Raw genomic sequence first — 72,089 nt, 5'->3', positions numbered from 1 at the left:
GTCTAACCAAAAATAAGTATGTGAGCCACTATTTGTGAGCACGAAGGAAATATTTTGGAGAGTGGTTATTTGCCGTGAAATGGTGCGGCACAGGAAGGAGGTTTGTGGTGGAGGGGATACTAAGGCGTTCAGATGTTGAAGATCAAGCCACTCAAGCCAGGGTGTTTGGGCGGTGGAGAGAGCTTTAGCTGCAAATTTCATGAGAAGGCAGTTGTTTTGAACATGTAAGTTTTTAACCCAAGACCACCGATTTTTTGGTAAACAGACATTTTTCCAAGCAATAAGACATTGAGCACCTGAGCATGCATCCTCTCCTGCCCCAAAAAACCCCCTTCTCAGTGAGTCCAAAGATTTGATTGTTTTCTTTGGGATGCGAAAGACAGTCATGAAGTAGGTGAGGATTGAATCCAGAACCGCGGAGATGAGTATGAGTCGATCGCCTTTATCCGCCAGCCGATAAGAAGTTTCCTAGCACGCTCTACTAGGGGGTTGAAAGCATTGGTGAGAGGTTTGGTCAGAGCGAGAGGGAGACCGAGGTATATTTGCGGGAAGGAGGCGCATGAACATCCCATGGCAAGGGCGATGGAAGCAGTGGTGTCATCGTCTGTGTGTAGAGTGGCTAGGGTAGTTTTGGAGAAGTTGATGGCGAGGCCCGTGGCGTGAGCGAAATTGTTTAGGAGAAATTTAAGGGTTGAGGCAGCTGAGGGAGAGGCGGCTGCGACGATGAGTGTGTCATCGGTGTATTGGAGGACGGTGGAGGGCAGGTGGGAGAAGATGGGGTGGTGGAGGGACGGGTCAGGGTTCTGGACGATGAGCTGCTGGAGAAGGTCGGCTAGAATGAGGAAGAGGTAGGGTGAGACAGGGTCTCCTTGCCGCAACCCATTTTTGCATTGAATCCAATTACCTAGGATTCCGTTCAAAAGTACTGCCGTTTTGCCTATGTGGAGAAGATTTTGTATCCAACTGCGGAAGAGAAGTGAGAGCCCACGATCTTATAGGATTTTGTCGAGGGCAGGCCATGCTATAATCGAAGGCTTTTTTGAAGTCTAACTTGAAGACCATCATTGGGTTTTTTCGCGTGTGGCAAGAGCTAATAAGATCAGCTGCAAACACAAAGTTTTCGGTGATGTTTCTTCCAGAGATGAAGCCAGTATGGTTGCCATGAACCAACAGAGGGATAAGCGGTTTTAGACGAGAAGTGATCACTTTGGCGACAACTTTGATTGGGCAGTTTTGTAGTGAGATGGGCCTAAAGGCGTCCAGCGTGGTTGGCGCCTCCTTTTTGGGGAGGAGGACGATGTGGGCATGATTTAGGCGTTCAGTGTCTGCTAAGCCTTGATGGAATAAGGAGAAGAAGGATAGGATTGGATTTTGACTAGAGGCCAGAAGGATCTGTAGAAAGAGGGTCCGAACCCGTCCGGTCTAGGGATGGCTTGGGGATTCATTGTGAAGAAGGCGAGCTTGATTTCCTCTCCGGAGAAGGGCTCATCTAAGGTGTGTAACCCGGCCACCGGCTGTGGGTAAATAGAATTTAGATCAAAGGTCCAGGATGTTAGAACGGCGATGCCAATTAGTGATACAAAGAAGTCACGTAGGGTTTCAGCTTTTTGCTGGTGAGTAGAGTATTCAGAGCCATCTCGAGAGAGGGTGAAGATTTTGACACCCTTCTCTTACACTGATCGCTTCCTTGAGAAGTTCTATTAGGGAAAGCGGCCAACTAGTTTTCTTATGAATCAAATCAAGAATCACCCACATTGTTTATTTGAGCATCAGATGTTCAGATAACATGATTTTGTCTCTTTTGATTCATAACAACTAGAGTAAGTTTCTTCAACTTAGATCTTCTGAGACTGCAGCACTACAGTGACTCTTTCAGCGGCTGTTGAAGCCCAAATTCTTGACTTAGACATCACTCTTGTAGCTTACAAAATCCCAGTAGACAAGTCTCTGAATTATACTTCTAGTTTATTTAGATAGCAGTTTTGTAGCTTATAACAGCGGCTGTCATGAAACAAGAGAAGTATGTATCTTGAAGAGAGGAGGAAGCTTATTTTCTCTTACGAAAAAACAATGTGCAATGTGCAGGCTCTGAATTAAAGTTGATTATGTCTACTTCTATATGTGCAATGTGCAGCTATGTGTGAGGCTCTGCATACACTGCAATGAACAACAAGTAAAGGATACATAACCAAGACCAAGTGAATCTCTCACACCATGGCGAAGCACATCAAGCACAATGGCCAAGCTCTCCTACTGCTTTTGTTGGTTCTTGTGATTTGCTTGGCCACTCCTCCGCTGATATACGGTAAAATTAACAATTAAAGTTTGTCATTTCCAGTGTACATCGGTATGTTCAAAGTTGTTTCATCAACTCCATGGAAAGATCAGATCCAGAGTTGTTTTCCATGTATACAGAATAAATCTACTTATCTTGTTGTTGGGAGAATATATTGTAACTACTTTCAATTTTCTTTCTCTTTAGGACGAAGCATCGATAAGATGGGGATCAACATAACGGATGTGAGCTATCGTTGTCGCTACGCCATATTTCCACCAAATGCATTCAAGTGGTGATGCGATGGTCCTTGCTGGGGTGGACCGTGCTACAAGCATAGAGACGACTGCGTCCAGACTTGTCAGTGTCCCGACCCTTGAATGATGATCATCATGTTTCCTATCAATCTGCAGTTTGTTGATTGCATCGAAGCGAATAAAGATGTGATCCATGCTTATTTTGTTGTTTCTGAAACTGTACTAAGTTTTTTCCTTTGTCCTATCGATTTGTAAGTCTGCGTGTGGAAACTCACCTTGATGTGTGGTGGTTGCCTGATGGAAAGGAAATGGCGATCTGTCGGAGCTGGTTACTAGTTTTCCCCAATTTGCTCGGACAAGAAAACGAGCTACGTTGAGGAAGTAAAGTGCTCAGCGTATGTAATATCGAGCCCTCTTTGATCCGTAGGATTCTAAAATCGCGGGAACAGAAAAGGCATGGGATCGAAATGTTATGCTCGTCTCAATCCTACATGATTTTGGTTTGTTTGATTACATCATCCAAATACAAAGGATTCTTTTAGAGAGGTTTGAGGGGACGCTAAAAGTTCTATGGAAACTAGTACAGAGAAATCCTTAGAATTTTTTTATAGTATTTAATCATATGGCTTAAACAACCAACATAGGAAAAAATCCAAAGGATTTTAATCCTTCAAAATTCTTATGAAGATCCTTTGAATCAAAGGATCCCTTAACTGGGGAAGCAAAATTAATCAATACTCCTATTTGTTAATTGTATGCACAGTCGTCATCGTGCTACATATACTAGAAGTCTAAGCGATCTCTATCTGCTTCTCCTGGAAATAAGCTGTGATCCTGCACTTCATCTTTGGTAGTTTGGTTTTGGACACCATACGTGGATGCTCAACACAATCAATGTATCTGCATGTGAGGAGATATTTCGAAGGAGGTCGGAACCCTCGTCCCTGTGCATCAAAAGACACACACAAACATTTTTATTAAATTATTATTGCACAAAGGTCTAGCAGAAACATAAATCATATATCAAACAATCTCAAGCCACCACGTCACACCTACAAACTTGACAGTGGAGGATGCCATCACAACACCCACCATCTAGATTTGGGGGTCATCACCGAGCCACCCGCATCCGCTTGGCGTAACGGCAGCACACATCCGTTCCAGCAGATCCTAAGTGTGCACCACATGCACACACTCTAGAAGCCTTCACCACCATCGAAATGTTGACCCATCTATAGGCCAGACATCCGCATGATCCTTGCCATGACAACCATAGACGCCGCCATGGCGCCAACCAGCACCACTGTCTTGTGCTCGTCCATCACCACACGTCCGCCACCAGGACCCCGCTGTGCCATGCCGCCTAGACCCGCCGTTCTCCGCACATTAGATGCCACGCCGCTCCACCTCCTCGAGCACCGGCATTTGGCCATGGTCTCACACGCCAAATCCAACTCCCACATGTTGCGCCAAAGGGAGGGAAACACTAGGCGCCGCCAATGTCTGACTCGGGAGATCTAGGGTTTCCCCCAGAGTGATTTAGGCAGGATGTGAACTACGTCGCGGACGCCTTTAGCAAGGTTAAGATGCCCACAGGCGCTATCATTGACTGCTCCGACCGCCGCCAGAGCCTTCTGACAGTCCCACTCGTCCACCTTGATCTTGGCTGACTTTTCCACGTACCAGTCCACCCGCGAACCGCTCTGATGCAAGGATCCAGTCCCCAGATGCCCGCAATCAAAGGATTTGGAGATCTAGATCCATGGTGTCAAGACGCCTGGAGCTGAGCCACGAGGACATCTCGGTCGTCGCCGAGACCGCCTCGCTGGACGCGACGTCTCGGTGCTCCATCACAGCTTAGCGGGTTTCACACATGACCATGATTGGATAAAAAGGTCTAAATATAGGTGAGAACATGTCGTGTGTTCTAGATTACTTATTGGTCAAGGGATGTTTTGCCAGATTAAACTAGCATAGATTGATGGACAATGCTAACTTCTGAAGGTTTTGATTTTAGCTATACATGCAAACGACCCTAGATCAGTCCTCCCATCCCGTGTCTCGTTCGATCCTCCCGCTTTCCAATTTTCTTTCTCTCGATTCTTTTTCCTCACCTTGGTTTAAGGACTTCTTTTACTCGCCCAATTTTATGTGAGTTAGTCTTGGTGAAGGAGAAAAAGAAATAATGTGCTTAAAAGGGGATTTGAACCATGGTTTCCTGGGTTGCTACTAAACCCAATAACCAACTCACCAATCTTTTCTAGTTGCCTTACATAAACAGGGGTATTTAAACGCTTCTTCTTTCTACCATATTAGAAAAAAAAGTTATAATTAGGCTTGATAACTTTGGCATAAGTAGCGTGATAACTATGACATGACCATCATGATAACTTCAAAACATTAGTGCCCTGGTAACAAAATAACATGATAAAGGTTGATAACTATCTCGTTAGAAGGCTAATAACCAGAACATGAGAAGCATGGTAAACATTAGCATGATAAAGGTTGATAACTATCTCGTTAGAAGGCTGATAACTAGAACATGGGAAGCATGATAAGGTTGATAACTTCAATATTACCACCCCGATAATAAAAAAATAGGGTAAGGTTGATAACTATAACGTTAGAAGGCTGATAACTAGAGCATGGGAAGCATGGTAAATTTAGCATGGGTAACATGAAAACTTTACACGGAAGTTGTCGGCATATAATTCAACAACTATTTGACCAGGGAAACTTTGCCATAGTGTTTGAGCGTAAGTTATTAGCTATGTGGTGCGTAAAAATGCCATTCTTTTCCTATGTAAGTTATCGCTGTAAGTTTTCAACAACTTTTTCCACCTCGATCAAGAGTACCACGGTGTTTGCACATAAGCTGTCATGTTATGTATATTACCATGTTATTTGCGCAGAAATTATTAGAGATATTTCAAACAAAAATCCCCAGCCAAAGTTACTGTGGTGTTTATTATGAAAGTTATCAGATCTGTGGTGCATATATTATCATGTTATGTATACACGATTTACTGTGTGTATGTTTCAAATAATTTTTTTGCCCTGGCCAAAAGTTACCATGGTGTTTTTGCGTAAGTTATCAGGCCTGGATTCTTATATTATCATGCTATTTACACAGAAGTTATCGGGGCATGTTTTCAACAACTTTCCCCCCACGTTAAAAAGTTATCATGGTGTTTGTACCTGAGTTATCAACTCTACGATGCGTAAACTACCATGCTATTTGTACAGAAGTGACCAGCGAGATGTTTTCAACAAAAAACTCTTCGGTTCAAAGTTATCATGGTGTTTGTACATAGTTATCAGGTTGGCGGTGTGCATATGACCATGCTACTTACACAGAAGCGACCGAGGTATGTTTTCAACATCTTCTTTTTCCTGGTCAAAGTTATCGTGATGTTTGTACCTAAGTTATTAGGTCCGCGGTGCATATATTGCTTTACATATATAGAAGTTACTGATGTCTACTACACAACTTATTTTTTTAGACTCGTGTTGGGCCTCCAAGCGCAGAGTTTTGTAGGACAGTAGCAATTTTCTCTCAAGTGGATGACCTAAAGTTTATTAATCCGTGAGAGGCGTAGGATGAAGATGGTCTCTCTCAAACAACCCTGCAATCAAATACAAGAAATCTCTTATGTCCCCAACACACCTAATACAATGGCAAATTGTATAGGTGCACTAGTTCGGCGAAGAGATGGCGATACAAGTGTAGTATGGATAGTAGATATATGTTTTTGTAATCTGAAAAATTGAAAATAGCAAGGTCGCAAGTGATAAAATGGAGCACAAACGGCATTGCAATGCTTAGTAACAAGGCCTAGGTTTCATACTTTCACTAGTGCAATCTCCCAACGGTGCTAACATAATTGATTCATATAACAATTCCTCAATGTGCGACAAAGAGTCACTCCAAAGTTCTTATCTAGCGGAGAATATAAGATGAAATTGTTTGTACAATACGAAACCACCTCAAAATTATCCTTTCCGGTCAATCTATTGAGCTATTCCTATAAGTGTCACAAATAGCCCTAGAGTTCGTACTAAAATAACACCATATGATACACATCAACCAACTCTAATATCACCTAGATACTCCAATGTCACCACAAGTATCCATGAGTTGATTATTCGATATGCATAAAAAATTTTGGATTCATAATATTTAATCCAACACAAAGAACTTCAAAGAATGCCCCAAGATTTATACCGAATAAAGTAGGACGAAAACATGCATCAACCCCTATGCATAGACTACCCCAATGTCACCTCAGGAATCCGCGAGTTGAGTGCCAAAACATATATCAAGTGAATCAATATATTACCCCATTGTCACCACAGGTATTCATATGCAATACATACATCAAGTGTTCTCAAATCAATAAAAGTATTCAATCAGATAATAGTGAAACCTCAAAGGTAAAAGCTCAATTCATCACAATAAGATAGAGGGGAAAACACCATATGATCCAACTATAATAAGAAAGCTCGCGGTACATTAAGATCGTGCCAAACCAAGAACATGAGAGAGAGAGACAGAGAGAGACAGAGATAGATCAAACACATAGGTACTAGTACATACTCTCTGCCCCGAGGGTGAACTACTCCCTCCTCATCATGGTGGTCGCAGGGATGATGAAAATGGCCTCCAGCGATGATTCCCCCCTTCGGCAGGGTGCCGGAACACGACCCCGATTGAGTTTTCATGGATATATAGGCTTGCGGCGGCAGAACTTCTCATCTAGGGTTCTTTCGGGTTTTTTGGGTATTTATAGTATTTTTTGGTGTCGGTATGACATCAAGGGAGGCCCACGAGGGAGCGACAAGCCTGCCCGGCGCGCCTTGGGGGATAGTCATGCCCCCTAGGCTTGTCGCTTCCTCGTGAAGCTTCTAGTCCTTCCTCGATGCTTCGGGGGTTTCTTTAGGTCCACAAAAAATCACCGTAAATTTTCAGCCCATTCCGAGAATTTTTATTTCTGCACAAAAAACAACAAGGTAGTTCTGCTGAAAACAGTCTTAGTCCAGGCTAGTTCCATTCAAATCATACCAAAACCATATAAAATTGTTGAAAACATGGTTGATACATCTCCAACTTATCTATAACTTTTGATTGTTCCATGCTATTAAAATATCATTCTTGGATGTTTTATACTCATTTACTCGCAACTTTATATCAATTTTTGGGACTAACCTATTGACATAGTGCCCAGTATCAGTTGCTATTTTCTGCTTGTTTTTTTGCTTTTTAGAATATCAATAACAAATGAAGTCCAAATGCCCTTAAAATTTTTGGAGATTTTTTTCTGGATAGAAGACACCCAGGGAGCCAAGGAAGTGCACCAGAGGAGGCCCGTGAGGCCTACTAGGCACCAGGGCGCGCCAAAGGCCCCAGGTGCGCCCTGGTGGGTAGTGGGACCCACGGTAGGCTTCTCCACCGACATTCGCCTCTATAAATACTCTAAAACCCAAAAAAAACTAGGGGAGTTGACGAAACACAATTCTAGCCCCCGCAATTTCCAAAACCACGAGATCCAATCTAGAGGCCTTCTCCGACACTCTGCCGGAGGGGTGAACAATCACGGAGGGGTTCTTCATCATCACCCTCGCCCATCCGATGATGCCTGAGTAGTTTACCATAGACCTACGGGTCTGTAGGTAGTAGTTAGATGGCTTCTTCTCTCTTTTTGATCTTCAATACAATGTTCTCCTCCATGTCCTTGGAGATCTATTTGATGTAATGACTTTTTGCTGTGTGTTGGTTGGGATCCGATGAATTGTGAGTTTATGATCCGATCTTTCCATGAATATTATTTGAGTCTTTGCTGAACTCTTTTATGCATGATTGTTATATAGCCTCATATTTCTTCTTCGAAACTTGGTTTGGTTTGGCCAACTAGATTGATTTTTCTTCCCATAGAAAGAGGTGCTTTGTGATGGGTTCGATCTTGCGCTGCTCAACCTCGGTGACAGAAGGAGACATGACACGCATGTATCATTGCCATTAAGGATAAAAAGATGGGGTCTATTCCTACATGAATAGATCTTGTCTACATCGTGTCATCGTTCTTATTGGATTACTCCATTTTCCATGAACTTAATACAATAGATGCATGCTGGATAGCGATCGATTTGCGGAGTAATAGTAGTAGATGCAGGCAGGAGTCCATCTACTAATCTTGGACGTGGTGCCTATATACATGATCATAACCCTGGATATTGTCATAATTATTTGCTCTTCTGTCAATTACCCAACAGTAATTTATGTACCCACCATATGCTATTTTCTCGAGAGAAGCCTCTAGTGAAATCTATGGCCGCCGGGTCTATTTAGTATCATATTAAAACCAAATACCTTGCTACACTTTATTTATTTATTTTATTTTGTGTTTTTGCTAGATCTATTTGTTCAATCTCATACAATTTAATCTATCTCAATACCGAGGAGGGATTGACAACCCCTCTTACGCATTGTGTTGCAAGTTTTTGTTGTTTGTGTGCACGTGTTGTTTACGTGGTGTTGCTTGGTTCTCCTACTGGATTGATAAGCTCGGTTTCATAACTGAGGGAAATACTTACCATTGTTGTGCTGCATCATCCTCTCCTCTTCGGGAAAAAACCAACGTAGATACAAGCAATCAGGAAGAATTTCTGGCGCTATTGCCGAGGAGACATCATCAACATCTATCAAGTACCTACACATAAACTTTCATCTCCTTTACTTTATTTGCCATTTGCCTCTCATTTTCATCTCCCCCACTTCTAAAAAGTTTTTACAAAAATATTTTCCGTTTGCCTTTTTTGCTTGTGTTTCCATGTGCCTTCTATTTTCTTGCCTCTTCTTTTGCTTAAAATCTATTGATATAGATCCTCATCCACTTGCTAATATTTTGAAAAGACCAAATTATTATGAACCAATTGCTAGTGAGTTAAGTGCACTTGATTATCTCTATAAAGTTTTGCTTGAAAATATGAATCTGAAAATTGTGATGAAGTATTAAATGAAGAAATTTATAAAGTGAATCATGATAGCTCCTTGAATGAAAAGTATGATTGCAGTGATGTTATTACAAATCCCATCAAGTAGTTTGATCCGACAGCTAAAACAGTCTAATCGCTGAGAGAGCTTGTAGCTTGCTTCGGTTCTTGTTTCTGGATGCTCACTGGCTTGTCGATAGCTTGAGTATCGTGTCATTAAGATCAATTCGACAATTACTGTTATGAGCAATGATCATTGTCAAGGCAAATAGAAACGCAGTATGAATGTAACCTTTTGGAGATAGTTGAAAAAAATCTTCAAATGGTTCGCTTAGCTTCTGAGTTGTAGTTGGTCTCTGCGCCAATTGGCGCAATTGAAGGAAATATGCCCTAGAGGCAATAATAAAGTTATTATTTATATTTTCTTATATCATGATAAATGTTTATTATTCATGCTAGAATTGTATTAACCAGAAACTTAGTACATGTGTGAATACATAGACAAAACAGAATCTCCCTAGTATGCCTCTACTTGACTAGCTCGTTAATCAAAGATGGTTATGTTTCCTGACCATAGACATGTCTTGTCATTTGATGAACGAGGTCACATCATTAGAGAATGATGTGATGGACAAGGCCCATCCATTAGCTTAGCATTATGATCGTTTAGTTTTATTGCTATTGCTTTCTTCATGACTTATACATGTTCCTCTGACTATGAGATTATGCAACTCCCGAATACCGGAGGAACACCTTGTGTGCTATCAAACGTCAGAATGTAACTGGGTGAATATAAAGATCCTCTACAGGTGTCTCTGAAGGTATTTGCTGGGTTGGCATAGATCGATATTAGGATTTGTCACTCCGTGTATCGGAGATGTATCTCTGGGCCCTCTCGGTAATGCACATCACAATGAGCCTTGCAAGCAATGTGACTAATGAGTTAGTTGCGGGATGTTGCATTATGGAACGAGTAAAGAGACTTGCTGGTAACAAGATCAAACTAGAGATGATGATACCGACGATCGATTCTCGGGCAAGTAACATACCGATGACAAAGGGAACAACGTATGTTGTTATGCGGTTTGACCGATAATGATCTTCGTAGAATATGTAGGAGCCAATATGAGCATCTAGGTTCCGCTATTTGTTATTGACCGGAGATGTGTCTCGGTTATGTCTACATAGTTCTCGAACCCGTAGGGTCCGCACACTTAACATTCAATGACGATTTATATTATGAGTTATGTGATTTGATGACCAAAGTTTGTTCGGAGTCCCGGATGAGATGACGGACATGACGTTGAGTCTCGAAATGGTCGAGAGGTAAAGATCGATATATTGGAAGGCTATATTCGGACATCAGAATGGCTCCGAGTGATTCGGGTATTTTTGGAGTACCGGAGAGTTACGGGAATTCATCAGTGGAAGTTAATGGGCCTTATTGGGCTTTAGTGGAGAGAGGGAAGAAGGGCCACGAGGTGGCGCATGCCTCCCCCCTGCCCAAACCGAATTGGACAAGGGGTGGGGGCGTGCCCCCCTTCCTTCTCACTCTCCCTCCTTTCCTTCTTTCCTACTTCGAAAAAGGAAAGGGAATCCTACTAGGACTTGGGAGTCTTAGTAGGACTGCCTACACTTGGCGCGCCCCTAGGAGGGCTGGCCTCTCTCCTTCCCTCCTTTATATACATGGGCAGGGGCACCCCAAAGGCACTCCATGATTTGTCTTAGCCGTGTGTGGTGCCCCCCTCCACAGTCACACACCTCGGTCATATCGTTGTAGTGCTTAGGCGAAGCCCTGCGCCGGTAACTTCATCATCACCATGGCCATGCCGTCGTGCTGACGGAAATCTCCCTCATCCTCAACTGGATCAAGAGCTCGAGGGACGTCATCGTGCTGAATGTGTGCAGAACACGGAGGTGCCATACGTTCAGTACTTGGATCGGTTGGATCGTGAAGACGTTCGACTACATCAACGCGTTACTAAATGCTTCCGCTTTCAATCTACGAGGGTACGTGGATACACTCTCCCCGCTCGTTGCTATGCATCTCCTAGATAGATCTTGCGTGATCGTAGGTAATTTTTTTGAAATACTACGTTCCCCAACAGTGGTATCAGAGCCAGTTCTATGCGTAGATGTTATATGCACGAGTAGAACACAAAGAGTTGTGGGTGATAATAGTCATAATGCTTACCACCAAAGTCTTACTTTGATTCGGCGGTATTGTTGGATGAAGCGGCCCGGACCGACATTACATGACCGCGTTCATGAGACTGGTTCTACTGACGTGCTTCGCACAAAGGTGGCTGGCGGGTGTCTGTTTTTTCTCCAACTTTAGTTGAATCGAGTTTGACTATGGCCGGTCCTTTTTGAAGGTTAAAACATCACACTTGATGAAAAATCATTATGGTTTTGATGCGTAGGTAAGAACGGTTATTGCTAGAAGTCCGTAGCAGCCATGTAAAACTTGCACCAACAAAGTAGAGGATGTCTAACTTGTTTTTGTAGGGCATGTTGTGATGTGATATGGTCAAGACATGATGTGATATAATTTTTATTGTATGAGATGATCATTTTTTGTTAAAGTTATCGGCAACTGGCAGGAGCCTTATGGTTGTCTCTTTACTGCATAAGATGCAAGCGCTATATAATTGCTTTACTTTATCGCTATGCAATAGCAATAGTTGCAAAATCAATAGTTGGTGAGGCAACCATGTGACAACACGTTGATAGAGATCAAGATGATGGAGATCATGGTGTCATGCCGGTGACGATGGAGATCATGACAGTACTTTGGAGGAGATCAAAGGCACACGATTATGATGGTCATATCATGTCACATATTTTGATTGCATGTGATGGTTATCCTTTATGTATCTTATTTTTCTTAGAACTGCGGTAGCATTATAAGATGATCCCTCACTAAATTTCAAGGTATAAGTGTTCTCCCTGAGTATGCACCATTGCGACGGTTCGTCGTGTCGAGATACCACGTGATGATCGGGTGTGATAAGCTCTACGTTCACATACAACGGGTGCAAGCCAGTTTTGCACACGCAGAATACTCGGGTTAAACTTGACGAGCCTAGCATGTGCAGATATGGCGTCGAGTCACTAAGACCGAAAGGTTCAATGTGAATCATATAGTAGATATGATCAACATATGTTCTCCATTGAAAACTACTCCATCTCACGTGATGATCGGACATGATTTAGTTGATATGGATCACGTGATCATTTAGATGACTAGAGGGATGTCTATCTAAGTGGGAGTTCTTAAGTAATATGATTAAGTAAACTTTAATTTATCACGAACTTAGTCCTGATAGTTTTTGCAAATTATGTTGTAGATCAATAGCTCGCGTTATAGCTCCCCGTTTATTTTTGATATGTTCCCTAGAGAAAAATAAGTTGAAAGATGATAGTAGCAATGATGCGGACTGGATCCGTGATCTGAGGATTGTCCTCATTACTACACAGAAAAATTATGTCCTTGATGCACCACTAGGTGACAGACCTTTTGCAGGAGCAGATGCAGACATTATGAACGTTTGGCAAGCTCGGTATGATGACTACTTGATAGTTTAGTGCACCATGATTTACCACTTAGAACCGGGACTTAAAAATGTTTTGAACGACATGGAGCATATGAGATGTTCCAAGAGATGAAATTGGTATTTCAGTCTCATGCCCGTGTCGAGAGGTATGAGACCTCTGACAAGTACTTTGCCTACAAGATGGAGGAGAATGGCTCAGCCAGTGAGCATGTACTCAGAATGTTTGGGTGATATGTCTCCATCGAATCTACTTTTCCAAACACTTTTAACCTTGTTTTGGACTCTAACTTGCATGATTTGAATGGAACTAACCCGGACTGATGCTGTTTTCAGTAGAATTGCCATGGTGTTAGTTTTGTGCAGAAATAAAAGTTCTCGAAATGACCCGAAAATCAACGGAGACACGTTTTGGAATAAATAAAAAATACTGGCAAAAGAATCAACAACAGGGGGCCCACACCCTGTCCACGAGGGTGCAGGGCGCCCCCCGGGGCGCGCCCCTGCCTCGTGGGCCCCCTGAGGCTCCACCGACGTCAACTCCAACTCTATATATTCACGTTCAGGTAGAAAAAATTAGGGGAGAAGGATTCATCACATTTTACGATACGGAGCCACCGCCAAGCCCTAATCTCTCCCGGGAGGGCTGATCTGGAGTCCGTTCGGGGCTTCGGAGAGGGGAATCTGTCGCCATCGTCATCATCAACCTTCCTCCATCACCAATTTCATGATGCTCACCGCCGTGCATGAGAAATTCCATTGTAGGCTTGCTGGACGGTGATGGGTTGGATGAGATTTATCATGTAATCGAGTTAGTTTTGTTAGGGTTTGATCCCTAGTATCCATTATGTTCTAAGATTGATGTTGCTATAACTTTGCTATGCTTAATTCTTGTCACTAGGGCCCGAGTGCCATGATTTCAGATCTGAACCTATTATGTTTTCATGAATATATTTGAGTTCTTGATTCTATCTTGCAAGTCAATAGTCACCTACTATGTGTTATAATCCGGTAACCCCAAAGTGATAATAATCGGGACCACTCCCAGTGATGGCTATAGTTTGAGGAGTTCATGTATTCACTAAGTGTTAATGCTTTGTTCCGTTACTCTATTAAAAGGAGGCCTTAATATCCCTTAGTTTCCAATAGGACCCCGCTGCCACGGGAGGGTAGGACAAAATATGTCATGCAAGTTCTTTTCCATAAGCACGTATGACTATATTCAGAATACATGCCTACATTACATTGATGAACTGGAGCTAGTTCTGTGTCACCCGATGTTATAACTGTTGCATGAGGAATCGCATCCGACATACTTATCCATCACTAATCCATTGCCTACGATCTTTTCGCATATTGATCTTTGCTTAGTTACTTTTTCGTTGCCACTGTTACAATCACCACAAAAACTACTACTGTTACTTTTGCCACCGTTACCGCTACTTCCATATTACTTTGCTACTAAAGACTTTGCTGCAGATATTAAGTCTTTCAGGTGCAATTGAATTGACAACTCAACTGTTAATACTTGAGAATATTCTTTGGCCCCCCTTGTGTCGAATCAATAAATTTGGGTTGAATACTCTACCCTCGAAAACTGTTGCGATCCCCTATACTTGTGGGTTATCAAGACTATTTTCTAGCGCCGTTGCCGGGGAGCATAGCTCTATTCTTTGAGTCACTTGGGATTTATATCTGTTGATCACTATAAGGAACTTGAAAGATGAAAGAACCAAGATTTTTCCCTCAACTGCGAGGGGAGGTAAGGAACTGTCATCTAGCTCTACACTTGATTCGCCTTCTGTTTTGAGTAAACTTGCGACACCTACACTTGCTATTGATTCTGATATGTCACATGTTATTGATGATGCCACTTCTGCTATGCATGATGCTTATGATGAAACTACTTCTATGCTTGATAATACTGTGCCATTAGGTGAATTTCTTGATGAACAACTTGCTAGGGTTAGAGAGAATGAAATTATTGAAACTGATAATATCGATGACAGTGATGATGAAGATTCTCCCCCTAGATATGAATTGCCTGATGTGCCTGAGGGTTATGTTATGGATGAAGAAACTTCTAGAGACCTTTTATCTTGCAAAGATAGATATGATCTTAAGAAACTGTTAGCTAAGCTGAAAGAAAAATCTTTGAATGCTAGAATGAAATATGACCCTGCTTTTGCTACTTCACCTATCTATATTTCTGATAAGGATTATGATTTCTCTACCAATCCTGAGATAATTACTTTGGTTGAATCTGATCCTTTTTATGGCTATGAATCTGAAACTGCTGTGGCACATCTTACTAAATTGAATGATATAGCCACCCTATTCACTAATGAGGAAAACATTCGTTACTACTATATATTTAAGTTATTTCCATTCTCATTAAAGGGTTATGCTAAAACATGGTTTAATTCTCTTGATCCTGGTTGTGTGCATAGTCCCCAGGATATGATTTATTACTTCTTTGGTAAATATTTCCCCGCTGATAAGAAACAAGTTTCCTTAAGGGAAATATATAATTTTGTGCAAATTGAAGAATAGAGTCTCCCACAAGCTTGGGGGAGGCTTCTCTGATTACTTAATGCTTTGCGTGATCATCCTCTCAAGAAAAAGGAAATACTTGATATCTTTTATAATGGACTAACCGATGCTTCCGAAGACCACCTGCATAGTTGTGTTGGTTGTGTTTTCAGGGAAAGAACTATTGATCAAGCTGAATTGCTATTGAATAATATGTTGAGTAATGATAATGATTGGACACTCCTGAACCAACTCCTAAGCCAACTCCTAAGAAAAGGGGTATTCTATTTCTCAGTCATGAAGATATGCAAGAGGCAAAGAAATCTATGAAAGAAAAGGGTATTAAAGCTAAAGATGTTAAGAATTTACCACCTATTGATGAAATACACGGTCTTGATAACCCGACACAGGTATTAAATGTAAATTCTCTCTATAGATTTAATAAGGCTGAAATCCCATCTACTAAGTTTGCTAGCCAATGCTTGGATGAGTTTGATAATTTTATTGTTAAATAGGAAGACTTGAATGCTTATGTTGGTAGACAATTGAAATGTAATGCTTATATGATTGAACACTTGAGTGATTATATGTCTAGAGTTAAAGCTGAACTTAAACTTATTAGTAAACATGTTTCTATGGTTACCACTCAAGTAGAACAAGTGCTTAAAGAACAAGATGATTTTCTCAATGAATTAAATAATAAGAAAAATGATAATGCTGTTAGAGTTGTGACTAGAGGGGGTAAAATGACTCAGGAACCTTTGTATCCCGAGGGCCACCCTAAGAGAGTTGAGCAAGATTCTCAGAGAACTAATGTTGATACACCTAGTCCTTCTAAAAAGAAGAAAAAGAAAAATGATAGGACTTTGCATGCTTCTAGTGAACCTGTTGTTGACACACCTGAGAATCCCAATGATATTTCTATTTCTGATACTGAAACACAATCTGGTAATGAACATGAACCTAGTGATAATATTAATGATGATGTTCATGTTGATGCTCAACCTAGCAATAACAGTGATGTGGAGATTGAACCTACTGTTGATCTTGATAACCCACAATCAAAGAATCAACGTTATATTAAGAGAGACTTCGTTGCTAGGAAGCATGGTAAAGAAAGAGAACTATGGGTTCAGAAACCCATGCCTTTTCCTTCTAAACCATCCAAGAAAAAGGGTGATGAGGATTTTGAGCGCTTTGCTGAAATGATTAGACCCATCCTTTTGCGTATGCGTTTGACTGATATGCTTAAAATGAGTCCTTATGCTAAGTATATGAAAGATATTGTTACAAATAAAAGAAAGATATCGGAAGCTGAAATTTCCACCATGCTTGCCAATTATACTTTTAAAGGTGGAATACCTAAGAAACTAGGAGATCCAGGAGTACCAACTATATCATGCTCCATTAAAAGAAACTATGTTAAAACTGCTTTATGTGATCTTGGAGCCGGTGTTAGTGTTATGCCTCTCTCTTTATATTGTAGACTTGATTTGAATAAGTTGACACCTACTGAAATATCTTTGCAAATGGCTGATAAATCAACTGTTATACATGTCGGTATTTGTGAGGATGTGCCTGTTGTGGTTGCAAACGTTACTATTTTAACGGACTTTGTTATTCTTGATATTCCCGAGGACGACAGTATGTCGATTATCATTGGTAGACCATTTTTGAATACTACAGGGGCTGTTATTGATTGCAACAAAGGCAGTGTCACTTTTCATGTTAATGGTAATGAGCATACGGTACACTTTCCGAGGAAACAACCTCAAGTCAACAGCATAAATTCTATCGGAAAATTTTCAATGATAACTATTGGAGGTTTTGAATTCCCTCTTCCTACTATCAAGAAGAGATATGATATTCTTATTGTTGGGGACATGCATATCCCCGTTGAGGTAACTTAGTGTTATTCGAAAATTCTCCAGTTTCATGTTATTCAGAAAGAGTTTGTTAACAAGACTTGATCAACCTTGTTAGTGGATTCCTTTTGATGAGCATGAGATGGATGAAGTTAGAAAGCACAACTCTCTATACCCTCCTTTTACTTTCTGTTATTTAGATTAAATAAAGCAAAAATAGTATTTTCTGTCAGTTTTCTTAATTATCCTTGCAATAAAAAATACCCCGAAAATAAAAGTTCTCCAAATGTCCTAAAAATGAAATATGATTTTTTGCAGAATATTTAAGAATTATTGGCACTGAGAACACACTAGGGGGCCACACCACCTGGCCACGAGGGTCTAGGGCGCGCCCCCTGCCTCATGGACCCCACGTCGGCTCCCTCCACTTATTCCAGCACCCACACACTTCGTCTTCCTCTAGAAAAAATCATTCCACAGCTCAAACCCGAGTTCTAGCTCATCTTGCTGCCATTTTCGATCTCCTAGCTCAAAGCTCCATTCACAAAACTGCTTTGGGGATTGTTCTTCGGTATGTGACTCCTCCGATGGTCCAATTAGTTTTTGTCCTAGTGCTTTATTTATTGCAAATTTTTGCTGCTTAGGTGACCCTATTCTTGAGCTTGCATGTCAAATTTATGTGGTCAAAAGTACTTTTAATGCATGATATGGCCTCTAGGCACTTGTAGGGGTAGTTGCTATCAATCTTGTTGAGTTTGGTTCACTTTTATTTTGAATCACTGAAAATTTCAGAAATTTTTCAGAGGAAGAAAAATGTTTAGGAAAATGTACCAAGGTGGTTCCTCAAGGAAGCAAGGATTGAGGCTCACGATACGTGACCCGGACGATGAACCACCGAGGGGAGCCCAAGTGCGGCCTTGTGAATGGCCGTCAAAGGAGTTTATGGTCCAAGCAGTCATCAATGATGAATTTTACGCGTATATGCGTAATGCTGATCTTGAGGACTTAGTGTCAGATAAGTGCCGGCAGTACCGCTACCTAACTGATTCCTTTGTGGGAAGGTTTAAATTTACATCCTCGTGCAATTCTCACACTGTTTTATTTGATCTTTATGATAAATCATATACCATGGACCTAGAAGATTTTAATATTGCTTGTAAACTCCCGAAGTGGGGCAATGTTAGTGAACCTTGCAAATCTGAATATAAAGACTTTCTTGCTAGTATCACAGTGGGGGAATCTAGGGAAATCACACAAGCTACCATAGGGAGCATTCATTTCCCTTCCATACATTATTTTTCTCTCTTCATTGGTAGATGCATTAACTGTAAAGATGAGGCTTGTCACATGTGCGTTCCAGATCTTAGTGTCCTCAAGAGTGCAGTATTAGGTGATAAACAATATAACTTGGGGGCCATTGTTGCATGAAGGTTGCATCACAACAGCATAAGCAGAGATTTGTTTGGTGGGATTTATGCAAGTTGTGTAGCTAATTATCTTAATATACCCATACAAGTAAATTATATAGAGTTACCTCCTGCTTACCTAGATTATAATGCCATGGTTCGCCATCAGTTTGCTGAGAGGAATGAATAGTTCCTCCAGTACCGACTAATCTTTGACAGACGATGCACCGTCAATGTTGCCCTCCCTGCTCCTACTTTCTTCGAGTTTCAGGCAAAAAGGAGATATGTTATAACCAGGGAGGAAGCGAACGAATATGAGAGGAGGACGGAGGCAGCTCGCCTCCAAGCTACATCTCGTCAGGAAGCAACTGTTGCATCTCAGTACGAACCCAGCTACAACTTTGGATATCCACCATGCCAGCAATGGCCATAGACCAACTTAGGCCAAAAGCCTAAGCTTGGGGGAGTACGTATTTCTCACCGACATTACATTCATGTTCACACACTCATTGTAGTTGTCGGTGCTCATACTTTTTCATTGTACTATCCATGCTACTTTCTTTTCTTTTCCAGCATTCTTCTTGTGTGTTTGAAAAACATTAATAAGAACAAAAACAAAAAAAAATTAGTTGTAGCTTTTAGCTAGTTTACTTTCCATGCCTGTAGTAGTAGTAATTAAAAGAAAACCCAAAAAGATTTATCGTTCTTCTTTTTCTTGTTGGGAGCTTTCCTGTGTAAATAGTTTTATTTCTTTTCTTTAGGGGTCGAGAGGAGAAGACCATGATGAAAATGTTGAGTGGCTCTCATATGCATTATTGTTGATCTAACCAAGAGCCCATATTACCTTTTCTTCTCCCTTGTATTAAATACTTACAAATTCTAGCTTAGTCCAATGCGCGTGCACTATTATTATTATCCACACCGTTCGGTCGTGCAAGTGAAAGGCAATAGTGACGATACATGATGGACCGATTGAGATGAGAGAAGCTGGTATGAACTCGACCTATCTTGTTTTTTTAAATATGATTAGTTCATCATTCCTGATCCAGCCTATTATGAATGAAACATGTTTGCAATGACAATTAGAGATTATAATTGCTCATGCCATGCTTAATTAGCTAGTAGTTTATAATAGTTTACCTTGCGTGTGAACATGCTATTAAAATGGTTGTGATGTGCTATGATAGGGTGGTATCCTCCTTTGAATGATTCACGTGGCTTGACTTGGCACATGTTCATGCATGTAGTTGAAACAAAATCAACATAGCCTCCACGATATTTATGTTCATGGTGAATTATATCCTACTCATGCTTGCACTCAGTGTTGATTAATTTTAATGCATGTTCATGACTGTTGCCGCTCTCTAGTTGGTCGCTTCCCAGTATTTTTCTAGCCTTCAATTGTACTAAGCGGGAATACTGCTTGTGCATTCACTTCCATTAAACCTAAAGTTATTCCATATGAGTCCAGCATACATTCCTATAAGCGGTATCTACCTGCCGTTTCAAGTAAATTTGTATGTGCCAAACTCTAAACCTTCAAATGAAATTCTGTTTTGTATACTCGAATAGCTCATGTATCAACTAGGGATGTTGTTGGGGATATAGCTACCAGGTAAGACCTACCCAGGAGGGGTCGGGTCAGCCCCAACGGCGGGTTACAAAAGAAGCCCAGTAAGATTCAAGGCGATAGTTTATTAAGACTTATAGAAGGCCTAAGCCCAGAGGCGGCTTAAGGCCCAATATTGTAAACCGCCGTATGTAAGGAAAGACTTGTAAAGAAAGGCATACAAAGAAGTCACCGAGCCGGGCACTTTTTATGAACTGGCCAGCACTCTGTAGGCCGCCAGGTGTCAACCTGTGTATATAAGGGGACGACCCAGTGGCGGCTTAGGACAAGAAACAAGAGACAACAACTCGAAGCGAGGACAGGCATATTCGCTCCGTGGTCTTCGAAACCCTAGAAATTCCAAACACAAATAGACGTAGGCTTTTACCTTCATCGTAAGGGGCCGAACTAGTATAAAACCTCTCGTGTCCTTTGTCCCGATTAACCCCTTTAAGATTCCTAGTTGTGATGGCCCTACGACTAAGTCCTTTCGCTAGGACATCTGCCGTGACAATTCCACGACAGTTGGCGCCCAACGTGGGGCCAGCGCATAGTGGATTTGAGTTCTTGAAGGGCAGCTTCGAAGGGCTCAAGGGATACGTTGTGGGCCGGATGACCAAGAGTCATCGTGGCAAGCTCTACATCAACGATGAAGGCTGGGGCCCCGAGGCCGGCTCAATTGAGTATGGGTACCGGGTCCCCTTCGGCGGGATTCATGTCTTCATCGGCCGGATCGGCGAATCGGGCCCTGAGCCAGACGTCTGCACCAACATCATCGAGATGGCTCAGCGCACGAGACCCGCCCGAGCCTGACCCACCGTAAAGCATGCCTTTGTGGGTTGCATCCATGGAGGTGAATACTCGGAAGGATCAGTGGATGGCGGTGAGACGGCCATATGTTCTGACGCCACATCATCAACGGGTGAGACAGATTCTTTGTATCAGTTGCAGGATAGCATGCTTGGGGGTTGTTCCGATGGCAGCAGTATTCCGGACTCCTTTGAGCCGCCGAATCGAGCCGGAGTCTTCATGGCAGGCACTCAACCCGGGCAGAACTCCACGGCTGCAGCAGCAGCAACCACCGGGTCGGCAGCCTGTCGGGTCAGGAGACCCCGCACACGCCCCGGCCCAGATGCTAATGGATCTCATGGATAAACTGACAGCTCTGTTGACTGCCGTGGTGGAGCCGGTGGATAAAGCTCAGCATGACGCGGAGGTGGCATGGGTACGCGAAGAGATGGCACAGGCCAAAGAAAATTTAGTAGCAGAAGAGGTCAGGATGGCCGCGGAGCGGTCGGCTTTGGACGCTCGTGCTCAGCAGCTTCAAGCGGAGACTCTCCGGCTCTCGGTGGATCTGAACGCGTCAAACGAGGTCATGAGGAGAAGGCATCAGAAAACTCAGTCACGTCTACCTCTGACGCTCGATCCTAGGAACCTTTTCCACACACCCGGGGCCGATCCAAGTAACCCGCCGAAGACAAATCGGATCACGACACCCGGAGCACCGCTCCAGCCGCGGGCCATGGAACCACCTCGTATGTATACCGCTCCACCTCATTATGCGCCAACACCACCGGGTCACTTCTCCAATCCTTTGGGAAACCTCATTGTTGCGTCGGCTCGTTTGGCGGCTCTCCCGATGGAAGGCGATTCTCCGACAGCAATTGAAACACGAAGGGTGAGAGAACTTCTTCAGACGGCTCTGGCGCAGCAGGATGCATACTCCTATAGTCGAGACAGAATCCATTCAACCCCTCGCCTGAGCCGGAGCCCGAGCTATAGCAGGCATATGGACTCAGCTGATATGTCAAGCAATGCTCAATGCCGTAACCAACCGCAGAGGCATGAGCCGGTGCGGGCTGGAGCCCTTAACTTAGCAGATCAGGAGAGGATCCGACAAGAGGTTGAGCGGGCGGTTCAACTGGCAGCTGAGCAGGCGGCTCATCAAACTTTTCCGGCTTATCCAACAACCTCTGTTGAGGCAGGAGTAGCCACAAGGATAGGAGGTGTTCCTTTCCTGGTGTCGGCTATACGTAATGAGCGCTTACCTAAAGACTTTAAGGGGCCTCGTAAAGTGCCTAACTACACGGCCGATTTGCAGCCTGGGCATGGATTGAGAGTTACGAGATGGCAATGGAGCTATTGGAGGTCAGCGATGCAGCAATGGCGAAGTACTTCACCATGATGTTGGATGGAACGGCTCGCACTTGGTTGAAAGGGTTGCCACCCAATCCCATCGGCTCATGGGCGGAGTTGAAGGCCCGGTTCATTCAGAACTTCAAAGACACATGTAAGCAACCTATGCCAATCATGGACCTGACTAATTGTAAGCAAGAGGAAGGGGAGTCCACAACCCATTGGGTGCGCCGGGTCAAGGAGATAATACATTCATCTGATAAGATGGATGCTGGCTCGGCAGTCTTAATGTTGGAGAAAAATTGCCGTTTTGAACATCTAAAGCAGAAGCTGGGGCAGCTCAAGCGTGACTGCAATGACATGGGCCAGTTGATGGCGGCTCTGGTCAAGTATACTGATTCTGACAGTACCAAGGATCCCGTATCTGATGAAGAAAAAATAGGGAAGGGAAAGAAGAATGGCAACGACAAGGGTCACCAGCATAACCCGGCAAATCAAGGAGGTGATAAACGTAAGGCTGACGAATTTGTGGCTAACACCAATGCACAGGGCAACAATCAACGGCGCAAGGGTAGACAACCCCCTCGGTCAGGCGGGTCAGGTCCCACCCTCGAGCAACTATTGAATGAACCTTGCCCAAGACACGACACCCGGGAGAAGCCAGCCACCCATCTTCGGAAGGAGTGTACAATCATGAAGGCATTTAAAAATTCAAACACATTTGATGGAAGTCACGGGCCTAGCGGCGGTTCAGGCGGAGGCGGCTTTCATGGCCCGGGCGCCGGTTCAGGTGGAGGCAGTTTGCACGGTCAGGGCCACACGGGTAACCAGGGAGGTTATAATCCACAACCCGGCCAAGGTAATCAGCAGCAATAGTCCGGATATCAGAGCAACCCAAAACAGTTGAATAGTGGGCAATACCATGTATTTACCACTAGTTTATGCAAGAGGGACCAGAAGCTTCATAAAAGGGCTGTCAATGCCGTTGAGCTGGCGATTCCACGTTATTTAAGGTGGTCAGAACAGCCCATTGTGTGGAGCAGAGAAGATCATCCTCCCCGGGTTGATAATCCGGGCCACTTAGCCTTGGTAGTGTCACCTCAGGTTGGTGGATATAAATTCACTAAAGTGCTCATGGATGGAGGCAGTAGCATCAACATCCTCTACTATGAGACGTTCCGTCGGATGGGATTGACTGATAAGAGTCTTAAGCAATCCAACATCGTTTTTCACGGTGTTGTACCTGGCAAGTCGGCATACCCAGTTGGTAAGATTGAACTGGAAGTAGCCTTTGGGGATGGATATGATTCCAGGGCTGAGAAGTCAACTTTTGAGATGGTTAAGATCAAGAGCCCATATCATGCTCTGTTTGGACGGCCGGCTTACGCCAAGTTCATGGCTCGACCGTGTTATGTATATCTGCAGCTCAAGATGCCAGGTTATAAAGGCACCATTATAGTACACGGAAGCCAGAAAATAGCCCTGGAGTGTGAACAAGGAGATGTCGCTTATGCTGAGTCTGTTTGTGCAACAGAGGAGTTAAAGTTTTATAAAGATAATGTTGATCCGGCAGACATGACGTCTTTAAAGAAGCCAACAACGGAGCATGAACCGGTGTTGAAATTCAAGTCAGCTGATGACACCAAAATGGTTGATTTTGTGCCTAGCGACTCATCCAAGTAGTTCATCATCAGTGTCAGCTTGGATCCAAAATAGGAAAGCGCGCTCATCGAGTTCATCCGTGAGAACCGGGACATCTTTGCATGGAAACCTTCTGACATGCCGGGTGTCCCAAGAGAACTCGCTGAGCACACTCTTAATATTGATCCGAAGTTTAAGACGGTCAGGCAGTTTCTCCGATGGTTTAACGAGGAAAGGCGCAAGGCCATTGGAGAAGAGGTGGCCCGGCTCTTGGCGGCCGGGTTCATTGTGGAAGTTTTTCACCCAGAATGGTTGGCTAACCCGGTGCTTGTACTCAAGAAGAACGGCTCCTGGTGTATGTGTGTGGATTACACCGATTTAAACAAAGCTTGTCCAGCTGACCCTTTTGCTCTCCCTGGTATTGATCAGATCATTGATGCTATGGCGGGTTGTGAGTGTTTGAGTTTTCTGGATGCTTATTCAGGTTATCATCAGATCAAGATGGCAGTCAAGGACCAGGAGAAGACAGCTTTCATTACTCCGTTTGGAGCCTTCTGCTATGTGTCTCTGCCTTTTGGGCTTAAGAGTGCCCAGGCGACTTATCAACGGTGTGTGCAGAATTGCCTTCACAATCAGATTGGGCGTAATGTTCATGCTTATGTGGATGATATAGTGCTGAAGTCCAGAAAAGAGGAAACCTTGGTAACAGATCTGAAGCATACCTGTCGTGGAATTGTCACGGCAGATGTCCTAGCAGAAGGACTTAATCGTAGGGCAATCGCAACTAGGAAGCTTAAAGGGGTTAATCGGGACAAAGGACACGAGAGGTTTTATACTAGTTCGGCCCCTTACGATGAAGGTAAAAAGCCTACGTCTAGTTGTGTTCGAATTGCTGGGGTTTCGATCACCAAGAGGCTAATCCGCCGTTTTGGTTATCGATCTCTTGTTTCTTGCCCTAAGTCGCCACCGAGTCGTCCCCTTATATACACGGGTTGACGCCTGGTGGCCTACAGAGTCCCGGCCGGCTCATACAGCGTGTCCGGCTCGGTGACTTCTTTTACATGCCTTTCCTTACAAGTCTTTCCTTACATACGGCGGTTTACAGTATTGGGCCTTAAGCCGCCTCTAGGCCTTAGGCCTTCTATAGTCTTTAATAAACTATCATCTTGAATGTTTATTGGGCTTCCTTTGTGACCCGCCATTGGGGTTGACCCGGCCCCTCCTGGGCGGGTCATAGCTGATAGCTATATCCCCAACATTAGGCCCCAGGTTGACTTTGAACTTTGTTTTTTGTCAATCTTCAACACTTAAACAAAAACCATCCTCTTATCCTCGCAGAAGTTTTTGTAAACGGCCATGACGTCATCTCTTGAAAACACAGAAAACTTTTATGACGTCATCTCTCAACGGATCTTCATCTTTAATGCCTTTCGAGAATCGAGGCGTCCGTTTAGTTGGATAACCATTATTCAGGTCTTCCTCGATTTTCGTGCCCGTCTGTTCGCTTATCCCCTTATAAATAGGCACACGCCCGGTCTTTCTCATTCTCCTCTTTTCTTCGTCTTCCTCCTCTCGCGACCTCCGCTGCTGCTCGAGCTCCGTCACCGTCAGAGAGCACCTCCCCTCCGTCGACCTTGGCTGCTGCATCGACCGGAATCAGTCCAGAAAACGGCAGCGACTTTCCACGGAGGATCTATGGCTGTAAGTGTTTCCCTTCTTGCTCCTCAGATCTTCACTAGGACTTTCTAGGTTTTCCGCATGTTCTTCGTAGTTCATTGTAGTTCTTCGTAGTTCTTCCGCTGCAGCCTCTTCTTGATTCAAAAAGAGATATATGTTTGTACGGTAGCTGTTTGCCACCTACTCTTGACACTGATAGATCCCTTTTCCCATTATAAAGGCCTCATTAGGACTCACAAACTCATCTGTGCAAAACTTTTAGGTCTAGAATTTTTTCCATTTTGAATAGCCATTTGATCTGGAATAATATCCAAACAATTAGGAAACTTGTTTGTCTCAACACTTAGCCGAAACTGCTTTCTCAAATATCTGTAGTCATGGCGGCTTATTTGCCGGCTTACTTTTCCTTATATGACATTAGCCCTTACTTAAGCCGCCATTACTCCCCTGTACCGTTGTCATTGAATTGAACCAACATGTTGCTTTCTTTTCACTTCGTCTTTTGAACATCATGCCGTCCAAAGCACCGACTGTCTGCAACTGGGTTCCCTCAACAGTAACTGAGAACAATTTGAAGGAGTTCTTCTCCATAGGATTTTTTCCAGGGAAGAATGTCATGTCTTATCGTGCACCTAACCCGGACGAGGAACGGCCCAATCCGAGAGATGGTGAAGTCATTGTCTTTTCTGACCACATGAACCGTGGTTTTTCCCCACCCGGCTCAAAGTTCTTCAGAGAAGTCCTCCATTTTTTCAACCTCCACCCTCAAGATATCGGGCCCAATTCCATATCCAATATCTGCAACTTCCAAGTGCTTTGTGAGGTTTACCTTCAAGAAGAACCGACTGTGGAACTCTTTAGAGAGTATTTTTATCTGAACCGCCAGAACGAGTGCACCAATGGCCTTAGCTTGGAACTTGGAGGCATCTCGATTCAACACCGACAGGGCGCCGTCTTCCCCCTCATGTCTTGCCGAGTCATCCCAAAGACTGGAATCAGACTTGGTTCTATTGTCAAGACACTTCACCAGCAAATGAGAAGCCACTGCCGGGTTATCGCGCCGAGCGTCTTGACTCCAAATTTGCACTCACTGACAAGCTTACTGCTGCCGAACGTAAGAAGCTGATTCCATCAATCAAAAGGATTAATGCTTTATTGGGGAGCAGCTTAACCGGGGTTGATTTGACCCGCTGCTGGATCTCATGGTGGGTTATCCCTCTAAGCCGCCGATCCAAACTGATGTATGAATATGGTGGAGGTCCGAATGATTCTCTTTGCTACAGCTCTGTTTAGTTACCCGAAGAAGATATTGTTGCAATGCCAACTCTTCTGGTAAACGGCAAATATGAAGACTGCAGTAAAGTCGGGTTAAACCCCTTCTGCAAACTTAACCCGGCGCCAGAGGTAAAGAACATATGATCTCTCTCTTTTGTATTTTTCTCAGCCGTTTTTAATACTTGCCTGACCTTTCATCTTGTTTTACTTGTTTATAGGCCAAATCTGATTTCTGGAAAGCCAAATATGACCATAAAGCTGCCAAGAAAGCGAGAGCCGCCACCATAAACACCACGAAGACGACCTGGAGATCTAAAAAGAAGAAGAAGAGCACCGCTGAAGACCTGCTGAAGCTTGATGATGATATTTCTGAGTCGGAGGTAGCCCTTGACTCCCTTGGCTAGCTTTTAATAATCTTATTAACACTGATCATTGCCAGGACGACACGAGGGCCAGCCAGGCCGTAGAAGAAGAGGTAATATTTCCTCCGACTCAGCCCATTTGCCAAGACAGAAACTTCGAGTCGTAACCCAGAAAGTAAGGTTTTCACACCCTTTGGCTTATCTAGACCCTCATTTTCTTTTGAAAAAACAGCAACATGAGATCCGCCGTCAGGCTCGGAACGACGATGAACCGCCTTCTGTTCTTCAACAGACTCCTCAAAAACGCCCGAATGAGGTTTATATCTTCGTCTTTTACTTTTCATTACTGGATATTCTCCCTTGCATTACTAACTTTATTTTTATCTTTGCAGGAGTTGTCTCGCTCTTCTGGCGAATCATCTCAAACCTAATTCCCAGCCTTTAAGACTGCCACTGGGTAAGTAAGAAATTATCTTTCCTCTGTGCCTTTCAAACTGCTTCTTTATACTAACTGTTTCATAACATCTTTCTTAGTGGCCAAGCCAAATCCAAGAAAGCCAAGGTGACTAGGCCGGCGGAAGACCCGCCAGTCCTTGCACCTGAACCGACCATGCCACCCTCTCCTCCTCCAACTGAAGCACCAGAAAACCCGGTGGCCAACACTCAAACAGATCCTCCTGAGCCATCAGCTGACGATAACATCGTTAACCCTTCTTCTACCGGACCATCTAGCTCAGCCAACCCGCCATCACCGTCTGCCCAGGATGTTCTGATCATTGGAAGCCGCTTTGTTGAGCCGGGGAATCCCACCGTGTTGGCCCGTCACACGGCGAAACAAGAGGCCCTGGAGAGACAAAGAGTGTGTTTCGATATTTCTCATTATAGCCATCTGAACGCCAATGACATATTGTCCGGCTATCTCAGCCATGTGCACTCCAGCCATGAGTCGGAGATCGAAATGTTCAAGCAGTTGCAGCTGAAGTATTCTGGCTTACTTATATTCTGCCAGCCCCCAAGTCTGTAGATTATGATAAAACCTGAATGATCTATAGACTTATGATATAGGCTAAAGCTTTACCTTTGGATTTTTTTGAAGTCCAATAAATTAGAACAAACTTCACCTGTAGTCCCCAAGGGCCGGTTCACTTGATCATAAATGAACCGGTACTTTTAATTTCATAACTATCTTGTGCCGAACCCAACTAATATTGTAATCCGGCTTAATCTTGAGAGACTTTCTGAATATCATGCATTAGCCCCCAAGTGCCAAGTGATGTTACTTTGTACGGTACTTGGGACTTGAAATATGTTAGAGTCATAAGAAACTGTTTTGGCATACATTAGCCCCCAAGTCTCATGTGGTTTTGCAGTGCAAAGGCACTTGAGACTTGAATCTTGAATCTTGAGCTTTGACACACCTGTATATGTTTTGCAGAACGCCCTATTTGAATTGGGTTCGCAATTGAATGACGCCAAGACCCGGCTGGCGGATCAGGAGGCAGAAATCAAGACTGTTAACTCCAAGCTTCAATTAAGTCTTGCTGAGACGGAAAAACTAAAAAACAGCTTGACTGCCAAGAAGAAAACCTGGGCTGAAGAGAAAACACTGCTGACACAACGCGCCGAAAAAGCAGAAGCAACTCTTGAGGAGGTTACTACAGAGATGACCTGTTTAAAGAACCAGGTGTCTCAAATGATTTTCGCCATCTTTGGTAAGCCGTCTGTACTGATTTGTTTCACCTTCTTGTGACTCGGAAGATAAACTGTCTGCTGACCCTTCAATTGAAAAATTATGTGCAGGCCCGCGAAGCAAAAACCTGAGCCAGGATAACGTGATGAAACTAAAGGCCGTCTATACTTTAGTGGAGCAGTTGTACATTGGTGCCCAACGAGCACTCGCTGCTATCTCTCCTGCCAATCAAGGACCCAACCGGCTCAGTGACGTCTTGAAGAAACTGCCAATCTTACCCGCCAGGTTCCAAGAGGTCAAATGATCCTGCGCTAGAGCCGGAGCTTTGGCTAATCTGAGTTGTTCCAAGGCTTGGGTGCCAGATCTAGACCCGGTGGATGTAGCTACGGGGTACCCGACTGTAAAGGAAGACGGGTCTCCCTTTGATCAAGATGACTTCATGGCTTGCATGAGGGGAGTTCAACCTCAAGCTACCATCCTTGGAGACGAAACTAATATTGACAAATACCAGCCGGGTTTCGACTTGGAGAATAAGAACATGGCGACTCCTTCCTACAAGGTGACAGACCTTATCCCGCCGGCTCGCCAACACACGTTTGCACCAGAAATTGATCCAGCTGGCTTGATTGATGATGAATCAGAGTTCGTTGCTGTGAACGGCTTTGACTGGTCCAATCCGAGCTTTCAGTTGACAGAAGGAAGTGAACCGGCAAGAGAGGAATGAGAACCATCTTTGTGGGCTTGTAAAAGCCTTGTAATGGAATTAGCTTTGAACACTTTGAATTTTTGCCTATGCCATCGTGCATAAGACGCCATTTGTGACTCTGTGCTTCCTTATATGAATATATGCGTCACATTCATGGTTATCTTTGTAATATTTCCGCTCTGTTCCTGTAAAAAAGGAAATACTTGCTTGGTGGTTTAACACCGAACGGGTTAGAATACTTGGTTCGTGACCAACAAGTTTTATCATAGTAGACAAACAGAACTAAACGTAAAAAGAAACAGGGTTGAAATAACCTTGGAGTACCACATAAAGAAACTGTTCATAAACAACAGTCATACATGTATCTTCGACCTCTGGATCACCGGTTTATATGACCCGGGTGATGAGGCTGACGATCCGGTCCTTTTTTTTTGAGAAGTCAATGCTTCTAAATACCTGATGATTCTTATGCCTTGGCGGTTTATTGTCAAATAGTCAAGCCGGAGGAAAAAAAACCATGTTGATTGTTTTAAAATTGAGACAATGAAAAACTAATAAGACAAACACCAGGTGATAAACAATATAAATAACCTTGTAACTAAAGGTTGGGGGTTTCTGATTCGAATACGATCAGTAAACCGGACTAAAGGGGTTAAGCTAAGATTCGAATATGGTCAAATAGCCCCCAGTGGCTTTGGCGTTGCGCCGATCAAGAGGGTACTGACAACTATGTTCTCATTGGTTCGAATATGACCTATGTTTGAACAGGAAGCCCACAAATGACCTTGAGAGGTTTTTAACGACCCTGATTCAAATACGATCCCAGTCGGACCCAAAAGGGGTTAAGCTCTGATTAGGATACGATCAGAAGCCCCCTAGTGAGTTTGGTTTTGAGCCGGTCAAGAGGGTATGACAGCTATGTTCTCTTTGGTTCGAATACGACCTATGTTTGAACAGGAAGCCCCCAAGTGACAATGAAGTTTACAGCTAGATTCGAATACGACCATAAGCCAGACCAAAAAGGTTAGACTTGATTCAGATATGATCAGCTCCTTAATAGTCATTTGAAATAGTAAAAAGGAGTACAGATTTATAATCGTTGGAAAGGAAAGAGGACAGAGGTCCTGCTTTATTACTTATCATAGTATATACAATGTCAAAGTATGTACATGATGAGAGCCGATGGCTCAGGTGTAGTATGGCCGAAGTTGAGCAATGTTCCACGGCCGGCGGGTCTCCTCCTCCGACTTACGTGAGTCTTTGTGCTTTCGAACGTCAATGAGGTAATATGACCCATTGTTTAAGTTTTTGCTGACCACAAAGGGTCCTTCCCAAGGTGGGGATAGCTTGTGTGCATCTGACAGATCCTGGATGAGCCGGAGCACCAGGTCACCTTCTTGAAAAGTCCTGGACTTAACCCGGCGGCTGTGATAGTGGCGCAGGTCCTGTTGATAAATTGCTGATCAAGCCACTGCTAAGTCTCTTTCCTCATCCAACAAGTCAAGTGCATCCTGTATGGCTTGCTCGTTATTAGCTTCAACATAAGCCGCCACACGGGGCGAGTCATGACGGATGTCACTAGGCAATACTGCTTCCGCTCCATAAACCATGAAGAAAGGTGTATAACATGTAGACCTGTTAGGAGTGGTGTTGATGCTCCACAGCACCAAGGGTAACTCCTTTACCCAACAACCCGGCGTTCGCTGCAAGGGAACCATAAGCCGGGGTTTGAGACCTTTTAAGATTTCCTGATTTGCTCTCTCAGCTTGCCCATTAGATTGAGGATGGGCTACAGAAGAAACATCAAGCCGGATATGCTCACGTTGACAGAACTCCTCCATAGCCCCTTGGGATAAATTAGTGCCATTGTCAGTGATAATGCTGTGTGGAAAACCAAACGAAAAATCACCTTTTTCATGAACTGAACCGCCGTGGCCGCATCACACTTACTCACTGGCTCTGCCTCAACCCACTTTATGAATTTGTCAACTGCTACTAAAAGATGTGTCTTTTTATCTTTAGACCTTTTGAAAGGTCCAACCATGTCAAGCCCCCAGACCACAAATGACCAGGTGATTGGAATCATCCGCAACTCTTGAGCCGGTACATGTGCCCGCCGTGCAAATTTTTGACATCCATCACACCTACTGACCAGATCCCTCTGCATCAGCGTGAGCCGTCAACTAATAAAAACCATGATGAAAAGCTTTGGCCACAAGAGACTTTGACCCGGCATGATGACCACAATCCCCTTCATGGATTTCACGAAGTATCTCTTGGCCTTTTTCAGGCTAAACACACCGCTGAAACGCTCCAGAGACGCTGCGATGGTATAACTCTCCATCAGAAATCGTCATTGACTTGGACCACTGGGTTATCTGTCAGGCCAGGGTCTCATCCTCTGGTAATTTGCCCCGGGTCATGTAAGCCAAGAACGGTACTGTCATCTGGGATGACGTGAAGAGCCGCCACCAACTATGCCTTTGGGTCAGGAACGACCAAATCTTCCTCTGTTGGTAACTTAACAGACAGGTTATGCAAAACATCCAAAAAGGTGTTAGGTGGCACCGACTTACGATGAGACCCCAGTCGGCTTAGAGAATCCGCCGCTTTGTTCTTCCAACGGTCAATGTGTTCCACGTGATAACCTTTAAAATGTCCTGCAACAGCATCGACTTCACGGTGATAAGCCGCCATGAGAGGGTCCTTGGAATCCCACTTGCCTGACACCTGTTGAGCCACCAAATCTGAATTGCCAAGACACCGGACCCGGCTCAGGCTCATCTCTTTGGCCATTCGAAGACCATGGAGCAAGGCTTCATACTCTGCTACGTTGTTAGTACAAGGAAACATCAGTCGCGGCACATAACAAAACTTGTCACCTCGAGGGGAAGTTAAAACAACTCCAGCCCCCGAGCCCTCCAATTGTCTGGACCCATCAAAGTGAATTGTCCAATACGTGTTGTCCGGCTTCTCTTCTGGCATCTGCAGTTCTGTCCAATCATTAATAAAGTCAACCAGCGCCTGCGATTTGATCGCAGTCCATGGTACATATTTCAACCCATGAGACCCAAGTTCAATGGCCCACTTGGCGACTCATCCAGTGGCTTCTCTATTTTGAATGATGTCTCCCAACGTAGCAGAGCTAACCATAGTGATTGGGTGACCCTAAAAATAATGTTTGAGCTTCCGGCTTGCCATGAACATCCCATATACGAGTTTCTGCCAATGTGGGTATCTTTGTTTAGACTCAATCAACACCTCACTGACGTAGTAAACCGGCCATTGGACCGGATGTTCCTTGCCCGCCTCCTTGCGTTCCACCACAATCTCCACGCTAACAGCTCGTGAGTTAGCGGCTACATATAACAATAGCGGCCCTTTCTCAACTGGAGCAGCAAGAACCGGCGGCTCAGCAAGTTGTTTCTTCAGATCCTTAAAGGCAGAGTTTGCAGCATCACTCCAATTAAAATCATCCATCTTTTCCATCATCTGATACAAAGGCAGAACCTTCTCCCCTAACCGGCTTATGAACCGGCTTAAAGCAGCGACACGACCCGCTAGCCGTTGAACGTCATTGATACACACCGGTTTGGCCAGGGAGGTGATTGCCTTAATTTTCTCCGGGTTAGCTTCAATACCTCTATTAGATACTAAAAACCCAAGAGTTTGCTAGCGGGACTCCAAAAACACACTTAGCCGGGTTAAGCATCATCTTGTAGACCCGGAGGTTATCAAAGGTCTCCTTCAGATCTGTTACTAAGGTTTCCTCCTTTCTGGACTTCACCACTATATCATCCACATAAGCATGAACATTACGCCCAATCTGATTGTGAAGGCAATTCTGCATACACCGTTGATAAGTTGCCTGGGCACTCTTAAGCCCAAAAGGCATAGGCACATAGCAGAAGGCTCCGAACGGGGTGATGAAGGCTGTTTTCTCCTGGTCCTTGACTGCCATCTTGATTTGATGATAACCTGAATAAGCATCCAGAAAACTCAGACGCGCGCAACCCGCCATAGCATCAATGATCTGGTCAATACGAGGGAGAGCAAAAGGGTTAGCTTGACAAGCTTTGTTTAAATCGGTGTAATCCACACACATACGCTAGGTGCCGTTTTTCTTGAGTACAAGCACCGGGTTGGCCAACCATTCTGTGTGAAAAACTTCCACAATGAACCCGGCTACCAAGAGCCAGGCCACTTCTTCTCCAATGGCCTTGCGCCTTTCTTCGTTAAACTGCCGGAGAAACTGTCTGACCGGCTTAAATTTCGGATCAATATTGAGAGTGTGCTTAGCAAGTTCTCTCGGGACACCCGGCACGTCAGAAGGTTTCCATGCAAAGATGTCCCGGTTCTCATGGATGAACTCGATGAGCGTGCTTTCCTATTTTGGATCCAAGCTGGCATTGATGATGAACTGTTTGGATGAGTTGCTGGACATAAAGTCAACCATCTTGGTGTCATCAGCTGATTTGAATTTCAACACCGGCTCATGCAACGTTGTTGGCTTCTTTAACGATGTCATGTCTGCCGGGTCAACATTATCTTTATAAAACTTTAACTCCTCTGTTGCAAAAATAGACTCAGCGTACGCAGCATCTCCTTCTTCACACTCCAGGGCTATTTTCTGGCTTCCATGCACTGTAATGGTGCCCTTATAACCCGGCATCTTGAGCTGCAGATACACATAACACGGCCGAGCCATGAACTTGGCGTAAGCCGGCCGTCCAAACAAAGCATGATATGGGCTTTTGATCTTAACCACCTCAAAAGTTAATTTCTCCGCTCTGGAATCATATTCATCCGCAAAGGCTACTTCCAGTTCAATCTTACCAACTGGGTATGCCGACTTGCCACGTACCGCACCGTGAAAAACAGTGTTGGATTGCTTACGACTCTTATCAGTCAACCCCATCCGACGAAACGTCTCATAGTAGAGGATGTTGATGCTACTGCCTCCATCCATGAGCACTTTAGTGAATTTATATCCACCAACCCGAGCCGCCACTACCAAGGCCAAGCGACCCGGATTATCAACCCGGGGAGGATGATCCTCTCTGCTCCACACAATAGGTTGTTCTGACCACCGTAAGTAACGCGGAATCGCAGGCTCAACGGCATTGACCGCCCTCTTGTGAAGCTTCTGGTCCCTCTTGCACAAGCTAGTGGTAAATACATGATATTTCTCACTATTCAACTGTTTTGGGTTGCTCTGATATCAGAATTGCTACTGATTACCTTGGCCGGGTTGTTGATTGTAACCTCCCTGGTTACCTGTATGGCCTTGACCGTGAAAACCGCCTCCACCTGAACCGGCGCCCGGGCCATGAAAGCCGCCTCCGCCTGAACCGCCGCCAGGCCCGTGACTTCCATCAAATGCGTTTGAATTTTTAAATGCCTTCATGATCGTACAGTCCTTCCACAGATGGGTTGGCTGGCTTCTCCCGGGTGCCTGTCTTGGGCAAGGTTCATTCAATAGTTGCTCGAGGGTGGGACCTGACCCGCCCGACCGAGGGGGTTGCCTACCCTTGCGCCATTGATTGTTGCCCTGTGCATTGGTGTTAGCCACAAATTCGTCAGCCTTATGTTTATTACCTCCTTGATTTGCCGGGTTATGCTGGTGACCCTTGCCGTTGCCGTTCTTCTTTCCCTTCCCTGTTTTCTCCTCATCAGACAAGGGTCCTTGGTATTATCAGAATCAGCATACTTGATCAGAGCCGCCATCAACTGGCCCATGTCATTGCAGTCACGCTTGAGCCGCCCCAGCTTCTGCTTCAGAGGTTCAAAACGACAATTTTTCTCCAACATTAAGACTGCCGAGCCGGCATCCATCTTATCAGATGAATGTATTATCTCCTTGACCCGGCGCACCCAATGGGTTGTGGACTCACCTTCCTCTTGCTTACAATTAGTCAGGTCCACGATTGACATAGGTTGCTTACATGTGTCCTTGAAGTTTTGAATGAACCGGGCTTTTAACTCCGCCCATGAGCCGATGGAATTGGGGGCAACCCTTTCAACCAAGTGCGAGCTGTTCCATCCAACATCATGGTGAAGTACTTAGCCATTGCTGCATCGCTGACCTCCAATAGCTCCATTGCCATCTCGTAACTCTCAATCCATGCCCCAGGCTGCAAGTCGGCCGTGTAGTTAGGCACTTACGAGGCCCCTTGAAGTCTTTAGGCAAGCGCTCATTACGTATAGCCGCCACCAAGCAAGGGAACGCCTCCGGTCCTTGTGGCTACTCCTGCCTCAACAGAGGTTGCTGGATAAGCCAGAAAAGTTTGATGAGCCGCCTGCTCAGCTGCCAGTTGAACCACGCGCTCAGCTTCTTGTTGGATCCTCTCCTGATCCGCTAAGTTAAGAGCTCCGGCCTGTACCGGCGCATGCCTGCGCGGCCGATTGCGCTGAGCATTGCTTGACCTATCAGCTGAGTCCATACGCCTGCTATAGCTCGGGCTCCGGCTCGAGCGAGGGGTTGAATGGATTCTGTCTCGACTGTAAGAGTACGCATCCTGCTGTGCCAGAGCTGTCTGAAGAAGGTCCCTCACCCTTCGTGCTTCGACTGCTGTCGGAGAATCGCCTTCCATCGGGAGAGCCGCTAAATGAGCCGACACAGCAATGAGGTTTTCCAAAGGATTAGAGAAGTGACCCAGTGGTGTTGGCGCATAATGAGGCGGAGCGGTATACATGCGAGGTGGCTCCATGGCCCGCGGCTGAATCGGTGCTCCGAGTGTCGTGATCCGATTTGCTTCCGGCGGGTTACTTGGGCCGGCCCCAGGTGTATGGAAAAGGTTCCTAATATCGAGTGTCAGAGGTAGACGTGATTGAGTTTTCTGATGCCTCCTCCTCATGACCTAGTTTGACGCATTTAGATCCACCGAGAGCCAGAAAGTCTCCGCTTGAAGTTGCTGAGCATGAGCATCCAAAGCCGCCCGCTCCGCAGCCATCCTGACCTCTTCAGCTGCTAAGTTTTCCTTAGCCTGTGCCATCTCTTCGCGCACTCGTGCCACCTCCGCATCATGCTGAACCTTGTCCGCCGGTTCTACCATGGCAGTCAATAGGGCCGTCAGCTTATTCGTGAGGTCCATTAGTATTTGAGCCGGGGAGAGCACGGGGTCTCCTGACCCGGCCGCTGTCGACCCGGTGGCCATTGCTGCCGGAGCCGTGGAGTTCTGCCCGGGCTGGGTGCCTGCCATGAAGAAGCCAGCTTGATTCGGCGGCTCAAAGGGGTCCAGAATACTGCTGCCATCGGAATAGCCCCCAAGCATGCCATCGTGCAGCTGATAGAACGAGTCCGTCTCGCCTGTGGATGACGTAGCGTCAGAACAGATGGCCGTCTCACCACCATCCACTAATCCTTCCGAATATTCACTTCCATGGACGTAGCCCACAAAGACACGTTTCATGGCAGGTCGGGCCTGTGCGGGTCTCGCACGCTGAGCTGTCTCGACGATGTCGGTGTAGATGTCCGGCTCAGGGCCTGATTCGCTGATCCGGCCGATGAAGACATGAATCCCGCCGAAGGGGACCCGGTACCCTACTCAATTGAGCCGGCCTCGGGGCCCCAGCCTTCGTCGTCGATGTAGAGCTTGCCGCAACGACTCTTGGACATCCGGCCCACAACGTATCCCTTGAGCCCTTCGAAGCTGCCCTTCAAGAACTCAAATCCACCGTGCGCTGGCCCCACGGTGGGTGCCAACTGTCGTGGAATTGTCACGGCAGATGTCCTAGCAGAAGGACTTATTCGTAGGGCATTGCAACTAGGAAGCTTAAAGGGGTTAATCGGGACAAAGGACACGAGAGGTTTTATACTAGTTCGGCCCCTTACGATGAAGGTAAAAGCCTATGTCTAGTTGTGTTGGAATTGCTGGGGTTTCGATCACCAAGAGGCTAATCCGCTGGCTTGGGAATCGATCTCTTGTTTCTTGCCCTAAGTCGCCGCCGGGTCGTACCCTTATATACACGGGTTGATGCCTAGTGGCCTACAGAGTCCCGGCCGGCTCATACAACGTGTCCGGCTCAGTGACTTCTTTTACATGCCTTTCCTTACAAGTCTTTCCTTACATACGGCGGTTTACAATATTGGGCCTTAAGCCGCCTCTAGGCCTTAGGCCTTCTATAATCTTTAATAAACTATCGTCTTGAATGTTTATTGGGCTTCCTTTGTGAACCGCCATTGGGGCTGACCCGACCCCTCCTGGGCGGGTCATAGCTGATAGCTATATCCCCAACAAGACCTTTGATAACCTCCGGGTCTACAAGATGATGCTTAACCCGGCCAAGTGTGTTTTTGGAGTCCCAGCTGGCAAACTCTTGGGTTTTTTGGTGTCCAACCGAGGTATTGAAGCTAACCCGGAGAAAATTAAGGCAATCACATCCCTGGCCAAACCAGCATGCATCAATGACGTTCAACGGCTGGTGGGTCGTGTTGCTGCTCTGAGCTGGTTCATAAGCCGGTTAGGGGAGAAGGCGATGCCTTTGTATCAGATGATGAAAAAGATGGATGGCTTTGTCTGGAGTGAAGCTGCAAATTCTGCCTTTGAGGATCTGAAGAAATAGCTTGCTGAGCCGCCGGTTCTTGCTGCTCCGGTGGAGAAAGAACCACTATTGTTATATGTAGCCGCTAACTCACGAGCTGATAGTGTGGTGATTGTGGTGGAACGCAATGAGGCTGGCAAGGAACATCTGGTCCAACAGCCGGTTTACTACGTTAGTGAGGTGTTGATTGAATCTAAATAAAGATATCCACATTGGCAGAAGCTCGTTTATGGGGTATTCATGGCAATCCATAAGCTCAAACATTACTTTCAGGGTCACCCAATCACTGTGGTTAGCTCTGCTCCTTTGGGAGACATCATTCAAAATAGAGAAGCTACGGGACGAGTCGCCAAGTGGGCCATTGAACTTGGGTCTCATGGGTTGAAGTATGTACCATGTACTACGATCAAATCTCAAGCACTGGTTGACTTTATTAATGACTGGACAGAGATGCAGATGCCAGAGGAGAAACCAGACAACACATATTGGATGATTCACTTTGATGGGTCCAGACAGTTGGAAGGCTCGGGGGCTGGAGTTGTGTTAACTTCCCCTCGAGGTGACAAATTTTGTTATGTGTTGCGATTGATGTTTCCTTGTACTAACAACGCAGCAAAATATGAAGCCTTGCTCCATGGTCTTTGAATGGCTAAAGAAATGAGTCTGAGCCGGGTCTGGTGCCTTGGCGATTCAGATTTGGTGGCCCAACAGGTATCAGGAAAGTGGGATTCCAAGGATCCTCTCATGGCGGCTTATCGCCGTGAGGTCGACACTATTGCAGGACATTTTAAAGGTTATCAAGTGGAACACATTGACCATAGAAAGAATGAAGCGGCTGATGCCTTAAGCCGGTTGGGATCTCAGCGTAAGCCGGTGCCACCTAACACCTTTTTGGATGTTTTGCATAACCCGTCTGTTAAGTTACCTACAGAGGAAGATTTGGTCGTTCCTGACCCGGAGGCACAGTTGGTGGCGGCTCTTCACGTCATCCCAGATTGGACAATACCGTTCTTGGCTTACATGACCTGGGGCGAGTTGCCAGAGGATGAGACCCTGGCCCGACAGATAACCCAGCGGTCCAAGTCAATGAGGATTTCTGATGGAGAGTTATACCATCGCAGCATCACTGGAGCGTTTCAGCGGTGTGTTTCTCCTGAAGAAGGCCAAGAAATACTTCGTGAGATCCATGAAGGGGATTGTGGTCATCACGCCGGGTCAAAACCTCTTGTGGCCAAAGCTTTTCGTCATGGTTTTTACTGGTTGACGGCTCACGCTGATGCAGAAGATCTGGTCAATAGATGTGATGGATGTCAAAAATTTGCATGACGAGCGCATGTGCCGGCTTAGGAATTGCGGATGATTCCAATCACTTGGCCGTTTGCAGTCTGGGGGCTTGACATGGTCGGACCTTTCAAAAGGTCCAAGGATAAAAAGACACATCTTTTAGTGGCAGTTGACAAATTCACAAAATGGGTGGAGGCAAAGCCAGTGAGTAAGTGTGATGCAGCCACGACGGTTCAGTTCATGAAAAAGGTGATTTTTCGCTTTGGTTTTCCACACAGCATTATCACTAACAATGGCACTAATTTGTCCCAAGGGGCTATGGAGAAGTTTTGTCAACGTGAGCATATCCGGCTTGATGTTTCTTCTGTAGCTCACCCCCAATCCAATGGTCAGGCTGAGAGAGCAAATCAGGAAATCTTAAAAGGTCTCAAGCCTCGGCTTATGGTTCCCTTACAACGGACACCGGGTTGTTGGGTAGAGGAGTTACCCTCAGTGCTGTGGAGTATCAACACCACTCCTAACAGGTCTACAGGTTATACACCTTTCTTCATGGTTTATGGAGCGGAGGCGGTGCTGCCTAGCGACATCCGTCATGACTCGCCTCGTGTGGCGGCTTACGTTGAAGCTAATAACGAACAAGCCCGACAGGATGCACTTGACTTGTTAGATGAGGAGAGAGACTTAGCAGCAGCTCGATCAACAATTTATCAACATGACCTGGGCCGTTATCATAGCCGCCGGGTTAAGTCCAGGACTTTTCAAGAAGGTGACCTAGTGCTCCGGCTCATCCAGGATCTGTCAGATGCACACAAGCTATCCCCGCCTTGGGAAGGACCCTTTGTGGTCAGCAAGAATTTAAACAATGGGTCATATTACCTCATCAACGTCCGAGAACACAAAGACTCACGTAAGTCGGAGGAGGAGACCCGTCGACCGTGGAACATTGCTCAACTTGGGCCATACTACACCTGAGCCACCGGCTCTCGTCATGTACATACTTTGACGTTGTAGATAATATGATAAGTAATAAAGCAGGACCTCTGTCCTTTTCCTTTTCAAAGATTATATATCTTTACTCTTTTTCACTATTTAAATGACTATTAAGGAGCTGATCATATCTGAATCAAGTTTAACCTTTTTGGTCCGGCTTATGATCGTATTCGAATCTAGCTGTAAACCTCGTGATCACTTGGGGACTTCCTGTTCAAACATAGGTCGTATTCGAACCAAAGAGAACATAGCTATCGTAACCCTCTTGATCGGCTCAAAGCCAAACTCACTAGGGGGCTTCTTGATCGTATCTGAATCACAGCTTAGCCCCTTTTGAGTCCGACTTGGATCGTATTCAAATCAGGGTCGTTAAAAACCTCTCAAGGTCATTTGGGGGCTTCCTGTTCAAACATAGGTCGTATTCGAACCAAAGAGAACATAGATGTCAGTACCCTTTTGATCGGCGCAACGCCAAAGCCACTGGGGCTATATGATCGTATTCGAATCTTAGCTTAACCCCTTTGGTCCGGTTTACTGATCATATTCGAATCAGAAACCCCCAATTTTTAGTTACAAGGTTAATTTAGATTGTTTGCAAATTGTTATTTAACTTATTGGTCTTTTATTGTCTCAATTTTAAACGATCAGCGCGGTCTTTTCACCGGCTTGACTATTTGACAATAAGCCGCCAAGGCATAATGGTCATCAGGCATGAAGAAGCAATGACTTCTCAAAAAAAAGGGGGATTGGATCGTCAACCTCATTACCCTGGTCATATAAACCGGTGGTCCAGATACAAAAGATACAGGTATGACTGTTATTTATGAACAATTTATTTCTGTGTTAATCAAAGGTTGTTTCAACCTTGTTTATTTTCACGTCTGGTTCTGTTTTTCTACTATGATAAAACCATTGGTCATGTACCGGGTATTCTGACCCGTTCGGTGCTAAACCGCAAAGCCAGTTTTTTTCCTTTTCTACAGGAACAGAGCTAAAATGTTACAGAGATAACCATAAATGTGACGCATATATTGACACCAGGAAGCAAAGAGTCACACACGGCATCTTATGCACGATGGCATAGGCAAAATATGCAGTGTTTCAAGCTAAATCTATCACAAGGCTTTAAAGAGCCCACAAGGATGGTTCTCACTCTTCCCTCGCCGGTTCACCTCCTTTTGTTAATTGGAGGCTGGGATTGGACCAGTCAAAGCCATTCACGGCAATGAATTCTGATTCATCATCAATCAGGCCAGCCAGATCAACTTCTGGAGCAAACGTATGTTGACGAACCGGCAGGATAAGGTCTGTCACCTTGTAAGAGGGAGTCGCCATCTTCTTATTCTCCAAATCAAAACCTAGCTGATATTTGTCAATGTTGGTCTCATCTCCAAGAACGGTAGCCTGAGGTCGAACTTCCCTCACACAAGCAACGAAGTCATCCTGCTCAAACAGAGACCCGTCTTCCTTCACGGTAGGGTACCCCCTGGCTACATCCCTGGGTCTAGATCTGGCACCCAGGCTTTGGAGCGGCTCAGGGCAGTCAAGGCTCCGGCTCTGGCACTGGATCGTTTGACTTCTTGAAAGCTGGCAGGTAAGATTGACAATTTTTTTAAGACATCACTGAGCCGGTTGGGTCCTTGATTGGCAGGAGAGATAGCAGCAAGTGCTCGTTGAGAGCCAGTGTACAACTGCTCCACTAAGGTATAGACCGCCTTCAGTTTAGTCACATTATCTTGGCTCGGATTCTTGCTTCGCGGGCCTACACATATTTTTTAAACAAGGGGTTAACAGACTGTTTATATTCCGAGTCAAAAGAAGGTATAAAAGATCAGTACAGATGGCTTACCAAAGATGGCGGAAACCATTGAGACACCCATTTTTTAAGCCAGTAAGCTCTGTGGTAACCTCCTCAAGAGCCGCTTCAGCTTTTTTAGCACGTTGTGTGAGGAGCGTCTTTTCTTCGGCCTAGGATATATTTTTGGCAGTCAAGCTGGTTCTCAATTTTTCCGTCTCAGCAAGACTCAATTGAAGTTTAGAATCAGCAGACTTGATTTCTGCCTCTTGATCCACCAGCCGGGTCTTTACATCAGGTAATTGGGAGCCCATTTCAGATAGGGCGTTCTACAAAACATACACAGGTGTGTCAAGTCTCAAACTAAAAATTTATACAGATTTAAGTCTCAAGTACTTTGCACTGCAATACTACTTGACACTTGGGGGCTAATGTCTGCCAAAGCACTCTTTTATGACTCTTATATGTTTCAAGTCCCAACTGTTTTACACATTAATAACACTTGGCACTTGGGGGCTAATGTCTGCCAAAACAAATTCTTATGACTCTTATATATTTCAAGTCCCAAGTACCTTACAAAGTAACATCACTTGACACTTGGGGGCTAATGAGTGATATTCAGAAAGTTTCTCAAAGATTAAGCTGGATTACAAATATTTGTTGGGATTAGTAAAAGACAGTTATGAAATTAAGTACCGGCTCATTTATGATCAAGTGAACCGGCCCTTGGGGACTACAGGTGAAGTTTGCAATATTCTGTTGAACTTTTGAAAGACTTAGAGAGAAAGTATCCATCTATATCATAAAGTCTCTAGATCATTCAGGATCATCATCTCAAGACTTGGGGACTGGCAGAGTATAAGTAAACTGGAGAACTTACCTCATATTTCGGCTGAAGTTGCTTGACCATCTCAATCTCTGACTCACGGCTGGAATGCACATGGCTGGGATAACTGGAATGGCTGAGATAACTGGACAATATGTCATTAGCATTTAGATGGCTGTAGTGAGAGATATCAAAACATACTTTCTGTCTCTCCAGGGCTTCTTGTTTAGCAGTGTGCCGGGCTAACACAGTAGGAGTCCCCGGTTCAACATAACGACTACCAGTGACCAGAACGTCATGATCAGAAGATGATGGCGGGTTAGCTGAATCGTATGGTCTAGCAGTAGAGGGGTCAACAACAATATCATCAGCTGACGGCTCAGGAGGATTCAATTGAGCTTTGGCAGCCGGGTCTTCTGGTGTTTCAGTTCGAGGGGAAGAAGTTGGCCTGGTCGGTTCAGGTGCAAGGACTGACGGGTTTTCTGCCGGTTTAGTCACCTTGGCCTTCTTGGATTTAGCTTGGCCACTAAGAAAGATGTTATGAGACAGTCAGTACAAAGATGCAGTTTAAAAGACACGGAAGAAAGATGATTTTTTCCTTACCCAAGGGCAGTCTTGACGGTCGGAAATTGAGTCTGAGACGAGTCGCCAGAAGAGCGAGACACCTCCTGCAAAGATAAAATAAAGTTAGTAATGCAAGGGAGAAGATCCATTAATGGAAAGTAAAAGACGAAGAAAAAAGAGACCTCATTCTGGCGTTTTTGAGGAGTTTGTTGAAGAACAGAAGGCGGTTCATCATCGTTCCGGGCCTGACGGCGGCTCTCATGTTGCTGCTTTTTCAAAAGAAAATGAGGGTCCAAATAAGCCAAAGGGTGTGTAAACCTTACTTTCCGGGTTACCAGTCGAAGTTTCTGTCTTGGCAAATGGGCTGAGTCGGAGGAAATAGTTACCTCTTCTTCTACGGCCTGACTGGCCCCCGTGTCATCCTGACAATGGTCAATGTCAATAAGGCTATTTAAAAGCTGGCCAAGGGAGTCAAGGGCTACCTCCGACTCAGAAGTATCATCATCAAGCTTTAACAGGTCTTCAGTGGTGCTCTTTTTCTTCTTCTGGGACCTCCGGGTCATTTTCTTGGCGTTTATGGCGACGACTCTAGCCTTCTTGGTGGCTTCATGGCCGTACTTGGCTTTCCATAAGTCAGATTTAGCCTATGAACAAGTAAACAAGGTCATGAGGTATTTAAAACTGCTGAAGAAAATACCAAGAAAAAGAGGTCAGCGGTTTCTTACCTCTGGCGCCGGGTTAAGTTTGCAGAAGGGGTTTAACCCGACTTTACTGCAGTCTTCATATTTGTCGTTCACCAGAAGGGTCGACATTGAAACAATATCTTCTTCAGTTAGTTGAACGGAGCTATGACGAAGAGAGTCATCTGGGCCTCCAACATATTCATACATCAATTTGGATCGGCGGCTTAGAGGGATGACCCGCCACGCGACCCAGCAACGAGTCAAATCAACTCCAGTTAAGCCGTTCCCCAGTAAGGCATTGATCTTTTTAATTGATGGAATAAGCTTTTTGCATTCGGCGGCAGTAAGCTTGTCAGGGAGCGCAAATTTGGAATCTAGACGATCCGTGCGATAACCCGGCAGTGGTTTCTCATTGGCTAGTGAAGTGTCTTGACAGTAGAACCAGGTCTGATTCCAGTCTTTGGGATGACTCGGCAAGACTATTAGGGGGAAGATGGCACCTTGTCGGTGCTGAATTGAGATGCCTCGAAGTTCCAAGCTAGGGCCATTGGTACACTCGTTCTGGCGGTTCAGATAAAAATACTCTCTAAAGAGTTCCACAGTCGGTTCTTCTTGAAGGTACACCTCACAGAGAACTTGGAAATTGCAGATATTGGATATGGAATTGGGCCCGAGATCTTGAGGGTGGAGTTAGAAAAAATGGAGAACATCTCTGAAGAACTTTGAGCCGGGTGGTGAAATACCTCGATTCATGTGGTCAGAAAAGACAATGACTTCACCATCTTTGGGATTGGGCCGTTCCACGTTCGGACCAGGCACACGGTAAGACATAATATTCTTCCCTGGCAAAAATCCTATGGTGACGAATTTCTTCAAATTGTCCTCAGTTACTGTGGAAGGGACCCAGTTGCAGACGGTCGGTGCTTTTGACGGCATGATGATCGAAAGACGAACTGAAAAGAAAGTAACATGCCGGCTCAAATTCAATGATGAAATTAAGAGTTAAATGATGATGGCAAAAATAAGTAATGGCGGCTTAAGTAAGGGCTAATGTCATATAAGGGAAAAGTAAGCCGGCGTCATAAGCCGCCATGACTAAAGACAGTTGAAGGAAACCAGAGATAAAGTTGGCTTAGTGTTGAAGCAAACAAGTTTCCTAATTTCTTGATATTATTCTAGATCAAAGGGTCGTTCAAAATGGAAAATATTCTAGACCTAAAAATCTATCACAGGTGAGTTCATGAGTTCTAATGGGGCCTTTGAACCAGAGAAAGGGATCTGTTGGTACTGGGAATGGGCACAAAACAACTACCGCACGAACATATGTTCTCTTTGGATCAAGAAGAAGCCGCAGTGGAAGAACTACAAGGAAACCGTGATGAACTACGAAGAACACGCAGAAACCTAGAAAACCTAATGCGGATCTGAGTTGATCCATGCATATAGTTTTATACAGACTTTTGGAGAAGACTGTATTTACAAGAAAGTGAGTGGGACACTACAGCCTTTCTGATAAGTATATGTGAATGACATATTGTTGATCGGAAATGATGTAGAATTTTATGGAAAGCATAAATGAGTGTTTGAAAGGAGTTTTTTTCAAAGAAAGACCTCGATGAAGCTGCTTACATATAGGGAATCAAGATCTATATAGATAGATCAAGACGCTTGATAAGTTTTTTCAATGAGTACATACCTTGACAACATTTTGTAGTTCAAAATGGAACAGTCAAAGAAGGATTTCAAGCCGGTATTGCAAGGTGTAAAGTTGAGTAAGACTCAAAACACGACCACAACAAAAATAGAAAAGAGAATGAAAAGTCATTCCCTATGCCTCAGCCATAGTTTCTATAAAGTATGATATGCTCTATACCAGACCTATTATGTATCTTGCCATGAGTTTGGCAAGGGGTACGATAGTGATCCAGGAGTGGATCACTGGACATCGGTCAAAGTAATCCTTAGTTACCTAAGAGGACTAAGGAAATATTTCTCGGTTATGGACGTAATAAATAGTTCTTCATAAAGAGTTACGTCTGAAAGCACAAGTGCTCCCTGGGTGGTTTTGGTAATTAATGTCAACATATCTCTAGTTGGACTAACACTTTTACCTAGTATGTTTCAGATAAGTTCAACAATGGAGTGGCATGGACTAGAGGATGTGGAACCCCTTCAAGATGCTAAGGACAAAGGATTGGCTCAAGCTTCAAGATCAAGACTCTACATTTTCTATTTTAGTGATACAAGATCACATTGAGTCTATAGGAAAAGCCAATACTATCAAGAGGGGATGAGGTGTTGCTTAATGGCTTGCTTGCTCAAAGTGCTTAGTGATATGCTCCAAAACCCTCAACTACCTTCCCACATCCACATATGACCTAAACCAAAAGTCAAACTCGACCCCACCGATTCTATCTATCCGGCGCCACCGAGTTTCAGATGTCATAGCCACTGCCACAAACCCTAGCAAATCGGTTTCACCGATAGGGATCTCGGTCTCACTGAGATGGGATTGTAATCTCTCTGTGTATGTCCATTACCAAAATCGGTCTCACTGAGTTTGAGCAATCGGTACAACCGAGATTACAATGCAAACCCTCTGGTTAGCTTATTACCAAAATTGGTCCCACCGAGTTTGTGTAATCGGTCTCACCGAGTTTGCCTGACCAACTCTCTGGTTAGCTTATTACCAACATCGGTCCCACCGAGTTTGTGTAATCGGTCACACCAAGATTACGTTATGCCCTAACCCTAACCATATCGGTCCTACCGAGTTGCATCTCAGTCCCACCGAAAATCCTAACGGTCACTAAGTTTGCTGAATCGGTCCGACCGAGTTTAACCATTCGGTCCCACCGAGTTTGGCAAATTGTGTGTAACGGTTAGATTTTGTGTGGAGGCTATATATACCCCTCCACCCACACTTCATTCATGGAGAGAGCCATCAGAACATACCTACACTTCCAATACACATTTTCTGAGAGAGAACCACCTACACTTGTGTTGAGGTCAAGATATTCCATTCCAACCATATGAATCTTGATCTCTAGACTTTCCCAAGTTGCTTTCCACTCAAATCTTCTTTCCACCAAATCCAAATCCTGTGAGAGAGAGTTGAGTGTTGGGGAGACTATCATTTGAAGCACAAGAGCAAGGGGTTCATCATCAACTCACCATTTGTTACTTCTTGGAGAGTGGTGTCTCCTACATTGGCTAGGTGTCACTTGGGAGCCTCCAAAAAGATTGTGGAGTTGAACCAAGGAGTTTGTAAGGGCAAGGAGATCGCCTACTTCATGAAGATCTACCGCTAGTGAGGCAAGTCCTTCGTGGGCAACGGCCGTAATGGAATAGACAAGGTTGCTTCTTCATGGACCCTTCATGGGTGGAGCCCTCCGTGGACTCGCGCAACCGTTACCCTCCGTGGGTTGAAGTCTCCATCAACGTGGATGTACGATAGCACCACCTATCGGAACCACGACAAAAACATCCGTGTCTCCAATTGCGTCTGAATACTCCAAACCCTTCTCTTTACATTCTTGCAAGTTGCATGCTTTACTTTCCGCTGATCATATACTCATTGCATGCTTGCTTGATATGTATTGTGTTTGTTAAACTTGTGCTTAAACTCCACTTAAACTTAAGAATATTAAAAATTACAACTTTTGGCACTTAGTGTCTAATCACCCCCCTCTAGACACCTCTTCTCGATCCTTTCAATTGGTATCAGAGCTTTGGTTTCCATTGCCTTGGTTTAAACACCATTGAAGGAATATGGATGTGTCTACTTTGGGGAGTCTTAGACATAGAGTGCCTATTCTTGATGGAGAGTATTTTCATGAGTGGAAAAATGAAATGCTTAATATTTTCAATGAATATCATTTGAACAAGTACATTACTAGCCCTTGTGCACCTCATGTTGATCCTTTGCACCCTACCCTAGATGAAGATATTGACATGATTCGCAATCTTAGAACTGTTGACCTCATCATTAGAGGCTTGCCTAGAAACTTGATTAGATGTTTGCCTACTCTCAAGTGTGCCTACACCATATGGAGATTTCTTGAGGAACGATTTCCAGATTATTCCTTGAAAAATTTAGATGAAATTCTCCATAAGTCTATTGCCTTGAGTAAGATGAACTCTAGTGATCCTAGCTTTGGTGATTGTCTATTTGAGCTTACCGATCTCATGCGTGCTAAAGGAAATGTTGGAATCATTAGCGATATCATATCCGAAGCTATTAGAATTCATAAAGGTAACCATTGTGATGATCATTTATCTAATGAATTACCCTCTCTAGGAATTGATCCATCACAAGATGATGTTGAACATGGATACTATGATGAAGATGATGATAGTGACTATGATCTTGATGATGCAATGAGGCATTTTGGTCTTATGGCAAATCTTCGCGGCTACATGGCTGGAGGAAAGGAATGGATCCTTGATAGTGGATGTACTGATCATATGATCGGAGATAAAGATATGTTCCGTGAGCTTGCTGAAAACGATGGCCCTCCAAAATATGTCACTTTTGGTGATAATTGAAAGGGTAAGGTGGTTGGCCTTGGTAAGGTGGCCATCTCACATGATAGCTCCATACAAAATGTCATGCTCGTTGAATCCCTTGGATACAATTTACTTTCAGTTTCTAGACTTGCGGATTTCGGTTTCAATGTCTTATTCAGTGAAGTAGATTGCCAAATGTTTTGTAGAGACAATCATAAAATGGTCTTTACCGGTATACGTAGAGGAGATCTTTACATTGTTGATTTCACTAAAAAGGCTCAACCTAGAACTTGCTTAATTACCAAATCTTCTAAAGGTTGGTTGTGGTATAGAAGACTAGGTCATGTTGGTATGCGAAATCTTGATAAGCTTATTAAAGGTGATCATATCCTTGGAATAAAATATGTCATATTTGACAAGGATAGACTTTGTAGTGCTTGTCAAGCAGGGAAACAAGTTGGAGGAAGTCACCGCGCGAAGAACATCATGACCACAAGAAGACCACTCGAGCTACTTCACGTGGATCTCTTTGGTCCAAATGCCTACAAGAGTCTCGGTGGTAACTCATTTGGTCTAGTCATAGTTGATGATTTTTCAAGATTTACGTGGGTGTTCTTTCTTGATGACAAATCGCAGGTCCAAAAGATCTTCAAAAACTTCGCTAGGAAGGCCCAAAATCAGTTTGACGTAAAGATCAAGAAGGTTTGGAGCGACAATGGAACGGAGTTCAAGAACGCAAATGTGGACACCTTTCTTGACGAAGAAGGGATTTCACACGAGTTCTCGGCTACGTACACACCTCAACAAAATGGAGTTGTTGAAAGGAAGAACCGGACTCTTATCGAGATGGCAAGAACGATGCTTGATGAGTACAAAATGCCAAATCACTTTTGGGCGGAAGCGGTTGAGACAGCTTGTCATGCAACAAATCGCTTGTATCTTCACAAGCTACTCGGCAAGACGGCATACGAGGTGTAACAAACCCCAAGTTGGATACTTTTGAGTATTCGGCTCAAAGTGCTACATTCTTGATAAGCATCGTCGTTCTAAATTTGCTCCTAAATCTCATGAAGGTTTCCTACTTGGTTATGGCTCAAACTCTCAAACTTGCCGTGTCTACAACAATTTCACCCGAAAGGTTGAAGAGACGGTAGATGTGAAGTTTGATGAATCTAACGGCTCGCAAGTAGAGCAATTGCCAATTGATGTAGGAGACAAAGACCCTTCAGAAGCAATTCAAGACTTGTCCATTGGCAAGATTCGTCCAACGGAAGTGAAGGAGAGTACCTCGTCCGTCCAAGTGGAAACTTATACCTCACGACAAGGTGAACCAAGAGTTGATACGGAAGCATCCACAAGTGGGACACGCCAAGATGAAGAAAACGAGGAAGCGCACCAAGATGAACATCAACAACCTCCTTCTCCACCACGACAAGAGAACGACAACGTCAACAATGAAGAAGGCCAAGAAGAAGCACAAGATGAAGAGGATGTTCCACCCCGACCCAAGCAAAAGCTTTCACGAGTTCGAGCAAGAATTGCTAAGGATCATCCTGTCGAGCAAATCTACAATGATATCCAAACCGGGAGAATCACTCGCTCTAAAACTCGTTTAGCTAACTTTTGTGAACATTACTCATTCATCTCTAGCATTGAACCTATGAAGGTTGAAGAAGCATTGAGGATCCGGACTAGATAAATGCTATGTATGAAGAGCTACACAACTTTGAGAGAAATCAAGTGTGGACATTGGTCGAGAAGCCCGACAACAACCACAACATCATTGGTACCAAATGGCTCTTTCGCAACAAGCAAGATGAAGATGGACAAGTGGTTCGCAACAAAGCACGTCTCGTCGCCCAAGGCTACACACAAGTTGAAGGTATGGACTATGGTGAGACATATGCTCCCGTTGCTAGACTTGAGTCCATTCGCATCTTACTTGCTTATGCTAATCACCATGATATCACCTTGTACCAAATGGACATTAAAAGTGCTTTTCTAAATGGCAAAATTGAGGAGGAAGTTTATGTTAATCAACCTCCCGGCTTCGTCAATCCTAAGAAATCTAATCATGTTTACAAACTTCACAAAGCCCTTTATGCTCTTAAACAAGCTCCTAGAGCATGGTATAAATGCTTGACCAAGTTCCTTATTGAAAAAGGCTTTGAAATTGGTAAAATTGATTCTACTCTTTTTACTAAAAGGGTTAATGGAGAACTATTTGTGTGCCAAATTTATGTTGATGATATCATATTTGGTTCAACTAACCCTCATTTTAGTGAGAAGTTTGGAAAGCTAATGTCGGAGAAGTTTGAGATGTCTATGATGAGTGAACTCAAATTCTTTCTTGGTTTGCAAATCAAGCAAACTAAGGAAGGCACCTTTGTCTCTCAAACAAAGTACACCAAGGACTTATTCAAGAAGTTCAATGTGCAAGAATGCAAAGGTATGACTACACCCATGCCTACTAGTGGACATCTTGATTTGACCAAAGATGGTGAACCGGTTGATCAAAAGGTTTATCGCTCTATGATTGGTTCAATGTTATATCTATGTGCCTCTCGTCCCGATATTATGCTAAGTGTGTGCATGTGTGCACGATATCAAGCTGCTCCTAAAGAGTGTCATCTTAAGGCTGTGAAAAGGATAGTGAGATACCTAATCCATACACCAAATTTTGGCATTTGGTATCCTAAGAGGTCCTCTTTTGATCTTGTTGGCTACTCCGATTCGGACTATGCCGGAGACAAGGTTGATAGAAAATCCACTTTGGGTACTTGTCAATTCCTTGGTAGATCTCTTGTGTCTTGGTCTTCCAAGAAACAAAACTCGGTATCTTTATCCACCGCCAAAGCGGAATACATTGCCGCTAGTTCATGTTGTGCTCAATTACTTTGGATGACCCAATCTCTTAAAGATTATGGGATATATGTGAAACATGTTCCATTGCTATGTGACAATGAAAGTGCTATTCAGATTGCTCACAATCCCGTGCAACATTCTCGAACTAAGCATATTGAAGTTCGTCATCATTTCATTCGAGATCATGTTGCAAAAGGGGACATTAACCTTAAGCATGTTCGCAACGATAAGCAATTGGCGGATATATTCACTAAACCACTTGATGAGAAAGTGTTTTGCAGGTTGAGAGGTGAATTGAACATCATTGATGCTTCAAACTTGGAGTAGGAACTCCATTTTATACATGCGGGGCATGAGCCTATGACTAATCCTCGATATTTCTCTTATGATGCTATTCATATGTCTTGGATATATTTGTACCTTGCATGTTATCTAACCCGTGTAGGTACTTGGTTGAATCTAAATCTATGAGATTGCAACTCACTCACATCTTGAGCAATCTCTACATCACCAAGTCTCTACACAATGGTGGTTGAATATAAGGAAGCACGAAACCATTCAAACATATCCTTTGGCAAATTCTATGTTGAGTCTCATGATTGTCATTTTGGATACACAAGTGCTCTTCCTTGCAAAGCTAACCCATGTAGGTAGATGAACTCAAACTCCAAGTGGTGCTCCCAACCCTTGATGAACTACATCAACCTTGAGCAACCCGCACAAGCTCAACTACATGAGCAAGATCAACACCACCACCCAAGGTATGTTATTCCATCTTAGAGAAGCTTTACTCCAAGTCATGAGTCAAGGAAACTCGACAAGATGTGAATACATCAAAAGGCTTAAACGAAAAATGGTAACCCCATTTTGAGCTTAAACGATGAGTATGACCTATGATCAAGTGCTCTCACTTGACTCCTAAGTCAATATACTCTAACATAGGTGACTTTGTCGCCGACCATCTCTAGATGAAGTTCTAAATAAAACTTCATCTAGAACTTTTAGTTTCTTTTCTTTCCTTTTTGTTCTGCATTTTCTGCATCCAATTCATTGCAAATCTTTCAGTAAATTCCTTGCATATCCTTGTGATATCTTACTTGTCTAGTGAGCTGAGGTGACAAGTGGTTTCACTCTAATGAACTCGGTCATAACGGTTTGTTCTCTTCGGCCCAACCGAAATCTTTCGGTGCAACCGAAGCACACAACTCGGAGTCACCGATTCCACCACAGGAAAACCAACTTGCCACTTATTCCTGATTTCTGTTTGCTCCAGCTCCACTCAATGATTCTTGTCCTCTACCAGCATCATATTAGACATGTTGCTTTGCTCTGTGACTCGAGGACCAACCCATTTGTATCACATGTCCAGAAGAGCCCTTCTTGGAAATTGATGTCAAAGGGGGAGAGAGAGAGATCACATCAAAGCTTAATCCTTCATATAGGGGGAGAAAAAGAGAATACTCAAGGGGAGAGAGTTTCTCAACTAGAGAAAGTAATATCATCAAAGACCCTTGATGCTTGGTGTTCAAGAGGAGAGATGTCACATGTCTTTAAGAGGGGAAAGACATGTTTGGTTGCTTGCTTTAGCTCAAGCTCTGTTGTTTCCTTTTTTGTTGCTCTAATTTCCTGTTCCCTATCTTCTCCCAATATCCTATGCAGATTCAGGGGGAGCAAGACATCTAAGGGAAGGAAATCTCTGATTTTATTGCATATCTTTACCTTTGGGGACATGTCTATATCCAATGTGGTACTTAGTACTCACTCTACATGTCATCTTAGTCTTGGTCCTCTTGTGGTTTCTCTTGCTTGCTCTGGTCAGTAGGTGTATCTGTGTTATTTAACCTTGTTTGCACAGGTTCATCCCATCCTAAGCCAACTCAAGACCACAAGGTAAGTATATGCATTAGAGTCATGTGAATGCGAAGTTCTTGCTGATGTACATACTGTTTGCAAGAAGGACTCATGAGCATGAAGGTACATTTCTCACATTCACATCATTTGCTCTGATGCATATAGCCAAGATACATGGAACACATTGCTTACTCTGTCATGTTTACGCATTCACATGCTCCTATATTCAATATTCACATGATTGCATACATGTAGGAGGAGCCTATGCATGTTACATGTCTTTCCAAAGCTTTACTTGCTATTCTCTATATCTTTATCTAAAGCTTTGATGTATGTTGTCATCAATTACCAAAAATGGGGAGATTGAAAGCATAAGTGCTCCCTGGGTGGTTTTGGTAATTAATGTCAACATATCTCTTGTTGGACTAACACTTTTACCTAGTATGTTTCAGATAAGTTCAACAATGGAGTGGCATGGACTAGAGGATGTGGAACCCCTTCAAGATGCTAAGGACAAAGGATTGGCTCAAGCTTCAAGATCAAGACTCTACATTTTCTATTTTAGTGATCCAAGATCACATTGAGTCTATAGGAAAAGCCAATACTATCAAGAGGGGATGAGGTGTTGCTTAATGGCTTGCTTGCTCAAAGTGCTTAGTGATATGCTCCAAAACCCTCAACTACCTTCCCACATCCACATATGACCTAAACCAAAAGTCAAACTCGGCCCCACCGATTCTATCTATCCGGCTCCACCGAGTTTCAGATGTCATAGCCACTGCCACAAACCCTAGCAAATCGGTTTCACCGATAGGGATCTCGGTCTCACTGAGATGGGATTGTAATCTCTCTGTGTATGTCCATTACCAAAATCGGTCTCACCGAGTTTGAGCAATCGGTACTGCCGAGATTACAATGCAAACCCTCTGGTTAGCTTATTACCAAAATTGGTCCCACCGAGTTTGTGTAATCGGTCTCACCGAGTTTGCCTGACCAACTCTCTGGTTAGCTTATTACCAAAATCGGTCCCACCGAGTTTGTGTAATCGGTCACACCAAGATTACATTATGCCCTAACCCTAACCATATCGGTCCTACCGAGTTGCATCTCAGTCCCACCGAAAATCCTAACGGTCACTAAGTTTGCTGAATCGGTCCGACCGAGTTTAACCATTCGGTCCCACCGAGTTTGGCAAATTGTGTGTAACGGTTAGATTTTGTGTGGAGGCTATATATACCCCTCCACCCACTCTTCATTCATGGAGAGAGCCATCAGAACATACCTACACTTCCAATACATATTTTCTGAGAGAGAACCACCTACACTTGTGTTGAGGTCAAGATATTCCATTCCAACCATATGAATCTTGATCTCTAGCCTTTCCCAAGTGGCTTTCCACTCAAATCTTCTTTCCACCAAATCCAAATCCTGTGAGAGAGAGTTGAGTGTTGGGGAGACTATCATTTGAAGCACAAGAGCAAGGGGTTCATCATCAACACACCATTTGTTACTTCTTGGAGAGTGGCGTCTCCTAGATTGGCTAGGTGTCACTTGGGAGCCTCCAACAAGATTGTGGAGTTGAACCAAGGAGTTTGTAAGGGCAAGGAGATCGCCTACTTCGTGAAGATCTACCGCTAGTGAGGCAAGTCCTTCGTGGGCGACGACCATGATGGAATAGACAAGGTTGCTCCTTCGTGGACCCTTCGTGGGTGGAGCCCTCCGTGGACTCGCGCAACCGTTACCCTCCGTGGGTTGAAGTCTCCATCAACGTGGATGTACGATAGCACCACCTATCGGAACCACGACAAAAACATCCGTGTCTCCAATTGCGCCTGAATACTCCAAACCCTTCTCTTTACATTCTTGCAAGTTGCATGCTTTACTTTCCGCTGATCATATACTCATTGCATGCTTGCTTGATATGTATTGTGTTTGTTAAACTTGTGCTTAAACTCCACTTAAACTTAAGAATATTAAAAACTACAACTTTTGGCACTTAGTGTCTAATCACCCCCCCTCTAGACACCTCTTCTCGATCCTTTCAATTGGTATCAGAGCTTTGGTTTCCATTGCCTTGGTTTAAACACCATTGAAGGAAGATGGATGTGTCTACTTTGGGGAGTCTTAGACATAGAGTGCCTATTCTTGATGGAGAGTATTTTCATGAGTGGAAAATGAAATGCTTAATATTTTCAATGAATATCATTTGAACAAGTACATTACTAGCCCTTGTGCACCTCATGTTGATCCTTTGCACCCTACCCTAGATGAAGATATTGACATGATTCGCAATCTTAGAACTGTTGACCTCATCATTAGAGGCTTGCCTAGAAACTTGATTAGATGTTTGCCTACTCTCAAGTGTGCCTACACCATATGGAGATTTCTTGAGGAATGATTTCCAGATTATTCCTTGAAAAATTTAGACGAAATTCTCCATAAGTCTATTGCCTTGAGTAAGATGAACTCTAGTGATCCTAGCTTTGGTGATTGTCTATTTGAGCATACCAATCTCATGCGTGCTAAAGGAAATGTTGGAATCATTAGTGATATCATATCCGAAGCTATTAGAATTCATAAAGGTAACCATTGTGATGATCATTTATCTAATGAATTACCCTCTCTAGGAATTGATCGATCACAAGATGATGTTGAACATGGATACTATGATGAAGATGATGATAGTGACTATGATCTTGATGATGCAATGAGGCATTTTGGTCTTATGGCAAATCTTCGCGGCTACATGGCTGGAGGAAAGGAATGGGTCCTTGATAGTGGATGTACTGATCATATGACCGGAGATAAAGATATGTTCCGTGAGCTGGCTGAAAATGACGGCCCTCGAAAATATGTCACTTTTGGTGATAATTCAAAGGGTAAGGTGGTTGGCCTTGGTAAGGTGGCCATCTCACATGATAGCTCCATACAAAATGTCATGCTCGTTGAATCCCTTGGATACAATTTACTTTCAGTTTCTAGACTTGCGGATTTCGGTTTCAATGTCTTATTCACTGAAGTAGATTGCCAAGTGTTTCGTAGAGACAATCATAAAATGGTCTTTACCGGTATACGTAGAGGAGATATTTACATTGTTGATTTCACTAAAAAAGCTCAACCTAGAACTTGCTTAATTACCAAATCTTCTAAAGGTTGGTTGTGGTATAGAAGACTAGGTCATGTTGGTATGCGAAATCTTGATAAGCTTATTAAAGGTGATCATATCCTTGGAATAAAATATGTCATATTTGACAAGGATAGACTTTGTAGTGCTTGTCAAGCAGGGAAACAAGTTGGAGGAAGTCACCGCGTGAAGAACATCATGACCACAAGAAGACCACTCGAGCTACTTCACATGGATCTCTTTGGTCCAAATGCCTACAAGAGTCTCGGTGGTAACTCATTTGGTCTAGTCATAGTTGATGATTTTTCAAGATTTACGTGGGTGTTCTTTATTGATGACAAATCACAGGTCCAAAAGATCTTCAAAAACTTCGCTAGGAAGGCCCAAAATCAGTTTGACGTAAAGATCAAGAAGGTTCGGAGCGACAACGGAACGGAGTTCAAGAACGCAAATGTGACACCTTTCTTGACGAAGAAGGGATTTCACACGAGTTCTCGGCTACGTACACACCTCAACAAAATGGAGTTGTTGAAAGGAAGAACCGACTCTTATCGAGATGGCAAGAACGATGCTTGATGAGTACAAAATGCCAAAGCACTTTTGGGCGGAACCAGTTGAGACAGCTTGTCATGCAACAAACCGCTTGTATCTTCACAAGCTACTCGGCAAGACGGCATACGAGCTCCTCACCGGTAACAAACCCCAAGTTGGATACTTTTGAGTATTCGGCTCAAAGTCCTACATTCTTGATAAGCATCGTCGTTCTAAATTTGCTCCTAAATCTCATGAAGGTTTCCTACTTGGTTATGGGTCAAACTCTCACACTTACCGTGTCTACAACAATTTCACCCGAAAGGTTGAAGAGACGGTAGATGTGAAGTTTGATGAATCTAATGGCTCACAAGTAGAGCAATTGCCAATTGATGTAGGAGACAAAGACCCTTCGGAAGCAATTCAAGACTTGTCCATTGGCAAGATTCGTCCAACGGAAGTGAGGGAGAGTACCTCGTCCGTCCAAGTGGAAGCTTCTACCTCACGACAACGTGAACCAAGAGTTGATACGGAAGCATCCACAAGTGGGACACGCCAATATGAAGAAAACGAGGAAGCGCACCAAGATGAACATCAACAACCTACTTCTCCACCACGACAAGAGAACGACAACGTCAACAATGAAGAAGGCCAAGAAGAAGCACAAGATGAAGAGGATGTTCCACCCCGACCCAAGCAAAAGCTTTCACGAGTTCGAGCAAGAATTGCTAAGGATCATCCCGTTGAGCAAATCTACAATGATATCCAAACCGAGAGAATCACTCGCTCTAAAACTCGTTTAGCTAACTTTTGTGAACATTACTCATTCATCTCTAGCATTGAACCTATGAAGGTTGAAGAAGCATTGAGGATCCGGACTGAATAAACGCTATGTATGAAGAGCTACACAACTTTGAGAGAAATCAAGTGTGGACATTGGTCGAGAAGCCCGACAACAACCACAACATCATTGGTACCAAATGGGTGTTTCGCAACAAGCAAGATGAAGATGGACAAGTGGTTCACAACAAAGCACGTCTCGTCGCCCAAGGCTACACACAAGTTGAAGGTATGGACTATGGTGAGACATATGCTCCCGTTGCTAGACTTGAGTCCATTCGCATCTTACTTGCTTATGCTAATCACCATGATATCACCTTGTACCAAATGGACATTAAAAGTGCTTTTCTAAATGGCAAAATTGAGGAGGAAGTTTATGTTAAGCAACCTCCCGGCTTCGTCAATCCTAAGAAATCTAATCATGTTTACAAACTTCACAAAGCCCTTTATGCTCTTAAACAAGCTCCTAGAGCATGGTATAAATGCTTGACCAAGTTCCTTATTGAAAAAGGCTTTGAAATTGGTAAAATTGATTCTACTCTTTTTACTAAAAGGGTTAATGGAGAACTATTTGTGTGCCAAATTTATGTTGATGATATCATATTTGGTTCAACTAACCCTCATTTTAGTGAGAAGTTTGGAAAGCTAATCGGAGAAGTTTGAGATGTCTATGATGAGTGAACTCAAATTCTTTCTTGGTTTGCAAATCAAGCAAACTAAGGAAGGCACCTTTGTATCTCAAACAAAGTACACCAAGGACTTATTCAAGAAGTTCAATGTGCAAGAATGCAAAGGTATGACTACACCCATGCCTACTAGTGGACATCTTGATTTGACCAAAGATGGTGAACCGGTTGATCAAAAGGTTTATCGCTCTATGATTGGTTCATTGTTATATCTATGTGCCTCTCGTCCCGATATTATGCTAAGTGTGTGCATGTGTGCATGATATCAAGCTGCTCCTAAAGAGTGTCATCTTAAGGCTGTGAAAAGGATAGTGAGATACCTAATCCATACACCAAATTTTGGCATTTGGTATCCTAAGAGGTCCTCTTTTGATCTTGTTGGCTACTCCGATTCGGACTATGCCGGAGACAAGGTTGATAGAAAATCCACTTCGGGTACTTGTCAATTCCTTGGTAGATCTCTTGTGTCTTGGTCTTCCAAGAAACAGAACTCGGTATCTTTATCCACCGCCGAAGCGGAATACATTGCCGCTGGTTCATGTTGTGCTCAATTACTTTGGATGACCCAAACTCTTAAAGATTATGGGATATATGTGAAACATGTTCCATTGCTATGTGACAATGAAAGTGCTATTAAGCTTGCTCACAATCCCATGCAACATTCTCGAACTAAGCATATTGAAGTTCGTCATCATTTCATTCGAGATCATGTTGCAAAAGGGGACATTAACCTTAAGCATGTTCGCACCGATAAGCAATTGGCAGATATATTCACTAAACCACTTGATGAGAAAGTGTTTTGCAGGTTGAGAGGTGAATTGAACATCATTGATGCTTCAAACTTGGAGTAGGAACTCCATTTTATACATGCGGGGCATGAGCCTATGACTAATCCTCGATATTTCTCTTATGATGCTATTCATATGTCTTGGATATATTTGTACCTTGCATGTTATCTAACCCGTGTAGGTACTTGGTTGAATCTAAATCTATGAGATTGCAACTCACTCACATCTTGAGCAATCTCTACATCACCAAGTCTCTACACAATGGTGGTTGAAGACAAGGAAGCACGAAACCATTCAAACATATCCTTTGGCAAATTCTATGTCGAGTCTCATGATTATCATTTTGGATACACAAGTGCTCTTCCTTGCAAAGCTAACCCATGTAGGTAGATGAACTCAAACTCCAAGTGGTGCTCCCAACCCTTGATGAACTACATCAACCTTGAGCAACCCACACAAGTTCAACTACATGAGCAAGATCAACACCACCACCCAAGGTATGTTATTCCATCTTAGAGAAGCTTTACTCCAAGTCATGAGTCAAAGAAACTCGACAAGACGTGAATACATCAAAATGCTTAAACGAAAAATGGTAACCCCATTTTGAGCTTAAACGATGAGTATGACCTATGATCAAGTGCTCTCACTTGACTCCTAAGTCAATATACTCTAACATAGGTGACTTTGTCGCCGACCATCTCTAGATGAAGTTCTAAAAAAAACTTCATCTAGAACTTTTAGTTTCTTTTCTTTCCTTTTTGTTCTGCATTTTCTGCATCCAATTCATTGCAAATCTTTCAGTAAATTCCTTGCATATCCTTGTGAGATCTTACTTGTCTAGTGAGCTAAGGTGACAAGTGGTTTCACTCTAATGAACTCGGTCATACCGGTTTGTTCTCTTCGGCCCAACCGAAATCTTTCAGTGCAACCGAAGCACACAACTCAAAGTCACCGATTCCACCACAGGAAAACCAACTTGCCACTTATTCCTGATTTCTCTTTGCTCCAGCTCCACTCAATGATTCTTCTCATCTACCAGCATCATATTAGACATGCTGCTTTGCTCTGTGACTCGAGGACCAACCCATTTGTATCACATGTCCAGAAGAGCCCTTCTTGGAAATTGATGTCAAAGGGGGAGAGAGAGAGATCACATCAAAGCTTAGTCCTTCCTATAGGGGGAGAAAAAGAGAATACTCAGGGGGAGAGATTTTCTCAACTAGGAGAAAGTAATATCATCAAAGACCCCTGATGCTTGGTGTTCAAGAGGAGAGATGTCACATGTCTTTAAGAGGGGAAAGACATGTTTGGTTGCTTGCTTTAGCTCAAGCTCTGTTGTTTCCTTTTTTGTTGCTCTGATTTTCTGTTCCCTATCTTCTCCCAATATCCCATGCAGATTCAGGGGGAGCAAGACATCTAAGGGAAGGAAATCTCTCATTTTATTGCATATCTTTACCTTTGGGGACATGTCTATATCCAATGTGGTACTTAGTACTCATTCTACATGTCATCCCAGTCTTGGTTCTCTTGTGGTTTCTCTTGCTTGCTCTGGTCAGTAGGTGTATCTGTGTTATTTAACCTTGTTTGCGTAGGTTCATCCCATCCTAAGCCAACTCAAGACCACAAGGTAAGTATATGCATTACAGTCATGTGAATGCGAAGTTCTTGCTGATGTACATACTGTTTGCAAGAAGGACTCGTGAGCATGAAGGTACATTTCTCACATTCACATCATTTGCTCTGATGCATATAGCCAAGATACATGTAACACATTGCTTACTCTGTCATGTATACGCATTCACATGCTCCTATGTTCAATATTCACATGATTGCATACATGTAGGAGGAGCCTATGCATGTTACATGTCTTTCCAAAGCTTTACTTGCTATTCTCTATATCTTTATCTAAAGCTTTGATGTATGTTGTCATCAATTACCAAAAATGGGGAGATTGAAAGCATAAGTGCTCCCTGGGTGGTTTTGGTAATTAATGTCAACATATCTCTTGTTGGACTAACACTTTTAGCTAGTATGTTTCAGATAAGTTCAACAATGGAGTGGCATGGACTAGAGGATGTGGAACCCCTTCAAGATACTAAGGACAAATGATTGGCTCAAGCTTCAAGATTAAGACTCTACATTTTCTATTTTAGTGATCCAAGATCACATTGAGTCTATAGGAAAAGCCAATACTATCAAGAAGGGATGAGGTATTGCCTAATGGCTTGCTTGCTCAAAGTGCTTAGTGATACGCTCCAAAACCCTCAACTACCTTCCCACATCCACATATGACCTAAACCAAAAGTCAAACTAGGCCCCACCGATTCTATCTATCCGGTGCCACCGAGTTTCAGATGTCATAGCCACTGCCACAAACCCTAGAAAATCGGTTTCACCCATAGGGATCTCGGTCTCACCGAGATGGGATTGTAATCTCTCTGTGTATGTACATTACCCAAATCGGTCTCACCAAGTTTGAGCAATCGGTACTACTGAGATTACAATGCAAACCCTCTGGTTAGCTTATTACCAAAATTGGTCCCACCGAGTTTGTGTAATCGGTCTCACCGAGTTTGCCTGACCAACTCTCTAGTTAGCTTATTACCAAAATCGGTCCCACCGAGTTTGTGTAATCGGTCACACCGAGATTACGTTATGCCCTAACCCTAACCATATCGGTCCTACCGAGTTGCATCTCAGTCCCACCGAAAATCCTAACGGTCACTAAGTTTGCTGAATCGGTCCGACCGAGTTTAACCATTCGGTCCCATCGAGTTTGGCAAATTTTGTGTAATGGTTAGATTTTGTGTGGAGGCTATATATACCCCTCCACCCACTCTTCATTTGTGGAGAGAGCCATCAGAACATACCTACACTTCCAATACACATTTTCTGAGAGAGAACCACCTACGCTTGTGTTGAGGTCAAGATATTCCATTCCAACCATATGAATCTTGATCTCTAGCCTTTCCCAAGTTGCTTTCCACTCAAATCTTCTTTCCACCAAATCCAAATCTTGTGAGAGAGAGTTGAGTGTTGGGCAGACTATCATTTCAAGCACAAGAGCAAGGAGTTCATCATCAACACACCATTTGTTACTTCTTGGAGAGTGGTGTCTCCTAGATTGGCTAGGTGTCACTTGGGAGCCTCCAACAAGATTGTGGAGTTGAACCTAGGAGTTTGTAAGGGCAAGGAGATCACCTACTTCGTGAAGATCTACCGCTAGTGAGGCAAGTCCTTCGTGGGCAAAGGCCGTGATGGAATAGACAAGGTTGCTTCTTCGTGGACCCTTCGTGGGTGGAGCCCTCCGTGGACTCGCGCAACTGTTACCCTTCGTGGGTTGAAGTCTCCATCAACGTGGATGTACGATAGCACCACCTATCGGAACCACGACAAAAACATCCGTGTCTCCAATTGTGTTTGAATACTCCAAACCCTTCTCTTTACATTCTTGCAAGTTGCATGCTTTACTTTCTGCTGCTCATATACTCATTGCATGCTTGCTTGATATGTATTGTGTTTGTTAAACTTGTGCTTAAACTCCACTTAAACTTAAGAATATTAAAAACTGCAACTTTTGGCACTTAGTGTCTAATCACCCCCCCCCCTCTAGACACCTCTTCTCGATCCTTTCAACGTTGATGCAAGCTTTTACACCGATCCGGATGACTCTGAGTCTCAATCTGGATACATATTGAAAGTGGGAGCAATTAGCTAGAGTAGCTCCATGCAGAGCATTGTAGACATAAAAATTGTGAAATATATACAGATCTGAATGTGGCAGACCCATTGACTAAACTTCTCTCACAAGCAAAACATGATCACACCTTAGTACCCGTTGGGTGTTAGTCACATAGCAATGTGAACTAATCACATAAAGATGTGAACTATTGGTGTTAAATCACATGACGATGTGAACTAGATTATTGACTCTAGTGCAAGTGGGAGACTGAAGGAAATATGCCCTAGAGGCAATAATAAAGTTGTTATTTATATTTCCTTATATCATGATAAATGTTTATTATTCATGCTAGAATTGTATTAACTGGAAACTTAGTACATGTGTGAATACATAGACAAAACAGAATGTCCCTAGTATGCCTCTACTTGACTAGCTCGTTAATCAAAGATGATTATGTTTCCTGACCATAGACATGTGTTGTCATTTGATGAACGGGATTACATCATTAGCGAATGATGTGATGGACAAGACCCATCCATTAGCTTATCATTATGATTGTTTAGTTTATTGCTATTGCTTTCTTCATGACTTATACATGTTCCTCTGACTATGAGATTATGCAACTCCCGAATACCGGAGGAACACCTTGTGTGCTACCAAACGTCAAAACGTAACTGGGTGATTATAAAGATGCTCTACAGGTGTCTCCGAAGGTGTTTGTTGGGTTGGCATAGATCAATATTAGGATTTGTCACTTCGTGTATCGGAGAGGTATCTCTGGACCCTCTCGGTAATGCACATCACTATCAGCCTTGCAAGCAATGCGACTAATGAGTTAGTTGCGAGATGTTGCATTACGGAATGAGTAAAGAGACTTGCCGGTAACGAGATTGAAATAGGTATGATGATACCAACGATCAAATCTCGGGAAAGTAACATACCGATGACAAAGGGAACAACGTATGTTGTTATGCGGTTTGACTGATAAAGATCTTCGTAGAATATGTAGGAGCCAATATGAGCAACCAGGTTTCGCTATTCGTTATTGACCGGAGATGTGTCTCGGTCATGTCTACATAGTTCTCGAACCCGTAGGGTCCGCACGCTTAACGTTCGATGACGATTTATATTATGAGTTACCTGATTTGATGACCGAAGTTTGTTCGGAGTCCCGGATGAGATCACGGACATGACGAGGAGTCTGAAAATGGTCGATAGGTAAAGATCGATATGTTGGAAGGCTATATTCGGATATCAGAATGGTTCCGAGTGATTCGGGTATTTTTCGGAGTACCGGAGAGTTATGGGAATTCGCCGAGGGAAGTTAATGGGCCTTATTGGGATTTAGTGGAGAGAGGGAAGAAGGGCCACGATGTGGCGCGCGCCTCCCCCCTGCCCAAACCGAATTGGGCAAGGGGTGGGGGCGCGGCCCCCCTTTCCTTCTCAATCTCCCTCCTTTCGTTCTTTCCTACTCCAAAAAAGGAAAGGGAATCCTACTAGGACTTGGGAGTCCTAGTAGGACTCCCTACACTTGGCGCGCCCCTAGGAGGGCCGGCCTCTCTCCCTCCCTCCTTTATATACGTGGGCAGGGGGCACCCCAAAGGCACTCCAAGATTTGTCTTAGCCGTGTGCGATGCCCCATCCACAGTTACACACCTCGGTCATATCGTCATAGTGCTTAGGTGAAGCCATGCGCCGGTAACATCATCATCACCATCGCCACGCCGTTGTGCTGACGGAACTCTCCCTCGTCCTCAACAGGGTCAAGAGCTCGAGGGACGTCATCGTCCTGAACGTGTGCAGAACACGGAGGTGCCGTATGTTCGGTACTTGGATCGGTTGGATCTTGAAGACGTTCGACTACATCAACGCGTTACTAAACGCTTCCGCTTTCGGTCTACTAGGGTACGTGGACACACTCTCCCCGCTTGTTGCTATGCATCTCCTAGATAGATCTTGCATGATCGTAGGTAAATTTTTTGAAATACTACGTTCCGCAACAACAATATGGATCATCTAGTATACATTACTTAAGAAGCGTGAAGAGAGCAAGACTACAAAAATCCTAGCACTCAACGTTGATTGACCGATATATGAATTCCAGGCATTGCACCATAACTCCTATGTCTTTTCTAGTTGCACTTTTATGCCCAACATGGGAAATATGTACAAGTCTGGGGGGGGGGACTTGGAGATAATCTTGAATTTTATGCCAAGAAAAATCGCAGAGTACCCATACTATAGTCGTAAACATGGGCAATGATTTATATAAGCTCCCCTATAGGATAATATTCTATTTTTGGCCAAAAAACCTGAACAAACTCTATAGTGAAGGGATATAATTAGTGAAAATAATGATAGCATTGTATAATTGGTTAGTGTCATTGAAACTTGATAATTGCGAGGAGGCACCAGCTAGTTTGTATGATGCAAGACAGGAAATCAAAATTTGCAGAGCCAAAAGAGAAGGATCAAGGGAGTACTAGTAGGAATATCAACAATTTTATGAGCCCGTACATGAGCCTGCGGTCTCTCAAATGACAACTATCCCAGTTATCAACCCGAAAAATATATTTGCACAAGTGTTAATATTTCAAAAGAACATCATCACAACAATGGATTTGCTTCTTTGAAATAAGCTCATTGTATTTCGAAGATGAAGCATGTACCTTGATAAAGCCCTCAATGGAAATTACTACTACCCAAGAAAATAAGTAGCTAGGGAATTTTTTGTTTTTTCATAGATATTCATGACATAATTAAGTTCATACTGGTAAATCAAGAAGCGTAAAGAGAACAACACTTCAAAAATCACAAGACTCGATGTTGAGTGACGGGGATGTGAATTTTTGGCATTCTACCATGACTCCTTCCTCTTTTTGAGCTAAACTCTTATGACCCTTGGTCAGTGGCAGAAATATGTACAAGACCCCTGGGGGGAGGGGGGAGGGGAGCAGTGCCACCCTACCAACCAAACTTGGAAATAGTCATGAAGAAAATTTATCCGATTCTTCCTAGTCATCAACAATTTTATGCCAAGGAAGATCGACATTATTAAAAAGAAAATGTGCAAACAACCAAGTCACCACCATAAACCATGTTGAATATGAGACCATCATAGGTACCACGCAAAACACATTTGATCTCATAATGATATTGTAGATTGACCACCAGCCCAAATCCTTTGACAAATCTCCCTTTGATGATGTTGATAATTACTATGATAAATATCATAGTGCACCCATACAAGAAATCTTTGTAGACAATTACGCTTCAGTTACTGAGGAGAAAGTCATTTATTGCCAACTTATACACTCTCGAATTTCTAACGAACCAAACTAGAAAAGCACACCCTCAAAATATTTTTAAGATATTTGTTTAACCTGTAGATCGTACAAAACATTATCGGGATATTAGAGTATACTCAAACACATATAAATGCACTATTTATACGGCACGAACACACTCATCACCCCTCCCTTGAATTCTATTTTTCTCACCATGTTTACTTTGATTAGAGTTCAATTAAATGACCAAAGTTAAAAATTATAATAGATTTTTGAATTGTATTAAAATGACTATTTTCTCCAATATAGGTATATTATTGATGATTTTTGAATTGTATTAAGATTTTTTAATTAAGATTTGGTAATGAAAGGAGGTATATGGAAGTACAAATATTTAGTATGAAAAAGGTTTGAAGATTAATGTTATGAAGAGTTTATACAGAGAACCTAAACTAGGATATAGAAATATCTAATACCTGATTCATATCAATAGTTTGAAGGGCCTCTCGCCGGGTAAATATGATTGCAAGGTTTTAATTTTTGAGGCAAATACACCAGAAGTACAACAAGTTGCACGTGATGACCACTTTAGTGCTTGATGTTGAAAAATACACAAAACTGGTGCAAAAACTTGTGTTTTGGTGCACGTACGGTTCAAAAGCCAGATGCGGCTGTGTACAGTGCCACCTCAACGTGACAGCATGGCGGCGGGTCCTATTGTCAGTGGCTGGAAGCCTTTGGGCGGGCTGGAGTTTGGTCTTTTTTACAAATACCACCCTGATTTGATGCGGGCGGGCTGGAGTTAACTGAAACTCATCTATATGCATACGCATTGCCCTGGTCTATGCGCCTCCTCTATTTCATTTCTCCTTTTCTCCAGCGATCAACTCGAGGCGGAGACGACGCTGGCAACCCTCGAGCACAGACGGTGAGGTGATGACGGAGGAGCCTCGGCGCCGCCCGCCTGGCGAGGAAGCACCACGCTATGGCGAGTCCTTTCTGCCCTTTCCGACGCTTCTCTGACCCATCTCTCAGCCCTGCCTGTGCCATGTTTTGGTTAGGGCAAAAGTTGTACTCGATCATGTCGTGGAGATAATTTATTTTTCGAGTTCTGAGTGTGGTATAACTAGCTATGGTTGCACAAGAGCATCGAGGCCCTGAAGATGTGATTCTTCTTAGGGTTTATCTTGGGTTTATAAAGTTGGTAGTTTTGTCATAGGATTTCATTCAAGATCGCCATGGGAAATAATTTCAGTGGTTAAATAGGACCATGAGATGTCTAGGGACATTCTTTTTCCCATATGGTTAGCAATGTGTGCACGGAATATGAGAGATTAATTCAAACTGAATGTACGCTTGTAACTGAATTTTTTTGGCAGTGTGTTAACTGAATTTTTGCACAATAGTTGAATGTAACTGAACTTTTGAACACATGAATTGTAGATAGTTTCAGTTAACAAAGATTGACAGAATAACCTATGGTTAGGGACAATCTTCTGCTCTTAAGGTTGACAATGTGTGCAAGGGATATGCGAGAATAATTCAAACTGAATGTACGCATGTAACTATTTTTTTCACAGCTAGTTACTGATTTTTTTACAGTGTATTAACTGTTTTTTTCGACAATGTGTAGTTAACCTGATTGTAACATGAATTGTAGATAATTTCAGATTAAACTATGTTTGGTAAACCAGATTGTAACAAGAATTTTATATAGTTTCAGTTAACTAAAATTTAATATGAACTCCTTTCTGGCAATAGTTTCTATTTACACTTTCAGTCAAGAATCATTTTAGATAGGTTTAGTTTACAATTTGTTTGTTTAATTGAATACACATTTATCTTTTTATTTGAAATGCATATTCATTTCTCTGTTTCCCTATTTATTGTGTGAACTGCATATGCATTTATCGGTTAGCTGAACGTGTGTGTTAACTGAATTTGCAGGACCTTTTGATGGTCTTTTTACTGTCTAGATACACCATAAAGGTTTCTTTTGTGGTAGTGGAAGCAATATGACATATCTTGACTATGAAGTGGACTTCTTTGACAATTGTGATAGTGACACTTGGTCTATATTGTGGATTGATGACTTCCTCAAGCAGTTGAGCTATGACAGAGGTGTTTCCAAGCATGACATATATTGGTGTCAACCTGGCAAGTCAGTAGCAGATGGTCTGAAGCAGATTACATGTGATGCTGACATACTGTTAATGATTGGTGCAACAATTGAGCACAAAAATTTGCTCCTCATTATTGACCATGGTGATACACTGCAAACTCTTACTGGAGATGATGTCACGACATATGGAGTTCCTGAATTGCCCAAGGTTATCACTCCAATCAAAGACAACAAGGGGAAACATAATGTTAGCTTTACAAAAGAGGCCATTTTCACAGAATTTGCTTCATCTGGTGAAGGTCCAAAACAGAAGAGAGCAAAAAGAGCTAGGAGGTTTGTTTCATTTGGTGAAGGTTGTAGTTCCTCAGGTACTGGTGTTGGTGTTGAAGAAATTGACGAAGGATGGTTGAGCAGTGATACAGACCAACAAGATGCAGGCATTGAAGAAGAAACTGGTGAGGAATTTCATGACAGTGACTTTGAACCAGATGTGGGGGGTGATGACTTGTTTGATGAGAATGTGGACAAGGATGTGGATGCTCACAGAGAGAGGGAGTTCATACCAGACATAGAAGCAGAACTTCCAGAAGATGCACTTGATGACTCTCACCTGAATTTGTCCAAAGAAGAAAATGAGAAGTTAAAATACAATTTTAGAACATTTAACTCAGTTACTGATTTGAACGCACCCACCTTCAGGCTTGGAATGGTTTTTGCTGACATGAAGGAACTGAGAGTTGCAATAAGTGCCTAGAGTGTTAGAAACAGAGTGAAGTTGAAGAAGACAAGGAATACTGCAACTATATTAGTTGTAGTGTGCAAACCAGGATGCTCTTGGCAATTGAAGGCAGGCAAGGACAATAGGACAAACAACATCCTCATAAAGAAGTTTAATGGAGTACACACATGCACCAAGGCTTGGGATCTGAAGGTGTTGACTGCACCTTTTCTGACTAGAAAATTCAGAGAAGAGTTCAGAGACAATGAGAAAATGTCTCTGAAGAAATTTCAAGATAAAGTACAGGTTGAATACAACATGATTCCAAAGGGAAGCAAGCTAGGAAGGGCAAGAAGGGCAACAGTTAGGGAGATTAGGGGTGAAGATGATGACCAATACAAGTGGTTGTGGGATTATGGGCAGGAGCTTAGAAGAAGCAATCCTGGCAGCACATTTTTCCTTTGCACGAAGCAATTGACTGACGAGAAAAATAAAGTGACAAGAGACCATTTCTCCACTCTTTATTGGTCACTGTATGCTTGTAAGAGAGGGTGGCTTGCTAGTTGTAGACCCATCATTTTTTGGATGGTTGTCATATAAAGACCAGGTACAAGGGCAACATGTTAACAGCTGTAGGAATTGACCCCAATGATTGTATATTTCCCATTGCCTTTGGTTTGTGTGAAGTGGAGTGCACTAGCAGCTGGGAATGGTTCTTGGCATCATTGAAGGCTGATCTTAATATATTCAACTCATCATCCTACAAAATCATGAGTGACAAGCAAAAGGTCACTACTTGCTATTTCTCTTGACATTGCTTTCATTTGTGTACACTCGTTTTGTGACAACATTCATCTTAGTTAAGTTGTTTGCTTGGTAGGGTCTAATAAATGTTGTGCAGAAGGTATTCCCACATGCAGAACACAGATTTTGTGTTAGGCATCTATACCAAAATTTCCAAAAAGTGCATAAGGGTGAGCAGTTGAAGAATGATCTTTGGTCAATAGCAAGATCCACCAATGACATTGCATATCAGAAGAATATGGACCATATAAAGTCACATAGTGAGGGTGCTTACAAATGGGTTGAGAAACTGGCTCCAAGAACATGGATAAAGGCCTTTTTTAACTCATTCCCCAAGTGTGATATATTGCTTAACAACATGTCAGAGGTATTCAACATGTTAGCTCCTCACTTCTCTTCCTTCGCACTCAAAAGTTTTTGCAACTAGCATTCACATTTTAGTAGTGCTAAATTATTTGTCTGCCACTCCTAATTAATTGTAGTTACATACTTGAGGCAAGAGAACTACCAGTTGTTTCAGCATTGAACAACATGCACATCAAGTTAACCAACATAATTGTTAGCAAACAGAGAGAGTCAGACAAGTGGACAGGGAGACTTTGCCCAAAGATCCAGAAGAAGCTCGACAAGTTTATTGAGTGGGCAGCTAATTGTATGGTCCAAGAAGCTGGTAAAGGGGTTTTCCAGGTAAAATCCTTTAACAACACATAATTGGTGGATCTCAACATGAACAACTGTGACTGTAAAAGATGGGAGTTATATGGAATACCATGTCATCATGCTGTTGCATGTGATAGGCATGAAAGAATTGAGCCTGAAAGCTTGGTGCATCCATGCTATTCTATTGAGAGCTACAAGAAGGCCTATGTGTACAACATTATGCCATTGAGGGACAAAGGTCATTGGGAAAAGATGCATGGAATTGATGTGTACCCACCAGTGTACACTAAAGTGATGGGAAGGCCCAAGAAAAACAGAAAGAAAGATCCAGAAGAGAAGAAAGACAAGAATGGAGGGATAAAACTAACCAAGGCAGGGTCAACCATGCACTGCTCTATATGTAAAGCACCTGATCATAACAAAAAAGGTCACCACAAGCATGTTAATGACATTCAAAATGAGCAGGCAGCAAAACAAGTAGAGGAAGATTTTGATGACCCTAGCCTCATTGCTGTAATGCCTTCTTTCCTTTGCATTATTTTAGTCTACAAATTTATTTCATTTAAGTACATATCAAAACTCTTATTTGCTTTGTGTTTTAACATTTGCAGAACATAAGTCCCCATAGAGTCAGGCCATGTCTTGATCCAACACAAATTCCTGAGTCTATAGTATTCATGATGTAGGAGCAGGTACTAACTTATTTACTTTGTGTTATTTTAGTCTCTGATATGCACTAACATGTCTACTTTATGTGCCTTTAGGAGAGGTTTGTATACCCACCTATCAGAGATTTTGGTCCTCTACCAGAGTCAAATTTTATAGCAAATGCTAGAGCAGAAATCCCAGGTCCGGGAGTGACAACGGCAATGGCAAGGGGTAGGGTCAGAAGAGGTGGAACTGATGCATCAGGAGCAAGAGATGGAGCTGCTGCATCTGGAGCAAGAGGTGGAGGGAAAAA

Source organism: Triticum aestivum, chromosome 5A (genome assembly GCF_018294505.1).
Source record: "Triticum aestivum cultivar Chinese Spring chromosome 5A, IWGSC CS RefSeq v2.1, whole genome shotgun sequence".
NCBI classification, from domain to species: Eukaryota; Viridiplantae; Streptophyta; class Magnoliopsida; order Poales; family Poaceae; genus Triticum; species Triticum aestivum.
The sequence above is the reverse complement of the archived record's forward strand: the minus strand, read 5'-3'. Positions refer to the sequence as shown.